General features: G+C 38.4%; 3 protein-coding genes across 3 annotated transcripts in view; 1 reads left to right on the forward strand and 2 right to left on the reverse strand.

Annotated features, from left to right (window-relative positions):
• Positions 1-528: 528 nt before the first annotated feature.
• Ada3 (transcriptional adaptor 3) lies at positions 529-54,889 on the reverse strand. Its single transcript, XM_067094303.1, has 11 exons — positions 54,737-54,889; positions 48,332-48,598; positions 40,631-40,785; positions 23,753-23,884; positions 22,136-22,294; positions 21,183-21,287; positions 18,036-18,148; positions 14,673-14,770; positions 12,596-12,729; positions 1,313-1,474; positions 529-1,020 (listed from the first exon to the last, which is right to left on the reverse strand). Exons 2-11 carry the CDS (start codon positions 48,591-48,593, stop codon positions 874-876), a joined length of 1,467 nt encoding a protein of 488 aa, XP_066950404.1. The 5' UTR covers positions 48,594-48,598; positions 54,737-54,889; the 3' UTR covers positions 529-873.
• A 12,362-nt stretch (positions 54,890-67,251) lies between these two features.
• LOC136832883 (crustacean hyperglycemic hormone-like) lies at positions 67,252-69,892 on the forward strand. Its single transcript, XM_067094541.1, has 4 exons — positions 67,252-67,409; positions 68,059-68,124; positions 68,419-68,582; positions 69,227-69,892. The coding sequence occupies exons 1-4, from the start codon at positions 67,395-67,397 to the stop codon at positions 69,345-69,347; spliced, it is 366 nt and encodes a 121-aa protein (XP_066950642.1). The 5' UTR covers positions 67,252-67,394; the 3' UTR covers positions 69,348-69,892.
• Positions 69,893-71,210: 1,318 nt separating this feature from the next.
• The window catches only part of LOC136832771 (heme transporter hrg1-A-like), a 122,851-nt gene continuing 121,972 nt past the window's right edge, over positions 71,211-72,089 (reverse strand). Inside the window, exon 5 of the transcript XR_010851311.1 lies at positions 71,211-71,358. The gene's annotated coding sequence lies outside the window, so the exon portion shown is untranslated. The remainder of the gene's footprint in view (positions 71,359-72,089) is intronic.

Consider the following 72,089-nt stretch of genomic DNA (forward strand, 5'->3'; position numbering starts at 1 on the left):
TTCCACCTCTTATTTTTCTTGTAATACGCAGTCCACGAGTCGACTTTTCATTCCCCTGGTAGGAGTGTCTTGTTTGCTTTGAAAGGGGTGCTGATGCTATTGTTGCCCTTTGTTCTGTTGTTGGAGGGAATTCATGACCCCATGAAAGTCTGCAATTTCTTACATGGAAAATCTTGAAATTCATGAAAGTGATGACTATCCACCTAATTTTCTTGAAATTCTTGCTTTTCGGCCCCAAGAAAACATTTCGGGATTCCACTCCTGGCAAGGGATAATCAGTCCTGTTCTGAAAGTCTTAAAATCTCTTTGCTATTGGAGTAATTGAATACAAATTCAAACCTCATATATGAATACCAGTCCTCTTAGACCAGTACCATAGAGTGACATCCTAGTCAAGGGACATTACATCCTTTTGATACTGAATAACTGACCAACCAATGTCAGAACTTAGGTTCTATCTCCTGAACCACTGCACTTTAACTTCAGAAAAGAATGAATTTAAGCTAGAGATAAATTATAATTATTAAGGGAACTCAATGTTTTTATTAGTATTACAGTACTTTACACAATGATACACAGGACAACAAGAATTGATACAGACAAAAACTGCTGCTAAAAACAATGAAATTTACTTTGTATAAAGTAAAGTTACTTGTTTTAAATTTACAAAGGTTGGAGGCACAATGCAACCAAACTCTATCCATAACTGAATGAAAGATATGAGGGTTAATGTATGCATAAAATATAATATATTAGACTCTTTTCATATTTTAAGAAATACTTGAATCAAGTATATGAATCTACTTGCAACATTAAATACTTAAAAAGTGTATTGTTTAATTTGACTTTCAACTAAAATCTTTTTAAACTGCATTAGCAATTGTTATTAGATGCCAGGTCAAGTTGACGTACAATTACTTCACGGTCCTTTATAGCTTTCCATGCAATGTCTTTATCCTTTTTGGAGGGTGTTTTCTTTTTTTGACGTGCAGCTGCAATAACACGGTAAGCCTCCAGTACCTGAAGATTAAAAAATTAAAGTTTTAGCAATAAAATTCTCATCAGTTTGAACTTGCTTTAATATACTGCTTTAATATATTTAGAATAAAAAAGTTTAATCCTTCCTATAATTACTTTAATGAGGAACTCATAAACACGTCAAATTAAGGGAACAAAACTGACAGAAACTATACTGTGCAATGTGATAAAGAGATAACAAATACTTTTAACATATATATTTCTGTACTGTCTTACATGTACAATAAAAATGAAACAAGCTCCATGCAAAAAAAAAAAAAAAAATACAAGTAACCTTCTGTTCTGCATCTCGGAGTTTCTTTTTAAGGTCATGTCGAACCAAGGACTCCCTGGCCAAAGTCAGCAGTCGACTCAGCTGTGTTACATTATGAGATGACACTGCACGGAGTTCTGCCTGGCAGCGTCTCAGTTCTGACAAAATCTCATCATCATCATCCTGTGGGGTAAACAGGTTACCAAAAGAAAGAACCTTTATTATGACTGACACTTTAGCCAACAAAAAAAGGCTTAATTTTTTATATAAGTAACTTACCAAGTAATTACATAGCTATAGTTTCCACTCGCTTGGCAGCGTAAATTTAAAAAATCGCGGTAGCTTTGATAGTTTAGTGTAGGTGACAAGCCCCACCAACCAATGGGAGTACTGGAAATGACTTGGCAGAAAACTTCATTCTGTTTCTGCTGGCTCTCAAGTAACATCGGGGGTTTGCTGCAGCTTTTGTTTACTGATTTTCAGTGAAGCAGTGTTTTTTTTTTTTTAGTAGCCTTCAAGGTTTAATAGCTTCCAGGATCATTTTTCTAGTACTTTGGTTATTATTATGTCTGATTCAAGTTCCCCGATTTTTGCTATTGTAGCAAGTTGCAAAACCAGATTAATCAATCTTCACAGGATTCTCATACAATTTGCAGTAAATGTAGGGGGGCAGAAATAAAGTAGGGAGAAAACATGTGCTAATATAACGATTAGCAAGAGTAGAAGGTACTTAATCTCAACTAGACAAGTTAGAGAGGGATAGAAAAAGGAAAGCGACCTCTAGAGCCTAGAAACAAGCTTCCCTTAGCCTAGTATTCTAACCTAGCCTAGGTTAGAAGGTAGCTCTGCTATTCCTTCTCCTCTTCCTAATTTCTCTCCTACTAGCCCTCCTACCGTGTCTGGCTCCCTCACTTCCGAACACGATGCCATTGCCAGTCTCAAGTCTAGGTTTAACAAGAACTTAACTAGTAGTGATACAGTGAGGTGAAGGAGGTGTCTACTCATCCCACCGATGCTCCTAGATGAAGGTCCCTGTCAGACTCCCCAAAACCTGGGAGGAGGCATACTGGAAGTCCAAGGGAGGTTGGTGGGGTTTGCCCACGGGTAGGCGCCCCCTCAGTCGAACGGGTTGCAATTCCCAGGTATCGGCAGACAGCCACAAGAAAGGCACCTTGACCGGAGAAAGTGTTGTGCAAGTGGAGGGGGTGGCTGCTCATCCCACCAATTCTCCTAGACGAAGGTCCCTGTCAGACTCCCCTAAACCTGGGAGGAGTCATACCAGGGGTCCAAGGGAGGTTGGTGGGGTTTGCCACGGGTAGTCACATCCTTAGTTGAGCCTGTTGATTGATCCCAGGCTTCAACAGACAGCCATTGGAAAGGCGTCTCTGTGGATGTGCGTCAGTTGTCGTCTGACTCTCATGACTCCAGCCCGGACTTAGTCTAGATTTGTCTCGTCCATTGAAGAGGCAAGCAGGCGATGCTGGCCACTCTTCTCCGCTGCCCAGTTAGCAGTTTAAGGAGCCAGGCACAGTCCTCAACCTTCCCCAGCTCGTGAGCATCAGCCATCAGTTTCGGAGCACCCAGTGCCAGCTCCCAAGTGCTTGGCGCCAGCTCCTTAGCACCCGGCACCAACACTTCAGTATCTATCTCCTGCTTGGAGCGCCAAGTACCCATTTCCACAAGTCTCATAGGCTATGTACCTCTCCTTCATATTTGTGGACAAGCTTTCCTACTCTATTTTGGCTTCTGCTAGCCCGGTCTCGCCTACCTCGACCTGCCTGATGAGGAGCCATCCAGATGGCAGACCTAGGCTCCCCAAATGGTGCTTTCCTTGTCTTCTAGGAAGACACTCAAGGAGATTGAAGTTTGGTTTACTGCTAAAAGGGAGCAAAATAAGGCCTCCCTCATTTTTCTTCCCGATGCTCGGCGTTATCAGCGAAAATTGTTTTTCGTCGGCAGAACTTGACCTCCTTGTCAAGACCTCTTGGTGTTGTTTGATGCTTTCAGTTCCTTGGACTGGATGGTGAAAGCACCAGCCACGAAAATTGAAGATTGCAATGATTTGTGGAGACTTTGACTAGGGCTGGCTAGGAGTCCTTTCACAAGCAGACAAAACCTTCACGGATGGCTCTCTTGAAGGTTTTGAGGGAAAGAGATTTTTGGTGCTCCCGTTCCACTAAAGGAGCAACTCAGACCTAGAAGTCGGACCTTCAGTCGAAGTTGACTTAGGATCTTCTGATACATTCTTCCAAACGCCCCAAGGATTCGTCCACGTTTGTTCTTAAGACAGTCTCTCCTCTCCAATCTCCGCTTCTAGACCGGGAAGTTTCCAGAAGACAGAACATTCACATCAACGTCAGACCGCTGACAGCTATTCACTTAGGGCTTCAGCGCTTCTCGACCCTAGTTCACAACAAGACTGTGGCAGTCCATTCAGCCAATACCACAACTCTGACGTACATACAAAAGTAAGGCAGCTCTCACTCTTTTCTCTCTGCTAGACAGCAAGAGACCTTCTACTGTAGACAGATCAAATCGAGTGAGTCTAGTCACTTGATTTTTTCAGGGCAAACTAAATATTCTGATGGATGATCTGAGCCACTGAACAGTAGGTCCTTCCCACTGAGTGGACTTTAGATCCCCTGGTCTATCAGAATCTGCGATACTACGGGGGCAGGCTGACCTGGACCTGTTTGCCACCTCTAGGCACCATCACCTTCCTCTTTTTTTGTTCTCAGGCCCTGGACCCTCAAGCATGGGCAACAGACGCCATGCTGCAGATTGGTCCCACTTGGAATGAACTATCAAGAGCTCAAGTCCTTGCCCGAGAAATGAAGTAGTTGTCTGTGCACAAGTGGGAGCCAGTCTTCTCAAGTCTTGGGAGAAGTGGAGTATTAGAGGGACAGAACGGTGGATTGTCAAGGTTCCGAGGGTGGGTTTCCCCATTCCATTCATGGAGAACCCTCCTTTGATCCCTTCACCCATCATTTTGACAGCCTACTCAAGAGGCTCGCAAGAACATCCCCCCCCTTATGGAGGAGGTCTCCTCTCTCCTTCGAAAGAGAGTTGTAGAAGTTGAGGACATCAACTAAGAGGGCTTCTTCTACTATTTGTTTGTGGTCCCCCAAATCATCGGGGTTTGGAGACTAGTCCTCAACATAAGCGACATAGATCTCTTCGTAAGCGACACAGATCCCTTCGTCCGACAGACAAAGTTCACATGGAGACAAACCAATCAGTCCTTTCATCCATTCTCTAGGGTGATTGGATGATAGCCTTGGATATGCAGGACACATGCTTCCATTTTCCCTTCCATCCAGACTCCATGAAGTATCTAAGGTTGGCCTTCAAGGACACTCAGACACCCCCATGTCAATGTCTAAACGCCTGTCTCCTCTCAGAGCGCCTGGTGCCAGTTAAATCTCCAGTTTTGGGCTCTTTGCTTCGGCCTCTCTACGACACGTCAAGTGTTCACTCAAGTCCTTGCTCCTCTAGCAAAGGACTTTGTTTAACAGGCATTAACGTCAGTCTATATCTGGATGACTTGCCTCTTCGATTCCCTTCGAGGAAAAGTGCACGAAGGTTTTGTACATCCCCTCTCTCAGGAACTGGGAATTTCATCTACCTTCAGAAGAGTCTCAGCTCTTGGACATTTTGGGTTTTTCAGCCTGCCAAGAGAATCGCAACTTTCAGAAGGTCCTCTTGAGCTACGCCATTCCGCCCTTCAACATGGTCAGGGAAATGCTGAACAAGTCTTAGGCTCATCGCAACGTTACAATGATTCTCATAGCCCCGTTCTGACCCATGAAAGAATGGTCCCAGGGCCTGCTATAGTGGTGGGTGAACTTTCTGAGACTCCTTCCCCTAAAGGCCGTGTGTACTCAGACAACCTCACTTCAAGAGATACCAAAGGGTTGTCTATTCTTGCCCTTACAGGCTTCAGACTGTCCGGAAGCTTGTCAGCGTAAGAGTTTTCAAGACGTGCTGCAGAGGCTACTGCAAGATGAAGATGTCGATTTCCTAGCCGCATCCTTCAGGCTAAGTGGGCGAATTTCCAAAGCTGGCTTCTCAGACTCGACTTTCCTTTTTCGGAGACGTCTGTGACCCAAATTACGGATTTCCTTCTTTAGCCAAGGAGATCTAGGCATCTCTTGTCCTCCATCATTAAGTGGTATTGAGCTGTGTTTAATTCAGTGTTTAAACATAGGGGTCCTGAACCGGTCCTGAACCTTGCGTCAATCCCAAATCTTAACGACCTCATCAAGTCTTTTGATACACCTAAGCAAGAAAGGAAGACCCAGTCTCCTGGAACCTGGACATAGTGTTTTAGTGGCTGACAGGTCCCTCTTTTCAACCCATTCGTTCCTCTTCTCGGAGAAACCTTACTCAAAAGACTCTCTTCCTCATGGCTTTTGCTACTGCCAATGTATTAGCAAGTTACAAGACATCCATAAAGGGTAAATTTTTTCACAAGGAGATGCAGTTTGCTTCTTTACCCTTGGATTTTTAGCCAAGAACAAGGACCCTTCAAAGCCCTGGCCCCATTCTTTCTTCTGAGGAAGAAGAGAAAGTTTTTTGTCCTGCTAAGGCTTTAAGGTATTATCTGAGCAGGACCAAGAAGATCAGAGAACCATCCAGTAACCTCTGGTGCTCTGTCAAGAACCCGTCTCGCCCTCCAACTAAGAACACATTGTCCTTCTTCGTCATAGACTTAATTTATTAGGTGCACTCTCAGTTTCAGGAGGACATTTTGCTTACTTTTACAGTGAAAGTTCATGACGTCAGGAAAGTCTCCTCCTTTTTAGCTTTCAGGCACATACGTCACTCATTTCCATTCTGCACTCACTATCTGAAAGTTGAAACTGTTTGAAAATTGCAGTACCTTGGGGCCATTATCAGTGGCTGACATGGTATTGGGGAGAGGAAGCATAGGAATCTCTCTTTTCTCCTATCTCCTCGCCTTGAAGTAGGGTGTCGAATTTTCGGTAGTCAAGGGGTGTACCTGGAGTACCCACCAGTCCCAGTGGATGGGTTGTGGTGTTTTCAATGTAGGTAAAAGCATTGTCTGGTTGTTTTTATTGTGGTACTGCGCCCACGGCAAGGGACTTATCGATGCTTTGCTAGCCATTGGACGTATGCTTCACAGCAATGCTTTGCTAGCCATTGGACGTATGCTTCACAGCAAAGCTCCCACCTAAGTAGAGGAGGCGCTCCACGGCTATACCACCATGCCACTACAGGTTAAGATGAGCACCAACCAGAGGTGGTAATTAGCTGCAGTAGCTCTCTTACCAAATATGGAAAGGACAAGCATAGTCTTCAATGCTAGCAATTTTTCTATTTCAAAGTCATTACCATAACTTAATGTTTTGGGGTAGAATATGTTCATACATCCCACCTCCTGTCAATGTGGGATTCAGCTATGTAAGTACTTGGTAAGTTACTTATATGAAAATGTTTTCATGATAAAATTATTTTAAGTTTCATATATACCAAGTATTTACAGATTGGAGCCTTCCCTCCCTCCCCGTCTCATGGAAATCAGGGCATATACAGAATGAGGTTTTCTGCTAAGTCATTTCCAGTACTCCTGTTGGTGGGCGGAGCTTGTCACCTATACTAAGCTATCGAAGTGGTACCACGATTTTTAAAATTTAAGATGCCGAGCGAGTGGTAACTATAGCTATGTAATTACTTGGTTAAGTATATATGAAACTTAATTTTATCATGAAAATATTATTAGAAAATGACTGATTAAAGGTGCATTAGTGAATTTTAATTTTTCTGTTATTCCATTTACCCACTTTAATAAAATCAAACATCATGACAGAAAAACTAATTATAAAATGGCATCTATATGTTCGTGCCTAATGGATAGCAGCAAGCTCCAAACTATAATTAAAGGTCACTGATAAAGATGAAGAACATACTTCATGCTCCTGTTTTTTTTTTTTTTTTTTTTTAAATAAATATATTCCCAACATATCCCTACTTCCTAATAATAACCTTCTGAAACAAAAATGAACGGTATTCTTTGGGACTTGGAGCCTTCCAATAATAAGTATAAAGAAGGAAGCAAGAGGAAGAAATTAATTTTAGTGCGCAGTGCAGATACAGCTGGACCGCCTCGACAGGGCAAAGGATGAGGTCATCCCACTGGAAGAGGACAGAGCAGATACAGCCGATGAAGGCAACTGGTAAGTCAAAAGGCCCCTGAAGATTGAGTCTTGGGCCACATCATCTGGGGCATACATGATGCCAACTGAGATGTCAATTGATAACCAACGCCTGGAATTGGACATATCCTGATAAGGCATGGAATTTACTGGATTACTTGGAAATGAGAGTCATCAGAAAAAGTCTTTTGTGTTAAATCCAATCAAGTAGATTCCAGAGGGACTCATTAAGAGGTCTGGTACAGCTCTGCAAGGCCCAAGCCAGATCCAGGCTAGGAGGTTTAACCAAGGACCCAGGAACAGAATGGCCAAAATGATGGAGGTTCAGGATATCACGATCACCACCCAAGTCCAGTCCCTGATGAATGTGGATGAGGAAGGGCTACCCTGTAGTCGTAAATTTACTACTGATTGGACCTTCCTTCTCATAATAATGAAGCACTAAACAGTCCAGAATTAAGGAAATAATGGCAATGAATGCAAAAATTTTACATTTATTTGACCAAGCTTGGAACTTTTGCTGACTTTCCTTGGAAAAGGTAAGTGGTCAAGGCCCTACAAGGGGTGTCAACTGCACCTGATGCAACTCCCTCAAAGCCTCTCCCTCCCAGAGTCAATGCCAGATAACCTCTAAGCATGAAGGTGCACAGACTCAAGGTAATTATGGAACCTGTACAAATGGGTTGCTTCATGAGTTTCCTAAAGTGGGGCAGACTCTGGGATTATCTACAAAGAGATTCAGGAAGTTTATAATCACTCCTTATGAGGCCTGAGAGGAGTTATGAATGTTAACTGAGAGGTTTATGATGCCAGAACTTCACCAGGCCCTGCAGAAGCATATCAAGGGGTTAGAAGGTGAATGTGTCCAAGCTGTCCAATGGTTACAACACTGCATCTGTGGCAGTACATCAAAAGCCAAATGAAAAACTTGTAAAGAGAAATTTCAAGTTACTTCAATGAACTGTTGTATTGTACCCAAGATCAGAATGATACTGTGTAATAATGTCTTTCAGACATCTAGTGAAAAGAAAACCATTATCAGGGGTCAACTGAGACAGTACATGTTTATCAAACTCTAGAAGCCTAAAGTAGTCTCTCTCACTATCTCTAGTTAGCTATCAATCCATAGCTTAAACAGGAGGGCATTACTACCATTCCAACATACACATGACGACACAAGATGAGGCTCACAGCATCCCTCATTTGGGTCTACTTCCTCCTACAAGAACAAGTCTAAACATCAGAATTCTAATACCAGCCAAACACAAGACCAGGGCTTATGAGGTAGAGTTAACATGAGGAGCCATACAAATGGGCACAGTTGGGATCTTCTACAATGGGACCAGGATGCATGATACTGGTTGACAGGGTTGGAGTCACAATAGCAACAAAGCCTTGCTAGCAGATCACTGCACAGTCACAAAGTAGAATCATGACAGGACCAGGACTGTAGTAGTGCTTCAACTAGTTGGTTGTCCAAAAGACAATGGGCTTCCAAGAACATTTGATCCTAGGTTATGGCAACCTCTTCATCCGGTGATTCTTCCACTACACATGAAACCAAAGACAGAGACCCCATGGAAGGCCACAAGAACCCACTAACCCTTGCCTGGGATCATGGACCCACATTTATCCAGAGAGCTTGGTGAAAGAGCACACAGAAGTTAGATTCAACAACCATGAGAGCAGCCATTTTAAACCACTGGAACTCTGCACCAACCTCTAGATAACATATGCTTGGAAGGAGAAATGGATGAGAATAAAAGTGCCCCACCCTGTTAGGTCTGTAAGTTGTAAGTTGAGAAGGCTAAAGAATGCCAAGGACTTCAATATCTTGTTTTTATGTATTTGCCATAAGATTCACTTGTGACTTGGTGATAATAATATGTAGTACAGTAAAAATGCAGGTATGTGATTCATTAAAAAAAAAATTTTGGTCAACGAGATGTTTATAAATAAAATAACTTGTCACTCTAACCAGTTATAGCCAACATACTGTTTGAGTCAACAAATATAAATACAGTATTTGTTTTCCTTAAATTAGTTTCCTTAAATTATAAAACTACCTCCTCCTTGGACTATGCATAAGGGCCAAACTTGTACATAAAAAAATATTTACCTAAAAACTATACATATAACCAAGAACATCATAAGTATATCCTAGTTTAACCAGACCACTGAGCTGATTAACAGCTCTCCTATGGCTGGCCCGAAGGATTAGATTTATTTAAAAGCAGGCAGTAGAACATAAGCAATGTGAACGTTTACACCGTACAAATTACACAAATGAGTCCGAATCTTCATCAGGTGTGGGATTTTAGTCGTATCACCCTATAAAATGTGCCAAATTTCCTTGCTGACAATGCTTAAGCAAAATTATGTGCAACAGAATCAGCCATTAAAATCATCAAAGCAATATTACCAAAGAAATTCATAATTTTCGGTGACTCCCAAAGTGCTATAGAAGCCCTTCAAATTATAATCTAAAAATACCATTGCACAAAAAATTAAATTTCTACTTCACAAATTATATGAAAATGGTAAAAATGTGGAAAGATGTTGGATTCCTGCCCTTATAGGCATTAAAGTAAATATGAAACCAATAAAGCACCCAAAGCTGCAACTACTAAGACAAGATCATATGTAAACATTCCTATTAGTGATAATATAACATCTCTAAGAGCCCTTACAATCACTAAATAGCAGAGTACATCGTCTAACAAACCTGATGGTAATAAAATAAAAGCCCAATACTGGAATATGGAATTCACTATACCAAAAAGAATGGCATAAAAAATAATTTTCTTATCTTAGAACTGATCACTCTCTCTGACCTGTAGATATGTGAGGAATAGCTCACATGATCCAATCCCTTCTTGTACAGTAACACTGAAGTTAAAAATTTTTTGAATGTCATGTTATGGAAACATCATTTTTTAAAAATTTTGACAATCTCCAGCATTATCAATTAACCCACTTATAAAATATGTAAAAAGCTGTGATTTGATTCTAAACTTTATTTTGAATGAAAGACAATTCCTTTGGGTGGGCCAGCCCTGTAAGAGGCAAGTAAATTAGCTCAATGGTCTTGTTAAACTACTTAATAAGTCAGCTAAAGTCACTACATTCTGCTGGGCAGAGGCAAACAGTTTGTTTCAAGTAGGCACAATATGGTAGAAGACAGTCTCATCCTGAGTAACATGGTCCTCACTTCAGATTGGTCTCTACATCCAGACATCTACAAGGCTCTTTGGCAACTGTCAGAAACTCCTCTAGATGGCCTGTTTACAACTATCATCAATGACTAGACCCCATTTCAGTGCTGAATGGCCTTAATTGCCCCAGTGATTGGTATGTATGCCTAAAATATATAAATCAATCAATCAACCAACATATTGCTCCAACCACTCAGTTCCCGCTGGCTGGAAGATAGATGCCATTGTGCTTGAATGGGATAGTTTGAAAATCTACATCATCTCTCCATTTGGTCTGATGAGGGGCGTTTTAGACAGTGTCTGAGGCTCCAAACATCTCCATGACACTACTGGCACCATTTTGGCCACAAGGTGTGGTTTATGGACCTTTAACAATAAGTATAAACATCCCTACACTGGAGCCTAGATATACTGGACCTTTGCAAGTAAAGCCTCATAAATAGAGGCTTTTCAGCTATCTTTAGGCTGTGCATAATTTCAACCCTCAATCTCTACCACCTGAAGTAAAGCCCATTGTGTGGTTGGTGCAGTAGGTACTGATCCAACCAATACTTCTGCTATGGTCTTAGCTGATTAACCTTTACTTTTGAGATGTTGAAGGAAAACGATGGTCTCTGCTTTTTGGGATACAGGTTGGCTTTGTCTCATGGACTCAACAAGGGTTCTTTAGAGTAACTGAAAAGGCTTTGTCAGGATTTTGAAATTTTGAAAGGGTAGTACTCCAAAACATGATTAAACAACCTAAATGAGATCTTTCTGAAGAACTGAAAAGCCTTGTGAAACCTTTTCGATTTTTAAATCAATTTCTTTCTTTTGGATCTTACCTTAAAGGTATATGTAATAAATATATGATAACATATTTAATATATATGTTTGTCATTTGCAGTTTATTTCCTAATACAGGCAATCTCCAGGTGGCCACAACCAATTCATGATATCCTTCACCGTTGTATCTTTCCACGCCAGAAGAGAAGTGACTCAACTTCTTTACCCCGTCAGGGTAATCATCTTTCATCTTCAAAGAACCAAGGATTTCAGGAAAGGCTTGTCCAGATTGTTCCTCTCAACAAGATGAGCCAGAAGTAACACTGATTATAATATTTTATCAGCTCAAACAAGTTATTGTAAGAGTACATGACAATGTAACTTATGGCTATGCAGGTTGAACTGCATGTCTGAGAGAGCTTTGCTCTCTCAATTTTGTTACTTCTCAAGAGAAATGGATGTTAACATCCTTTAAAAGGAAGGTATTTCAGGGTGCCATAACACACACATATTTAGATTCATAGTCTCTGGACCCACTAGTAGCAGAAAGTCAGGTTAGTATCAGCACTAACTGAGATTCTAGGTTCCTTTTTCATACTCATTATAGCATCCTACTAGGTATAGAATTCTTAGGGTTAATCACTACTATGCCATTAAGAATGGTAAGGGCTCATATTTACCAAGATTACTCTATGAACATAATATTACATTCCTCTTATTTTACTTTTCAAGGTCTACACCTTCCTCAAATAACTCCTTGTCCTTAAGTCTAGAACTATGTGTTCGACTGCATTTCTCAATCCCAGGTGCTCTTAACTGGGTCCAACAGATCCCCAGGAGCCTCTCAGGGTGGTTAATGCTAGTTTTCCATTCTCCTTCCTGAATTAAGTTGCTATTTACATTGTAAAACAAACATGATTTATTTTTTTTTTTTTTTAACAATGGTACTTCAGTACAGAGACGGCTGAATGCACACAGCACGCCAACCAAAACAAAGCCATCAACTTGTGAAAGTGGTGTGACCTACTCTTTATATTAACTTTTTCTTTGTAATTTTGCTAGTCAAAATTGGGGTGTGCCTTTAATTCCTATACAGTACATTGCAACACAGTTGAACAACAGCCTATAAAAAGAGACAATTATCTTACCTCATTTCCATAGTCCATTTCCATTACACCTTGTTCCTGCAGTTCTTTCTTTATTCTTTTCTCTAAACTTGAGGCACTCCCAAGGTTGAGGGACTTGATTAATCCTGGGCGTGTATGACCTAATCCATCAACACCTAGTTCAGAATTGCAGTGAAAACAAAAACAAAGTCATTAACTCATGGAGTGTTCAGTTAATCACTAAAAACCAGCAAATTTTCCTCCAAGCATATTCTAAAAATAAATACTAATCCTCCATGATAATTGCTGGTTTTCTATAAGTAATCACAATTTTCTTTCATAAAAACAGAAAAACAGATTTAATGAGTTACACCTCTAATAATATTGGTATTGATGATACTAGTTTAACTCTATACAGAATAACAATAACAAATGGCTGTATTTGATGGCATATAAGACCCCATTTTTATCCTAAAAAATTTCAAAATATAAACCAAGGTCTTATATGCAAAGCTGAGTATCTGGTAAGCTAACGTTTACTCAGGCTGATGCCATAGACTGCTTGTACTTATACCTTGCCAAGCTCCATAGTGTAATATTATCATTATTTACTCCAATATCATTATTATTTCTGTTATTATTACAGTAAAATCTCTCATACCCAGCACCTTAGGACCAATAGGTTGCTTGTTATTTGAATTTCTGGTTGCAAGAAAGATATCCTTCTAAAATGCCATATGTGTACCCTGAACTGTTATTTTGTCATTCAGTCAATAAATATCTACTTTTCAGTTTTATAAATAAATCATTCCTAACACCTTAAAGTTAACATTAGCCTGGGCTTGCCTAACTCCAATGATAGTATGAAATGCTTAAATCTATACATCGACATAGCAGACAAGACACGACATAGCAGACAAGAAATCTTTTCATAAAAAATCTCTCTCTCTCACGACATAGCAGACAAGAAATCTCTCTCTCTCTCTCTCTCTCTCTCTCTCTCTCTCTCTCTCTCTCTCTCTCTCTCTCTCTCTCTCTCTCTCTCTCTCTCTCTCTCTCTCTCTCTCTCTCTCTCTCTCTCTCTCTCTCTCTCTCTCAAAAATCTTTTCATAAAAAAATGGCTTGAGCAAATGCAAGTGCACAGTTTGCTTTAATCTAATGTAAGGGGACAATAAATACTTAATGTTACACATATGTTTACATATATGCATGTAGGGTAGACTTACACATTGACTTTACATACAAAAGCAAAATCACTTTACTGTATGTACAGTATTTGATTAAACTTATTGAAAAATTTTTTCTAATGTACAAATTTTAAATTATTTCTTATATTTACCCTAGTTTTTTTTTACATTTTATTCATAAATTTTAACCATTCATTAAAGGAGAAGATGGAGGGGAGTGTTATAAATGTTTTCTGCTATACTTAAACTGCTTTTGTTTTCTCATCTAAATTACAGTAAATTTATTATTAAAGAGATGTTCTTGCTGACCTACATGCATGCTTTGTCCACGTTTTTTTTGTCATAACGTAGTTATATAATTTGAGAAGACTATTTGCTACATGTAAACCCCCCAAATTTTTTATCTTACTATTCCAATCTGAAAACGGGGAAATGGGGTCTTACACAGAATTAAACATGATGTGTAATTTTGAAGTTATCAAAATTTAATTCAACTATAAATTTTTATACATTATTTCGTGATACCATCAAATGTTACATTCTCAAAAATAAAACACAGAATTAAAAGACTACATGAATTTACAGAAGCAAATGTGCCAAGTTCAAGGTATTTTGGCGAAAGTGATTTGGGAAATTATCATGGTAATGGCTATGATATGACAGCTAACAATCACTCATCCTCTCAGTAATACTTTTTCAAACCTATATAAGTATGTTTTCATTCTTAATGTGACAAAATACTATTACATTACTAAGTAACACGCAGTACTATCAAACAATTCAGAAGACAATTTTCATGTCTACGTAAGCAGTCAAACCAAATATTAAAGTTAACTACTGCTATATCAATATTGCATTCACATATAAATACATTATGAAAGTTACATAACATCTTAATAGAAAAATTAGTGATCTACCACAACTGATCTTACCTTTGTTTTCAATATCTGAGACTAGAACATTTTCTTCCACTAAACCAGCAATTAACCTTTGTGTTATTGGTCCTAGTGGTGCAACATCATCACTACACCTACAGTAAAGAAAAGCAACATTTCATGTAAATATGCAATGGTAAATATTTTAACCCAGCATTAGAGCTGGGGAAAAAAATAAAATAGCATAATGTCACTGCAATTAAAAGTGGACTGATTAATAGATTCATGCTGTACTAACATCAAAACAAAATCAGACATAAATGCCAAAAGAACACTTAAAAAGTTTACTAATTTCATAAATTATAAGTTTTCATAAGTTTGCTACAAATACTTGTAACAAATTGATATAAATTTACAAAAAATTGCTAAAGGGTACACAATTTCATTTGATAAAGCAGTCTTTTTAAACACTTGAAATTTTTGAGCGATTAAAAATAACTTTTTCTATGGAATGTTATAAAGAAAATATATAAATCTTTCTAATAAAATTTATTTTTTAAATACTCAGATCTTATTATAATAGCTATAAGTCTCCTGCCTGCCAGCTGGAGGACAACAGAGTATACTGTCTATTGACCACTCACTTTCTGGGTGAACTGTAGTTGACAAACCCACTGCAGAGGTTCAGTCCTTTGCTCCAACCAGCCACCTCAAGTGACCTGAAGTCCTGGATTACTGTAGTCTCAAAACAATCTGGAAACTTAGTTGCATAGATATGAAGTTTCTGAAAAGCATAAGTAATCTATTCTTCTTCCCCATGCGAATCCAATTCCTAAGCCTGGGGATCCACTGAAAAAGACACGAGGCACAGAGGCAGTGGCACCAAGACCCCCAATATCATGTGTACACAAGACCTTAAGTCTTCAAAAAGACTTACACTTCAAAGCAAAAACTTGCTCCAAGGAAGCAGAAGAGCTGGCTTCATTATGTGCCTGAATTCATGGTGCCATGCACCATGCCATTACTGTTGCTAGAAACCAAAGACTTTCCGTCAAAGGTGCACTCCTCAACAGAAGATTCAGCAGTAGGCAGCAACACCGAAAACACCAGAGTAGCCGACAACAAAATACCCGGTTGCTGACCAGAACTCTGGCCAAATTGGGTCAAAGTTTCTAACCTCTATAGCAAAGAAGCTGGGATGGGGACCAAGAATGCCTCAAAAAGGTCTGAGAGCATCCCAGGTTCTTACAAAGAGACCAACATGAAACCTGTCAAAATCTGGGAGATCTTGAATTTGAACAAGACCCCTGAAACCACCCTTGCAAGAAGACAAAGAAAAAGGAAATCGTGGGGAACACCTGTGATCCCTAATACCAGAAGAAACCTCCTGAACGTCTGGCAGCTGACGCAAATATGTTTTTGCAAAATAATCAGCATGCCTGGGGGATCGAGACAAAGAGCAAGGGTGATCAGTGCCAAAAGAAAACACGGTGCCACCAAAGCCTCTTAACCGAAGACAGAGAAGATTCCTATTTGGGATTGCTATGAGTTTGTGGCCTCCTGGAAGGCCTAGGAGAAAACGACTAAATCTAGGGCTAGTGCGCTGCTCTCTGCCTACAACACCTGCACCCTATGTACCTGCACTGTGCTTAATAATTCTATTGCATTCATCTTTTGGCAACCTAACATCACACTGCCAGGTTGGTCACAGGAAGAAGACAACAGGCACAAATCACTTATTTTCCTGACATAACCTGTTTCCCTGTACCTTCAGAAAGGAGAGAGTCACAGGGCATGGCCAAGGTATGGCTAACTGGGAGGGCATTGACTCAACCTCTGCTGCAAGGGAAAACCTGAAACAGGCCCATTAATTGGGAGAGCAATGACACAGATGTACCTGTTGTAAATTTCATAAATTTTTCTACTGTAACCCTAAGACTAGCTACATCTGATTCCAGTTTTCCAACCCTCATATCCTGATGATGTGGGGATATTTAACCAAAGAAGGAGAAGAATGTCTAAAGGAAGAAGGATTGCTTAGCAGAGGAGGAGGAGGAGGAGGAGAGCAACTATCTGACAGGACATGAGCAACAGAAAGGCTCTTACTCCTATTGCTTACTATTAGTTTTAAACAGGTTCCTTTGCTGACGTTTCCTATACCTAACAGCTTCTCACCTCTTCTTATATTTTAAGTAACTACTCATGACACTCACTGGCCAATTACCACACTCACTGCATTGGTCATCAAATGAACAATCCTTGATCCTGCACCTGAGGCAAAGTTTGCATCCATTGTAAGCCAGTGAGTAAATTCAGGTGGTACACCAACATAATTTGACAAACTCTAAATGGATTTGTCAATGTCTTCTTTAGCAGATATCCTAAATAGTCATCAAAGCCAATCAATATCAAACAAAAATCCACAACATTCCAGATCAGCAACACAAAATGAATTAAACAAAACTGTCCCCCAGTCCTCTTAACACAACAGCAGAAACAAAGCTGAGAACAACATATGCATGAATCACAGTTCACCTTGAAAGGGTCAATAGGCAGTATAACTAGGCAATCTAGATAAGGTCTTTTGTGTTTATACTCTGTCATCCTTCACCTGAAGGAGGACTTTATACCTATCATAGTAGGGAGGTAAGACTCACTTAAAAATATAACATTTTTAATCTGGAAATAAAAAAAACATGGCATTCCTAAACTTTAAAATTATGTAAATCATTTAACGTTTGCTTTAATATCGAAAGGAAAATACAAACGTCACACCATTTATATGTAATGACCAAACAAAAAATCCAAGCATCATGTGGTTGTACGCAACTCAACAAAGTGACTTGCCATCATCCTCTCAGCATGTTACTGTTCGTCCACAGGAAGGCAATCCTGGCAATTTCCTCTATTTCTGGTTATTACCTGCCAGACATTTCACTTTGTACTTTTTCCACATTGAATAAAATAAACTTTAATCCCAGTTGACATTCCTCTTCCAATCCCCCAAAAAATTTAATATAAATGAAAATATGTACCTTTGCTCATTAAAATATTTTTCAACTGATAGAACTGGAGACAAACTCAAGTTGTTAAGAGTTCCTCAGCATATAAAGATATCCTTACAAATACCACACCCATATAACCATTCGTAAATCTTACCTTTGCCTGTCATTACAACACATCATGAATGAAATTTATCTTCAAACACCCATATTTGTTCCAAACTCTTCAAGTACATGTTAATGCACTTCTTCAAGAATTTCAAGCCATATTAGCCAAAAATATAGTAAAATTCTTAGAATGCTTGCATTCCTTCAAAAGCTTATTTTTTATTACTTCAGAACTACTAATGTAAAAAACATAGAAATCCCATTACATTAAATATTTATTCTATATCTTGAACAACTTTCATAAACTCACCCATTCATATCAACTTCTTTTAGCAGCTTGTCTGAAACGTCTGAATTAAGAGGTTCACTTTTTATGCCCTTCTTCTTTCCTTCAGCTAGCTTGACACCTTCTTTTTGTTCATCCTGTTGGATATTTTAAATATTCTAAAATAATTCTCAAATAAATCATGCCATTATTAGAATAATGGTATCTTACATTCATAGTTAATTATCTCTTAAAATTTACTAAGTAAAGCAAATTTATGACAAGTATGCTATACTTTTACTAAATGTTTTAAACAGAAGATGGTACTAATAATTCAAATGAAGAATTTGCAATATTCTTGATACAGAAAGCTAAACTTCTACATAAACTATGATTATTATAGCTTGGAGATAATTAAAAATAAGTAAACCAACCACTATTTCATATAGGTGTAGAGTTGCCATTCCTAGCTCTAAACAATCCATTATCAATAGCTCATGAACATTATCTTCACTATCACTGGATTCTAATTAACCTTCAGCTTAAAAATAAAAAGATAAAAATCTATATCTTTTGTTAACCATAAAAATTTATTAAATCTAAAAACAGTTTAGTTTACTCAAGATTCAAAAGAAAATCTCTGAATTTATATCTAAAACTGGTAATTCACAGTCAGCTACAATAATTTATATCTAAAACTGGTAATTCACAGTCAGCTACAATAATGAGTTACATAAAGTACTTTACTACTTGAGAATGGATGATCAATTTGAAACTGGTGTAGCAACAATAAGTAAAACTGATTCCAAAAATCCCAATTTACAGCTAATAAGAAAAGCTTCAATTGAAAATTATTCACAATAACATATATACAAAATTTAAAATAACCTTTACAACCTGAAACCCACTTCTTATTTTACTTCTGCCTTATCACTTACTATTAAGTATTTAAACCAAACTTGAGTCAACACTCAACTCTCACAGGAATAGTACAAGCTGTTTGTTCTTATACATGATTATTATTTCATCCTTGCCTACTCAGCTTGGGAACAAAGGTATATTGTTTTTTATCGTGTACAGCCGTCAGGATTTATGCACGTAAGACCAATACTGTTTGAAAAGAGGAACTGATAGTTTTAATCTACCAGACTGAGCATGTCATATGTCTAAAGATACTACTTTGTCCTGGTTATGTCAAGTCATCTTGAAAGCTTATGATGACACTCCCAAATCCGTAGCATCCTGCTAAGAGATCAAGTGTCATGAAATTATATGTATACCTTAAAAATAAATATAGAAATTTCTTCTAACAATAATTTTACTTCATGGAGTTCCTTGAATAACTTTTATGTTTCTAACATTTGGGCCTAACTCATAATCCTTTGACTTTTGTCTCAGCTGGCCCCTTATACTTATAGGCAAGTTTGTGCTTCTGGGGTTCTTTCTCTTTTTTTGTCTCTACTAATTTCCTCTTAAGACTCACTGGCCTTCTGTCTTACAAAAAAAACCCTGTCCAATGACATTTACTTTTGTTTGCATTGTAAACTATTCTTAAGTTAGTCACAGCATTATCGTTCAGCAGGTTTATAACAATTTCTACAGCTTTATCAAGGTGATACTTTCCTAAATTAATTTTGCATTCCCCCATTTTGGATATAAGAGAACCAGGGACATACAGTACTTCCTTCCCTCCTCCTCTGAAAATTCCTTGGCTGATATTTGTCACTGCTCCCTCTGAAGGTCCTTAGTTAGTTATAAATGATTTGTTTAACCAGACCTCTGAACTCTGAAGGTCCTACAGTTCTTTTGTGGTGAGCTCTGCTTTGTACTCCTCCACAATATCCTCTACAACAGATTTAGCATCAAAGGCTTCAGAGTTCCTTTCTGCTACAGCATTTCGCCAATTTCCTTCAAGCAGACTTAATGGTTCTGTAAGAAATTCCCCCTCCCCAGGCTTTGTCTATGAAGTTTACGCAATGGAAGATGTAGAGCTGGTTCCCCAGAATTCTCCAAGGGTCAGATCTTTATCAGAGGCCACCTCAAAGCACCTCTGGAATAGTGCTTCATTGCAGTTTCTTGAACCTAAGATGACCCTCTGGTCTGTGGGTAGAATGAAGGTTGTGTTAGGGGGTAAGAATTTCACTGTTATGAAGTTAAACACCTCCAACAACTCAACCTCCAAGTATGAAGGATGAACAGAAGCACTGTCCAGCACAAGAAGGGTTCTAGGAGGCAACTGTATTTCCTCAAAGTTTTCCTTGACACTATGGCCAGCCACTTCACTCATAAAAACCTGCCTGGTTACCCAAGCTTTACTATTAGCCCCCCAAATTACATTTCATTTATTCTGCATGACATTATTTTTCTTAAAAACCCCCAAGTTCTCTGCATGGCACATATGCAAAGGCTTCAGTTGTAAATCTCCACTTCCAATACCACAGAGCAAAAGGGTAAGTCTGCCCATGATTGGCATTTTTTTTTTTTTTCTCAAAACATGCATGTCTCTTCACAACTGAGCTCTTGTTGTGAACAAAACCCTCAACTTCTTAAACTCTTCAACATAATTCTTGGCAGCATCTTTGCCAGAGCTGGCACCCTACTCATGCCTCATCACATTGTGTATGCCACTTCCCTTAAATTTCTCATACCATCCACGACTGGCCCTGAAAACGTGAGTTATATCTGTATCAGCATTCGTTACATGGATGTCATTTTTCAAGTTACCATCATGCAACTGTTTTGCTTTATCACAAATGATGAACTCAAAAATCCCATCACTGGCTCCAAGCCCAAAAAAAATAGATAATGTGCTCAATGTCAAGAGCATAATAAAAATAAGGGAAACATTGGTACCCAGACTGTCGTGTTGGATTGTGTATTGCACCTTACTGAAAAACTGGCAAACAAAACATCTAAGAAAAAGCCATACCTGTACTCATTCATCCTGTCTGGGATTTTTAATGAAGTGAGTGGGTTTTGTGCTTTTTCTTTTAATGTTCTTTTAAAATACAATAAAATAATAAAACTAAAAAATAGTATACGCTCTTAAACCGTATGGTTTATTATTTATAAAAAAAAAATCACCAGAAAAACTGACATTTTGGTGTTGCCCATGCTTCCGTGAGTGACACTTAACAGGTTAAAAGTACACAATACACAATAAAAAAACATCTATACCAAAATGGACCTTACCTGCAAGTCCTCTTGTGCCCAGCGTAATGTGTAGTGTCGACCTAGGGGAGGTATCTTGTAGTAATCGCTGTCATCATTTGGGTTGTTAATCAAGTCCTCTAGCATCTGTTATATGAGAAAAATTTTGTTTACGATAATACAATATGGAAAATGTTTTTAGGTATCTTGGAATACAGTGTAATATGTATAAATATTTAAGCACTAACAGCTTTGGCACAAGGAATTTCTCCACAAGTGACAATTTCCTTATTTGCTTTCCAGTTAAAATCCCATCATTTCATTACATACTGCCTGAATTCAATCATGTCCATTCCCTTCCACTTTTCAAAAAAAGAATCTAGCTGTGCAACTGTATATCAAGGCTCCTAAGTACTCTATCAGCAGGAAATAGTCATATCAAGTGTTTTTCACTCTGAACAGACCAGCTGATTTTACCAGTTCTCATTTTTTTTTTAACTGATTTTTGCTGTGTCAACCTATATTATCCTGTATTTCCTCATCTCAGTGATGGTTTTATTTTAATGACTGTAATTGTATCAACTGGGCTTGTATTAAGCACTTATCTAAATTTCCCACTGAGTGCTTTTCAGTTACTGCTACTGCTCACTGAAAGTTTTCCTTTTTATTTTATAGAACTGTACTGTCTACCTGTTACTTATTTAGAAATTAGTTTTTAGAACAATTTTTGCTTGGTATTTAAATTAAGATGATATTTACGTCCAGCTTTTTATGACTGGCAGATAAAATTATATATTTTCATGACTTTGGCAGATAAAATTATATATTTAATGAGTTTGCATTTGCATGGAACACTAGTTGCAGTAAGCAATTACATAAGCATCTGTATATATTTCACTCTTCACTATAATTTCATTCGTAACTAGGACAAAGTAAAGTGACATTCCTTATCAAGTTATTTCCTGCTTACAAACTGGGATAAAAGCTGTACTGACCTTTATATCATCAACAGTAATTTCTTGGCAATACTGTTCTACGTTTGCCCAAAAACGATTAGTAATGTCGTTCTTTGGGGGTGGTGGTTTGGGCTGCTCTGGTGGGCCCAGGTCAGGAACATCAAATACTGGCTCATATTTGAGGACAGAACATTTTACCTGTAAAATATAAGGCAAAAATACATTAAACAATTTCGGAAAAAAGAATGCAATCACTTTTTTGTTCAAAATACTTCAAACACATTCACCCAGGACAAAAGGTTACACAGATTATATATGTGACAACAAACGATTTACATTTTGCCTCAATGAAAAAATGCAATTTAATGGCCTTAAAACAGAGAGAATAATATTTACTATTTATTAACTACATTAATTTTTTCATTATGAACCCATTTCTTTGAAATAGCTATTTAAGCACTGCATACAAATTTTGGACACATCAGTCCACTTGCTGAAGAAAATTAAGAAGAAAATGTAACTCGGGCAGATTACAACATGCACATAATACCTAAGATTTCATGTACCTAACTACCATATTTGATGGCATATAAGACTCCTCTCATTTCAGACAGGAGTGTTAAAAGAAAAAAATTTCTTAACATGATAGTATTTAATGTAACCAAAATATATAACTAAAGTAAAGCATAAAAAACTTGAACAAAACATGCAACTAAGGCAGCAAGAAAAATCTCTTTAATTATAATCTGCTGTAATTTTCAAGAGAAAACTTTGGTATGAAGTGCAGCTAAATATTCAAGTGAGTGGGAGAAAGATACAGTGTAGAGTATGATGGGTCAGTTACACTCACGCCACCAAACCTTTTTCTATTTTCAACTGGATCCAGCTGCTCTAAAGAGATTTCCCCATACATAAAGACCATAAGGTTTGTTCCATAAATGAACAAATATGATTTTCTGTTCAGCAGACTCAGATGTACTAAACAAACAATGAAATCCCATAAACTGAAGTACTGTATGTTAAATTTATGTGCCAGTACAATTATTTCTGGAAAAGATAGGAAAAATGCAAAACCAGAGTCAAAATAAAGGTAGCAATGAATGAACTGCTAATGCAAAGTATACGCTGTTCACACACTTGACACTGAAATTCTTTAATGTAATTTATGTTACCACCTGCACAAGGAAAAAAATAAGATAAAAATGAGGAAGGAAAGTACATAAACAAAAACTGGACAAGAACGGAGTAGTCCTAAACAGTTCCAAAGGCCTTGGAATCATTGGAGTTGTTACCCAATTGACAAACAAAATATAATTCTACTTACTACTTGGGATCTTGGGGACTGTATACCCATGTGCTAGCCTAACAACCATTCACGTGCATTGCACTGACAAGCTATGTTCAAGTAATGGGTCTCAGATAAAATAATCCTAATCTAAACAAACATCACCACCCAGTAAAATTATTCAAAATACATCCCTCAATAACATTTCATGATCAACATAAGGTATGCAAAATGTACAGACATACATGAAATGCCAAATAACTAGAGCCTCATTCCTTGTGTGAAAAAGTGTTATTAAGAGGTATTTCTAAATTTGAAAACTTTCCATATACAAATAATACTCAGAAAGTAAAAATTTCTTCTTTATCAACCTTTGGTGGCTTTATTCCAGGTGGTGGACCGGGGGATGATAAAATGTCTCTTGCTTTTCCACCTGAGTCTTTCATTTTCTTTGGAGGCCTTTCACCATCTTCTCGTTTTATCTTTTTGCCAGGGGATATAGCCTGAAATTGTAACAAGAAAGAAAAACTTCAAAAACTATTACGCAAAACCTGATATACATACAGTCTCCTTATAAAGGTGTTCATATTATCTTCATGTCTTCCTGCTGCAATGCTACCCTTGAAATATACAAGGAAGGATAATATGGAACCTTGCAAGATAAATACTTATATTAAAAACTTCTATCACAATCCTGATACAGATTTACTTAATTCACAATGTAATATTTAAATCTGCAGACTAAAAAGTGCACAATTCTAATTACCAAAATCGATAAGGTTCTATAATTTTAGAGTATAATGTCAACAACATTGCTCAAAAGATGGTTGTACCAAATGTAATTCACTTTGAGGAATGTATCTTAATATCTAAATAATATTTAATTATATAAATCTGTTTGCCATGAATAATTTGAAATTTCACAAGCCACAGAGACATGATACAAATAATACTTACTAGCAGAATCATATACACTACTGTAAGTCCAATGTTATGTTATTAATGCCAGATTTAAACTGTTTACGGAACACTTATGTATAATTTAAAAATCAATTTTCATACAAGAAAATTACTTATAATTATCATTTTTATCTTGCCAAAATGGAGTCTCTGACAAAATGAGAAAAGGAAACATAAGTAAGCCAGGGGCCTATTGCACCTGCAGGGAAATTCATCAATCTTAACAAAGTCCTTTTCTCATTCTTCTTTTATCTGGTTGATAGGATGCAAGTAAACCTGGTACGTAAGACAGAACTCACACTATAAGTACCCTGATGGATGTGTATGAAAAATTCATTCTGATTTTAAAAATTAGATTTTTTCACTTTAAACTCATCACTTATATTATGACCAAATTTCAATTTAAGTGAGAGAAATTGAACTGCTACAGCCAGTGAGTTAGCTAAAAGTAATTTGTTAGTCTACTCAGTACATAGTCTTAGGACTGAAAACCTTTGTTTTTCTTAGGCATACAAGCTGTGCTTGAGAGCACAGAGCTCTACTGAGCAAAGTATATTGAAAAAGTTTGTAAAATTTCCACATTCCACTCCAGACTCAATGGGGAATGTTGGAAGTAGGAGCCCCAAGCTGCCATAGGGAACTCCCGGAAATTACCAAGTAGCGAAGGGCAGAATTTGCCCACCATGGAAGGTGTACAGACCAATAACATGGGGGAAGCTATGCCGTAAAGAATTTCTGAAAGACAGGTGAATAGATGGTCAGGAGGAAGAGGTATTCCAAGAGATGGGAACATCAACAAAAGCAGAGGCTATCTGACATGCTACTATAACAAAACCTTACAAGAATATCACTACAATAAAAGTTTGCAAATTTACCTTGGTATATCAAAGTGCCTACCATTAAGACTTCCATAATGCCAAGAATTTTTGGTTCTCCTAAGACAGAGGTGAATGGCTTTTACAAGGCAAAGAAAAAGGTCCTCCTCATTCCTGCTATGAGTTGAAAGAGAAGGGATGGAGAAAAGTGCAGTACAGTAGTACAAGCTCAGCTCACCTGTAGTCTGTCTTTGCAACATTATCTGGAAATGATGGACCTGCTGACTTCATTTCTTAATGAGTTACTTGACTTGTGAGTCAAGTACCACAGACTCATCTCAAAGATGCACTATCAGTAGAATGACTGTCTTTATTGTGAAGTCTACTATATAAGTCTGAGCCAAGGGCCATAAGTCATCTCAGCAATAATAAAAGGTCTCACCTACAGGTCTTATAGACTTCTTGGGAACCTTTCTCAAAATGCTGACATAATTATTTAAAATCCAAAATTCATTGTTAAGTCTATAAACCAAAATTCATTGTAAAGCCTATGGTAAGACCATAAAATTCAGTCACATAAAGTAGAAAATGCAACAGGGAAATGCTTTGGGTGCCACATTGTTCTTCCTTGTAATAAACATCATAGAAGTTGCCATGCGGAATTAAAAATGGTCTTTACAGTACTGTATATGGATTTCTTGTTCTTACGTTTAATCCTTAAACCATACTTGAATTGGAATGCATATGTAACATACATAAGAGCAAGAGGTAAGAAAATGTGTTAAACATGATTAAGAAAACTGACATACAACTTGGAGAAATAGTGAAACATCAACTGTAGTGCTACAACACACAGCAGCTGTTCTATTTAAGACTACTGACATCAAATACATGGATTAGCATCATGCTTAGCATTACAAAACTTATATTCAATTCATAATGCATAACTCTGCACTGGAATACAGTATTCAAGTTCTTCCCAAATAGATTTGTAAAGGTTGAAAGTGCTGAATCTCCTCTCTCCGCATCATGACTTAAAAACCATAAAAAGTGCAACTGAGATTCTGGGAAGTGATTCTCCAACTGCAGAGCTTTTCACTCAAAATGCAATTCTTAAAAGCAATCACCCACCATTATTCCCAATTAGCACTAACAGAACTTGAGTAGTAAAATGTAAACATAGCACATCCTTCCAGCACTAGAATTTACCCCATCCTTGGATTAAGTGTAAAGTACTTGTCCGTATACACTTACTATCTATCCAAAACTATGCAAATATCACTGAACATCATTAAGTAAAGGTCTACATTATGCACTCTATACAGAAAGATTAAAATCTTGCACAGATGTTGGACTGGCTGCAATATCATCAGACAAAACCAGTTAGTTTGCAACATGGTCAAATGTCAAGATTTGCATGTTTCTAGTAGAAACATATAACTAAAAATCTGTAATCTTCAGTAACTCCCGAAGTGGTTTAGAAGCCCTTCAGAATCAGTCCTAAAAATCCCTTTGATTAACAAATTAATTTTTCATTCCACAAATTATACGATCCTATACTTGCTGCATGCTAAGTTGGTGGTGATGGCCCGCCCACTTCATTAGTTAGAGTTCTTATCCATATTTCCATAGAAAATATTTTGATATGATATAATCCTCTTTCCATTTCCTATGTGAAATGTTAATTATTGGAGAACTAGAGTTAGAAATTCTTTCATTTGGAGTAAGAAAAAAGAATTTACATATATTACAGGAAATCGAAGCAGAAGAAACAAAATTATTATCGAATGTAAACAATTCATTATTTCAGGGCATTATGTTATACAGTATATGAACTGAATAAAAACAAATAATACAAGCCATGTTTCATAATAACTTATGTAATGTCAATTGCATACCTATAAATAGGCTATATGATTATATGAATCACAAGACACCATAAAATATGCATGATGGCAGTGGGGAGGTGAAATGTTCAGATAAACAGCCACTCAGTGATCAGCTGATTCTGACAGCTCACTCATCGTACACAACTTGACTGAGTCAGTCAGCGTTGCCATCTTTATGCTTTGCTACATATAACTATAAGTTTTGGTGTGTTATAACCCAGTCTAACAATCTTTTTAGGTTGGAAACTTGCTGCAATTATATGTAAGCATATTTAGTTAAAATAAATATATATCTTGATACTGTACATCAAATATTTAATTGACTCAAAAAAAGAAAACAAATTGATTCATCATTGGATACAACAAACAATACCTCAAAATAACAAATTCATTCGTCACTGGTACTTTAAACATTTCATTTAAGTACAGCAATTACTTCAATCATTGCTTTCTGACTCCTCACTGTCACTGGTGATGTTTATACTAAATATGATATTTTAATGATAAAATAAAGTTTGTTCATACTTACCTGGCAGATATATATATAGCTGTATTCTCTGTTAGTCCGACAGAATTTCAAAACTTACGACACACGCAGTGGGAGATCAGGTGGTTAGTACCCATTCCCGCCGCTGGCTGGGGCGGGTATCAGGAACCATTCCCATTTTCTATTCAGATTTTCTAGTGCCACTGTCTCCTGAGGGGAGGTGGGCGGGCACTATGAATATATATATCTGCCAGGTAAGTATGAACAAACTTTATTTTATCATTAAAATATCATTTTGTTCATGAGACTTACCTGTCAGATATATATATAGCTGAATACCACCATTGGAGGTGGGTACAGACAGAATAGGATTTTGGAAAAACACACTACAATGTAGGTGAAAGATACTTTGGTTCCTTACCTGTTAGCATAGCTGACTTCGTGATTACTGTCACCCAAGTCCGCTTCTGCTTAACTAGAGTCTCCAGCAAGGGTGTGACCTGTATAGCTGGTGAGTTCTAGATGATCTGTCAACGGGGCGTGACCACAATGTGACAAGACCATATTGACCATACAATGAGGGCAAACGAAGTAAAAAAACCAACCACCTGACCAAGCCTAACTAAGTTAGGATAACGCAACTAAAGCTAACGATTGGGAAGTCCGCCACAGGCAGTCGACCCAACAACCATAAAAAAACACTATCCAACCATTTTCTATAGGATAGGATGAGTGTCATCCCCTGCCCCCAGGAAAGTATCTGCGGAAACGTATGGTCCTAGCGAGAAGCAGTTCTCATATGTCGTCTTCACATCTCCAGGTAGTGTGAGGCGAACACAGAGTTGCTTCGCCAAAATGTGGCACCCAGAATGTTACTGAGTGACATATTCTTCTGAAAAGCCACTGAAGTCGCAACCGCCCTCACCTCGTGAGCATTGACTTTCAGAAGTTTAAAATCAGTGTCTTGACAGCATGAATGGGCTTCTTTAATCGTATCCCTCAGAAAGAAAGCCAGAGCATTCTTTGACATAGGTAAGTCCGGTCTCTTTACGGAACACCATAAACTATCTGAGGGACCTCGACTTTTCCTTCGTCTTGTCTAAGTAGACTTTGAGAGCCCTAACAGGGCAAAGGACTCTCTGGCTCTTGAATTAGGATTTCAGCCATACCCTTGATTTCGAAGCTCTTGGGCCAAGGGTTAGACGGGCTTTCATTTTTCGCTAAAAAGGAAGGGCTTAAAGAACAAACTGCGTTATGCCCTTTAAAGCCTATATGTCTACTGAAGGCTTGCAGTTCACTAACCCTCTTTGCAGTTGCTAGAGCAGTTAGAAAAATAGTCTTCCTAGTAATGTTCCTCAATGACGCAGAACTAAGAGGTTCAAACGAACTGGACATTAGGAACCGTAGCACAACATCCAAATTCCAAGAAGGAGTCCTTAGCCAGAGGCACCTTCGAGGTTTCAAGGATCTGAATAGATCGTGAAGGTCTCTGTTGTTAGACAGATCCAAGTCTCTATGCCTAAAAACAGATGATAGCATACTTCTATACCCCTTGATAGTCGAGACTGCAAGTTTCACATCACTCCTCAGAAATAAGAGGAAGTCTGCTATCTGGCTCACAGAGGTCGTGGTGGAGGAAATGCCCTTCTTTCTACACCATCTCCTAAAAAGACGGTCCACGCCGATTGGTACAAATTGCTGGAAGAGAGTCTTCTCGCTCTGGCAATAGCTTTCGCCACTGGTCTAGAAAACCTCTCGCTCTGGCCAGCTTCTCGATAGTCTGAATGCAGTCAGACACAGAGCGGGAGGTTTTGTGGTACCTCTCGAAGTGGGGTTGTCTGAGTAGATCGACTCTCATGGGCAGAGATCTCGGAAAGTCTACTAGGAAGGACATGACCTCTGTGAACCATTCCCTCGAAGGCCAAAATGGGGCGATCAACGTCATCCTCGTCCCTTCCGGCGACGCAAACTTTCTGATGACTTCTCCGATGATCTTGTATGGGGAAAGGCATACACGTCCATCCCCGACCAATCCCAAAGAAGAGCGTCCACTGAGAGAGCTCCTGGGTCGAGAACAGGGGAGCAGTAAAGAGGAAGTCTCTTCGTCTTGGAGGTTGCGAAGAGATCTACCAAGGGACGTCCCCAAAGCTTCCACAGTCCTTGACACACCTCTTGGTGTAGGATCCATTCGGTCGGGAGCAGTTGTCGCTGCCGACTTAGAAGATCCGCACGGACGTTCTCTACCCCTGCAACAAACCTCGTGAGGATCGTAATATTTCGGGCCTGAGCCCACAGAAGGATGTCCTTTGCTAAGGCGAACAGGGACCGAGAGTGAGTTCCTCCCTGTTTCTTGAGGTATGAAAGGGCCGTGGTGTTGTCCGAGTTGATCTGGACAACTCGGTTCGTGACTTCGCCCTCGAAGAAAAGAAGGGCCAACTGAATCGCCCCCAATTCTTTGAGGTTTATGTGCCAGGACACCTGTTCCCCTCTCCAGGTGCCCGACACTTCTTCCCTCCCCAGTGTTGCTCCCCACCCCGAAATGGACGCGTCGGAAAACAACACTAGGTCGGGGTTCTGAAGTTTGAGAGAAAGGCCTTCTGCCAACTTCGATGGATCGAGCCACCACCGAAGGTGATTCTTTACCTTTGGCGAGATACTCAGAGAAGCTTCCAGATTCTCCTTGTCGTGCCAGTTCTCTGCAAGGAAGAATTGAAGCGGTCTGAGGTGCAGTCTCCCCAGGGAAACAAACTTCTCCAGTGATGAAATGGTCCCCAGCAGACTCATCCATTCCCTCACCGAGCATGTTTCTTTCCTCAGGAAGGCTGAAACTTTTTCTAAACACTGAAGTTGTCTTTCTTGAGACGGAAATGCTCGAAAAGCCACTGAATCCATCTGAATCCCCAGATAAACGATGGACTGAGTCGGGTCAGATGGGACTTTTCGAAATTCACCAGAAGTCCCAGGGACTTCGTCAAGGTCAAAGTCGTGTGGAGATCCTCCAGACACCTTGTCATTGACGAGGCTCGAATGAGCCAATCGTCCAAATAAAGAGAGACTCTTATTCCTCCAAGGCGGAAGCCATCTCGCAACATTCCTCATTAAGATCGTGAAGACCATAGGAGCTGTGCTGAGCCCAAGCAAAGGGCCCTGAACTGGAATACCTGTCCCCCAGGACAAATCTCAGGTATTTCCTCGATAGAGGATATATAGGGACGTGAAAATAGGCGTCCTGGAGATCGAGAGAAACCATCCAGTCGCCTGGTCTTAGGGCTCCCATGACCGACTGGGACGTCTCCATTACGAACTTTTCCTTCAGAACGAAATGGTTCAACTTGCTGACGTCCAGAACTGGTCTCCATCCCCCTGACTGCTTCGGAACCAGAAACAGCCTGTTGTAAAAGCCCGGGGATTGTAAATCCGAGACTTGCTCCACAGCTCTCTTCTCGAGCATTTGCTCGAGCAGGTCGAAGAGAATCTGCTGTTTCTCCTGATGATAGGATGGCGACAGATCTATGGGAATCGTACTTAATGGAGGCAATACGAGGAATGGGATCTTGTATCCCTTTTCGATGACTTGGAGGGACCAGCTGTCCGTCCCTCTCTCTCTCCAGGCTCTTGCAAAAGAAAGGAGCCTGGCTCCTACCGGTGTCTGAAGGTCTACGGAGTCATTTCTTGCCCCTGGTCTTAGAAGGGGCTCTACCTCTTGAGGGACCTCTTCCTCGAAAGGACGATCTAGAGGAGGGTCCTCCACGAAAGGGCTTCTGAATCTTGGAAGCCTGCCCAAGGGAAGAAGTCGAAGGGGCTGCAGGACGTCTAGAAGACTGGGCCAGGAGGTCCTGAGTAGCCTTCTCTTGCAATGTGGAGGCCATATCCTTGACTAAGGGTTGGGGAAAAAGATGGCTAGAAAGCGGAGCGAACAACAATTCTGCCTTCTGAGTAGGAGAGACCGACTTCGCCGTGAAGTTGCAGTAAATGGCTCTCTTCTTTAAAAGCCCCGTACAGAAATGGGCAGCCAGTTCTTCGGAGCCATCCCTAACCGCCTTGTCCATACAGGATAGGACACTAAACAAATCTCCCAGGCTAATGGAGTCAGGGCTACGAGCCTGCAAGTCCAGGACTCCCAGGCACCAGTCCAAAAAGTTAAAAACTTCTAAAGACCTGAATAGGCCTTTCAGATGGTGATCAGTCTCAGATAAAGACCAGGACACCTTCGCTGAAGAAAGGAGAGACCTTCTGGGAGCGTCCACAAGGCTGGCAAAATCCCCTTGGGAAGAGGAAGGAACTCTCCAACCAACCTCCTCTCCTGTCTCGTACCAAATTCCTGCTTTTCCACTCAATCTTGATGGAGGCAGGGCGAAAGAAGTCTTGCACTGAGCCTTCCTGGAGTCCATCCACTCCTGAACCTTGTTAAAGGCCCTCTTCAGAGAGAGACGTCGCCATCTTCACAAAACCAGAAGACTTTTGTGACTTAGACGAGGTTAGCTGCAAGGGGGGAGGGCGAGGAGCAGAGGGTTGAAACTTGTCCCCAAACAAGTCTTTCAGCAGCCTAGTTAAGACTTGGTAGTCTGCAGAAGCTGAAGAAGAAGAGGACTGATCCTCAACTGCAGGATCCGAAGCGCAAGAAAGCTCTCCTTCTTCCACAGGAGCAACTGAAGGGGCAGGAGAAGAACCGGGAGGACGAAATCCTTGCAGACCAACATGCAAAGGGACTTCTGCTTGGAAGAAGTCCGAGAGGGTCGCGAAAGTCTCGAGCAGAAGAGTCAAAATGAGAGTCTCGGCGGCGCCCTGACGAGAATCGGCGAGCTTCTTGCGAGCGATCCGACGAGAGTCCTGGTGAGAGCGAAAGCAGCGAGGGGCGTCATGCCTCGCAGCAAGAGAGGCGTCGTGCCGAGCAGCAAGGGAGGCGTCTTGACGAACTGCAAGGGAGGCGTCCTGTCGAGCAGCCAGGGAGGCGTCATGACGAGCAGCAAGGGAGGCGTCATGTCGAGCAGCAAGGGAGGCGTCCTGCCGAGCAGCATGAGAAGCGTCACGCTTAGCAGCATGAGAAGCGTCATGACGAGAAACAAGAGGGTCGTCGTAACGAGGGGCGTCAAGCCTGGCAGCATGAAGCGCATCAGAAAGCGGGAAATTGCGATCCCTGCCAAGACCAGTAAAGCGCTGAGCAACAGGACTTCTAGCGGGCGGCGAAGCATGAGACGACGACGAACGTGGAGAAGGAGAAGGGGAAGGTTTAGACCTCTTGATCGGCAGTCGGGAATCCTTCCGACGACGACACGCATCAGTCTCCTTCTGGGCCATTAACGAAGCCAATTGCTCCTGCATGCCTAGGAGCACCTTACGAGTAGGAGAAGATTCCTCCTCAGGAGAAGGACTGATCCTATGAGAAGAAGAGGGGCGAGGGGACGCCTTCTTCCTTCTCACAGGGGAAGCAACAGCCTTCTTTCTGGAGCGAGCGGAGCGCTCAAAAGCGTCATCGTCCAATGACGTCCTGGTCCTCTTCTGCGGTGGGATGGCGTCAAAATCCTCCGGAGAAGAGCGAAGAGCGTCACGAGAAAAGGGACGTGAAGTGTCCCCTTCTTTGAAGCTTCTCTTCAAAGGGCGAGAATCCCGAGATTTCCATTCCCGGCGGGGAGGAGGAATCGGGGAAGAGAAGCAATCCAAGGATTCGTGCCCGAGCACGATCCTTGGCAGCCTGGGAAGCGTCATCAGGACATGCCGAAGGGACGCCAGATCGGTGGGGGGTCCGCGTAACCCTCTTGCGGCTTTCGACTTGCCCACTCCCTGAGTCCTGGGAGTCCGACAGAGGTCTAGACCTAGAGGCGTTATACGGCCGATCTGACGCCCCCTCCACAACACTAGGGGGACGGACACTATCACTGCACTTCACAGCACTTTGAAGAGCGAGCATATTAGCTTCCAAGGTACGAATGGAAGACATAATAATCGCCAGGGCATCACCATCCGCAGACACAACCCCAGGGTTAGGGGGCAACACCACAGGGTTAGGAAGAGCTACGTCTACAGGAGGGTTAACAGGTGAAAACACACTACCCTGACTCCTACCACTTCTGGAGGAAGACCTCCTGATCCTATCTCGCTCTAGCTTTCTCACATAAGAATCATAAGTCCTCCAACTAGCATCAGACAAAGATTCACACTCCTTGCATCGGTCATTCAACAAACAAACATGTCCTCTACAACCCGAGCATACAGTGTGAGGATCTACCGAAATTTTCGGTAGCCTCACCTTACAGTCTTGCACACGGCAAACTCGATAACTAGAAGAACTAGATTCAGACATCTTAATCCCAGGAAAAAACAAAGCCAAATCCAAAACAAACCACAATAGCGTATGCCTAGCCACAAGTCCAAGTCAAAAAACCAAAAATCAAACAAATACTCAAGTGACAACCAAGTTTAAGCGAAATCCAAGACGGAGGTACTGAAAACAAGTGTTGACAGTACCGGCGACAGAGAAAATCTGAATAGAAAATGGGAATGGTTCCTGATACCCGCCTCCCCAGCGGCGGGAATGGGTACTAACCACCTGATCTCCCACTGCGTGTGTCGTAAGTTTTGAAATTCTGTCGGACTAACAGAGAATACAGCTATATATATATCTGACAGGTAAGTCTCATGAACAAATTTTCAGTTAGATGGTCACGTGCTATATCTCTTCTTTTATAAATATCCCCCACTTCTCTTGTGTGACGCACACATGACCACCATCCCTCTGCTGTTACCCTGTCTATTGCACGTTCAGTTATATGTTCAACATTTGTCAAAGTCTGATTTTGATTTGAATTGCATTTCTTAACCTCATTTTTTATTTGTGCCCAAATCAATTCTATGGGATTGAATTTGCAATGATAAGGAGGAAGTCTAAGTACCTTATGGCCAGCATCTCGAGCGATTTTGTCAATTTCATACTCCTGTAGGTACTTGTGCTGCTTTACCACATCAAGAAGTTCGCATTTGGTAAAAGAAGGGTCATGAGCTATATTGTGTTTGGTTAACCAGGAGACAATTTCCACTTTCTTTGAAATGCTGACAGGTGCTTTGTTTGATATTTTCGAATGAAATGAAGCATTATCTAAGACACTGAGAGACTGAGCTGGAATGTTTGCCAGTAGCTGTGTTTGAAACCAAGATAGGAAGCATGTATGATTCATAGTCATGGTAATCGCCCTTATTACCATTTTTCAATCGAAAAATTAGCGATCATTAAGGTATGAATCCATTTTCTCCCCCAGCATGCACTATGATAAATCTAGCTCCTTTTCCCATTTTCACTCTTGGAACAACAATTCCATCGGGTAATGTCCAACATTTGTTCACACATCGTTTTGACTGACCCATGTTTCATCCACGTATATTTCTGTCTTTGGAGTGTCGGATTTTCTGTTTTCATCAGTAAGTCTTAGATATTTATTTCTTGCAAGAACAGTATCATTCCTTTCCATTAACAACTTCCTGCCACCTTCAACCTTTTTATAGTGAAACCCAATTTCCTTAACAAGCTTGAGAAGGATATAAGCACCAGGGAAATTCACAGGCTGCTCTTTCACCTTTTCCAGTAATTTCTCAATTGTTGGAATTTCACCTCTTTCATAGAAAGCCATTATCTCCTGGCATACACAATCCTTATCAAAATTATCCAAAGCTCCCATTACTGGGGATGTTCTGGTCGTAGGGGGTGGGGAGTACATTTTTCCATGCTTGTGTTGTTGCTTTATTTGCTGAATGGAGTGGACAGATATTCCAGTTGCAGCAGCAGTCCTTTTTAAAATATCATCTTCGCATTCCTGATCATGTTGCTCACAGAGATAGTTGAAGACCTTAATTACGACAATTCTCGTCTGGCTCATTATCCGTCCAATACGCTTAGTGTCTTTCAAGAAATCGTCCAATATTGAAGTCAAGACACTCCTCCTTTATACTTCAGTGTATGTATATCTCGGAATGGTTACTGTGCTGACAGCTGTTTCTTTTTATTCTAGGTTAGCTCGGTTAACTACTGTGTTTGAAATTCCCTCCAATTTCAATTACTGGCTGTTCAAGTGATCATTTTGCCCTCCTACATAAGATGCCTGTTTTTTAAGCATTAAACATGTTACCTGGACACTGATACTACTATATTCATTTTATACAGCATTTCCGTATTTAAATGACTTTCATGATTGACGTGATTTTGACCTATCTTTTATATATTTACCAGATTTTGAAGATAAATGAATCAGACTGCATTCGAAAACATGTAAAATCCTCGACTTTGACTATTTGAATTATAATGTAACCATAATATTCTCAAAATAAATCAGAGGTGTTAATAATTTGACGTACTTTTTTCTTTTACTTAAAGACTATAATTGACTGCCACAGGAAAAAACTTGAATTAGTACTTGCAAGCGCATTCAATACACTCAAATGAATAGCCACACGAACAGTTGCTGTATTCCAATCACCACCTTCGCTTACAAAGGGGCGGGGCATCACCGCCAACTTAGAGCGGCAAGTATAGTATAAATAATGTGGTATTGCATGTTGGGTCCTTGCAATTACTACGACTTAATCAATATACAAGACCTTGTCAGTGATTTATTATCTCTAAAAACCATCGTTATTAGTAAATAGTAGGTCTTGTGAAATAATGAGTTTAACAATAACTAATTACAACATATCACACCAACTGTTGGATTATGATACTCTTCATTACAAAAAGAATGCCACAGTGATGTCATATTATCCCATCTTCAAACTGGCCACATTCATCCAACTCACTGGTAATTGATGGATACACCATGTAAACCTATTCTTGGATGCAGAGAATTTGCAACAAGACCTACAATCCAACATACCTTTAGTGACTATCCAACTTTCAACCAACAATCAATTGAAACAAATCCTTGAAAGACATTTCAGCAGAATCCCCATCTTTTTCAGTTTATCAAATTAATAAATTTTTAAGAAGTTGCAATACATCAAATGAGATCTAATACTGTACTATGAACTAATGCTTCACAGCAATGTAATTAAAGTTGATGATGTTAACTCAGTGACTAATGAAAGTATCTAATAATAATAATAATAAATAATGGAGAGTGGAATATTGAGGGATTACTGTATTCCTCAGCACCTCTGAAGAACACTGGCCAAGTTCCCGTAAATACAGATCTCACAGCAAGAAGAAAGTCAAACCTTAAGGTCCAAAGTGGGGCAGTAACCCCCAGCAGTTACCTCAAAGAGATGTAAAACCTCTGCTATATAAGAAATGGGAAGAAAAATAGAATGACTTCTCATTTCCTCCACAAACATAGTTTAATTCTAAAAGACTCAAAGATTAATTGTATATTATGGTACAACACCTACTATCATATTACCATAACAACTGAGTGTAACCTCTAAACTAATTCTTCCTACTTAACATTAGGCAGCATGTCAAAGGAGACCTAAGCAACACTACAGAAGATGCCAGGTCTTGTGAATCATGCAAAAGTACTACACTTCCAATGACCAAACCCTACATAAGAACAAAATACCAGGAATTCAGAAAAGGTTACCAGTATTCCAAAAAATATTAATGCCAACAAAAAGTATCCAAGTTAGTAGTCACAATAAAATAACTATACTAGGTAACTGATTAAGAAAAACTGGTAACAATGTAAATCATATGTAAATACTGGGAACTGATATAAATTTACATAATCCGCAAAAAAGGAAAAAAAGGGACATCTGAAACTGACATTAAATAATAATACTATCAATAATAATAATGATAATAATGCAAAGTGAAAAGGTAACTAATGTAATTTAAGCAGAGGAAACAAGTGTACTACTTTATAATAATACTTAGATTATTATGGATATATGCTAAAAATGATACATATAAGCTTAAAATAATGATGAACCACACACGTTCAAAGAAATACATGTGTACAAACAGAACACTACAGCAACAAGCCAGTTACATCTGGCCAGTAAAAAAAAAATATTAAGGAATTCCAATCTATGGAAAAACTTTATACCACCATCTGATACTACAGCATACAAAAGGAGGTACAAAAGAAAATTATGGATGAAAAAAAGATAAGAAAACTACAAGAGATATACCAAAAGGATGGCAAGGTGCTGATTCACTGCCAGACACAAGGGTTGAGGTAAACTACAACTGGAATTGCTGATCTACATGAATGCATGCCAAGCCAAGAGTGTTCTTTTGGGTGTGTCTAAGGAAACTGCTGATCACTGAGTTTGTACTAACAACAAAGAAGGTAATTATGCGAATGGGAACTCCTACCAAGTGCTAATATCTAATTACATATGAGCTAGTTAACCCTTAAACGCCGAGCCTCTATTTACAAAAACGTCTCCCGTATGCCGGTGGCGTTCGGTGAGTTAGCGCCAAAGCGGAAAAAAAGTTTTTTTCAAAAAATCACTGCACGCTTAGTTTTTAAGATTAAGAGTTCATTTTTGGCTCCTTTTTTTGTCATTGCCTGAAGTTTAGTATGCAACCATCAGAAATGAAAAAAATATCATTATCATATATAAATATTGAAATATATGACAGCAAAAAAAAAACTCTTATATAATTGTATACAAATCGCACTGTAAGCACAATGGTTAAAGCTAATGAGTTAATTTTTTTTAGTTGTATTGTACACTAAATTGCGATGATTTTGGTATATAACAAATTGTAAAACGATCAAAGCAACACAGAGAAAATATTATCACAAAATGATGCATGAATTTGTAACGCCATGGACGTAAAAAATGTTTTTTTAAAAATTCACCATAAATCGAAATATTGTGCTAGAGACTTCCTGTTTGTTGAAAAATGAAGCTAATTGATTGAATATTACTAGACTGTAAGTGTTTTAGCTTACAATTGCAGTTTTCGACCATTTCGGTCGAGTTAAAGTTGACTGAAAGTCGAATTTTTTCTATTTATCGTGATTTATATGAAAATATTTCAAAACTGATAAAAGCTACAACCATGAGTTATTTTCTGTTGTATTGTACATGAAATTGCGCACATTTTCATATATAAAACTTTATGTAACGACTAATATAAAACGGTGCAAATATTACGACGAGACGAAAGAATTTCTGAGATGTTCGGCCGAGTTACCGTGCAGACGTAAGGAAAATGTTTTTTTCAAAAATTCACCATAAATCGAAATATTGTGCTAGAGACTTCCAATTTATTGCAAAATGAAGGTAAACGATTGAATATTACTAGAATGTAAGAGTTTTAGCTTACAATTGCGTTTTTGTACCATTTCGGTCGAGTTAAAGTTGACCGAAGGTTGAAATTTTGGCAGTTATCGTGATTTATGTGAAAATATTTCAAAACTGATAAAGCTACAACCATGAGCTATCTTCTGTTGTATTCTACATGAAATTGCGCACATTTTCATATATAAAAGTTTATGTAACGACTAATGTAAAACGATGCAAACATTACGACAACGTGACGAAAGAATTTCAGAGATGTTCGGCCTAGTTGCCGCACGCAGACGTAAGGAAAGTTTTTTTTTTCAGAAATTCACCATAAATCGAAATATTGTGCTAGAGACTTCCAGTTTGTTGTAAAATGAAGGTACATGATTGAATATTACTAGAATGTAAGAGTTTTAGCTTATAATTGCGTTTTTTACCATTTCGGTCGAGTTAAAGTTGACCGAAGCTTGAAATTTTGGCAGTTATCGTGATTTATATGAAAATATTTCAAAACTGATAAAAGCTACAACCATGAGTTATTTTCTGTTGTATTCTACATGAAATTGCGCACATTTCCATGTATAAAACTTTATGTAACGACTAATATAAAACAGTGCAAACATTACGACAATGTGACGAAAGAATTTCTGGCGCGGACGTAAGGAAAAAGTTTTTTTCAAAAATTCACCATAAATCGAAATATTGTGCTAGAGACTTCCAATTGGTTGCAAAATGAAGGTAAATGATTGAATATTACTAGAATGTAAGAGTTTTAGCTTACAATTGCGTTTTTTTAACATTTCGGTCGAGTTAAAGTTGACCGAAGGTTGAAATTTTGGCAGTTATCGTGATTTATATGAAAATATTTCAAAACTGATAAAAGCTACAACCATGAGTTATTTTCTGTTGTATTGTAAATGAAATTGCACACATTTTCATATATAAAACTTTATGTAATGGCTAATATAGAACAGTGCAAAAATTATGACAAAATGACGAAAGAATTTCTGAAATTTTCGGGCGAGTTACGGAGCGGGCGTAAGAAAAAAGTTTTTTTCAAAAATTCACCATAAATCAAAATATTGTGCTAGAGACTTCCAATTTGTTGCAAAATGAAGGTACATGATTGAATATTACTAGAATGTATGAGTTTTAGCTTACAATTGCGTTTTTCAACCATTTCGGTCGAGTCAAAGTTGACCGAAGGTTGAAATTTTTTGTAGTCGACGTACCGTACGTCCACTTGGCACCCAACAGACAATTTTAGTCGACGTATGATACGTCCAGTAGGCGTTTAAGGGTTAATGTGAAACAACAAAAAACTATTTCTTCCTTATAGCAAGAGAATTAAGTCAGTAAAAAAGTGTGAACTATGCACCAAGACTTATGTAATAAGCTGGAAGGAACCAAGACTACTAAAAGTTACATTCTCAGAAAATCAAAAAGGTCATTAGTCACTATTACTCTACCATTACAGTGACAGGTAAAAGTAGATGGCATTGGCAGCTGAAATGCCTTAATAAAAATAAAATTTGCCTTTTTATAATTTCTAAAAGCACTGAGGGCTGAAAGAAATTAGGCGGTAAATAGATTATTAACAAACACCTGGATAATGAAGGAGTTGCTGACAGCAGCATGGGAGGACCATGAAAAGTAATTCCTAGTTCATACCTACCTAAGATTCCCGAGTGCACACATATGACACTACCTATTTCTTCTGTCTGAAAGACAAGACTGATTATCCTGGGAACATCGTGACTATGATACTAGGCATATATGTACAGTAGTTAATGGGGTTGCGATGAAACAGACACATTTTCAGTTTTAAAGTGAATAGAAGACAAACAGCCATATCACAAAGGATGGCACAAAACTTACAGTTTTGGGAACATATTTTCCTTTTTCTAACTGGTGAATAATATTAAGCTGATTATTAAGAGACATCTGACGCACAAGAACTGATGACAACAGGAGTTCTAGCTCTAACTGCAGGCCATCTAATTCTTCCATTGATACTCCCTCTGCATTTACCACTGTAAAAACAATGATAGTTACACAATACATGTTAGAAGACTTGACAAGACTACAAAAAAATGTTCAGTATCTATACAAAACTAGTTTTTCATACTAACCAATCAATCATATATTTGCCCATATTTTGTCTTTTACTTAACAGGCTTAAGAAATATGGCCTCAATGTGTGTCAACTCCTTATCCATATGCATTCTAGAGGAAGAAACCATCATGGCTCATTCAATGTGTCATTTGACATAGCAAAAGATGGTCAGGAGCTGGCAAATTTACTTGTACAGTGATGGATTTGTATCAGAAGAACTAACTTTATTTTTAAAAAAATATGTATTTGTTTTGCCACAATATCCAATCACTTTATAATAGCCAAGCAGGTGATTAGGTAGGACCCTTGTGAATTTAGAGCCAGCAAACCACTAGAGTGGTGTCTAGGAGTCCATAAGTTCTGAAGATTAACATGGGATCATGAAACAGATTGGTGGGTTATTCTCGGTTAGTCTGGTCCTACAACGTAGCTAATGTAACTTACTCTCTCCACATAGCATAAAAACAAATAACTCAGCAGACTATTCCAGCATAAAAACAAATAACTCAGCAGACTAAGCCATGTTAAGATAACCAAAGCTAGAAGGAAGGGGATAAAGATTCAATCATGAAAGTCTCTCCCCTCAGAGGTTTCAATAACTTGAGTTGCTAAAGTAACTTCAGCTCTAGAAGCCGCTTTCCTTTTACGATCCATTTCTAACTTAGGTGAGAAGCTAAATTTTTCCATTTTTCTCATCCCATTCACATCATTCCTCACATTAAGTCAATCGAACAAATTTGTCCTCTACGTCATATATAAAGTGTGCGAGTCATAACACACTTTAGTCAATCTAGTATTGTAGCCTCTGCTGCAATACCTAATACAGTACTCGATGCGCTGGAGTCTGACATAGCTACTAGCTAACAAAGTCAAAATAAGTAAATCTCCTAGGAGAAAAATAGTCATAAAACAGGAAAAAACACTATCAACTAATTCAAATACGAAAGCTGAAGGCTACCGCAGTCGAAAATACATCACCAAAAGGTAAGAATCTCAAGCCGAAAACCAAAATCGAGCTGCTTTCTTAACACCGTGCTGCTGTTAAGCCAGCAGAAACAGAAGTGAAGCTCTTGGATGAGTTGTTCCTCTCTTTTTTACCCCGAAAGTGGGAGGGGTTTAGTCACTTACATGAACAAAAGACTATCGCTGCCGCAGTTTTCAAAATTGAAGCTGTAGTCGAGGTAGAAACTCTTAACTAAGTAATTACGGTACTAGGTAAGTTACTTATATAAAACCTGTATTTACCACGGGTTCCAACAAGGAAATTCTGTTAATACCTAAAATAAACATGTATGTGCATTCTTGAACATGTTCAATTATATCAGGTGGAATTTAATCTGCTCCTTTACATCTAAAAGGCATCACCAGGTGGCAAAATATGGAGCAAATTGTCAACTTTTTTCAAGACAGATCTAAACTGTGACTTCTTGTAGATGCAATTGTAAAAAAGAATGGATTTGTAACACCCCACTATGATTTTCTATATCTGGGTTGCAGTGAGATGAAGAAAGTATTCCCTTCAGCAACAAATATCCAGACTGCCTAGTATGACTTGCTGCACTGCAATACAGGTGAGAGAAAGATCAAGAATCTTAATTTTCTAATCCTCCCATTTAGAACTCAGCCCTTGACAATTTCAATGGGTGACAGACATGAGTTTTTACCAATATCTGGAAGCCGTACTATTATATTTCCTTACAACTAAATTTGTAATTTAATTTTCTAAACAGAAGTGTTGGTCTCTTGCAGTTTTTGAAACACTTGTAAGGGTTTTAGATGTAATGTGCCTTCTTACATGAAGACTTTTAATCTGCAAAATCTGCCTCTACAGAAAAAGAGGGATGAGATAAAGTAGAGAATATTTTTAATGTTTGCCTTATTTTCTCAACAGAGACATGAGGATATATTGTGATCCCCCCAATGAGACTTGGAGAACATCCTTGGTGTCAAAGATGAGATAACTAGTGACAGTTATTCTAAAGGTCCATTTGAATTGGTGGAGCCGAAGGACTACTTGTCGGTTCTGCACACTGAATTCTTAGCTGATCAAGAACACTTTTTTTGGGATGTACCTTGGATGCTAAATTTTTCTCATTACCTCCACTTAATTTACATTTCATACTCGAATGTAACACAATTTTGAACTGGGAATCTCCCATTATTTGGCTAGGCTTTTCTTTACTTTATGGTATTTTTATTTGAAATTGAAGCAAAAGTAACTGCTGGATGGATGTAAAATGAGCAGCCTCTCTCCTTGGCCTCCCTGGACTTAAATGTCTACATATACTTTTCAAGAACATACAGAGCATAATTTTCAAAAGCAAGAAGCTTTCTCTATAGTTTATGCAGTACAGTTTGTTTTTGCAACTGCTATGTTCTTCTTGTCCACAACTGTCAAACACTTAATTTTTTAGCTTTCTTAGGTATGTGCCGCTTACATGCCCATATCTCTCGCATGAAAGCATTATCAACAGGAAGGCGCAAGTGGCTGTATAGTATTGCTAATCTTGAATAAACAGCTTTCATCACACTTCTAAATTGGCAAGGTGTCGCTACCTCATTTTAGATTTCCTTTAATGACTTGATTTCTATTACTCCTTTACTCTATAGTTCTTTTTAATCTTTTCTTCAGAATATATCAGCAGTTTTGCTGATCTCATCACTCCTTTAAAAATATTCATCATTTTGTGTGGAGTCAACATTACACCACTTACAACCAAAGATTTAACTAACTGGACTTGAACACTTTCTTCATGCGATGACACTTTAAAGCTGTCCCTTTGTAATAACATCGCATGTTCTCTTGGACAAACTTACAATCCCTCTCTAGACATCAAAAATATCTAAATTCTGTACCTGATGACCATATGGAATTCTAAATATCAAAAACTTTTTGTAGCTGTTGTATTTGTGGATGACAGGAATAATTTCTGTTCTCTTAATAAATTTTGTAGTTTAAAGTTTCTTAAATCCTGGCCTTCTTTGATTAACAGAGCAAGAGAAGAATTGGGCTCAAAAGTTTTTGTACAAGAGCTCTTAGCATAGGAAGATCAAGAGACACCCCATTGTCAACAATTTTGGGGATGTTACTGTTCATGAAATGGCAAAAATAGGTTTCGTTAAGGCCTGTCCCAACACCCATCATACATGCCACTGTTAGAGGAAAAGGCCTTCCCTTTATGGGCCACAGTAGAGTACTGCCTAGATATACAACCAAAGTCCAGTGTAGACTGGGGATCTGCAATGTGGATGAAGAAGTTCAACAACAGCTTGCACAATTAGTAATCAGTGATTCATTTATCATTCATCTGGGGGACAAGGGCTTTGGAAGCTGAGTCTCAGAGTAAACCATACAAGTACCATTAAGATGGACAGGAGAGGATTAGGTCACAGAACTGGCAACACCAACCTTATCAACTATTCACTACACCTGTTTTGCTTTCTTGTTTGATCAGAACCATACTTAAAGGTATCCACTGTCTTTATAAATGCAAACCATCCTCTACATCATCATACATTAGACTTCTTTGTACATCTAGCAAATAAAGGATGGAGTGAATATGGGTGGAGAGATCTCAACTTACTTTCGAAAATGACAAAATCAAGTTGGTACCTAACAACAAGTGAATGGATGGTGTCTAGGATGTGTGAAGTGTGAAAACAATCAAGAGACAGATAAACAGATAGATATTATATATGAGACAAACAAATGGAGAATATGAAATAAACAATACATAACAGAAAAAGAGCGAAAATTCATGGTGGCTTGCAAAACAAATCCTTGGATCAATTTGTTCATTAGATTATGGATTCACTGTATCGATATTTATTCTAAGTAATTACTAACATTAAATATAGCCTTAAAGATCAAAAGAACTAGTTTCCTATGAAAGCTTTGGGTACATCCAACTAGTTCTAGAACAAGCACAAAAACTGAAACAGGATGTCAGGTGAAAACTTTTACTAGCCTAGTTTACCACTGACAAGTAAGCTGTAATGAAAAATGTCAAATATAAACAGGTCCACAATTCCTTACCTAAAACCCTTGGGGCCCGCAGTGTTTCAATTTTCAAATTTTTTCAGATTTCAGAACTGCAGTTTGGTAGGGTGGGCTTACTATGCCTGTTTTGGTTTTGGTAGACTTGACTGACAATGGATATTACAGGTAAGTTAGATTTTGACTAATCAATAGGCCCAGAGCAAACATTATAGGCTAAATGCAAATCATCATACATTCAATCATGTTTACCAAACTTACACCTTCTCTATTTACTGTTTCTTATAATTAAATACATCACTTACTATTTCATGCAAAAACTGGCTTAAGCAACAGCAAGTGCTGATATGAACAACCGAATCGGGAAACAGCTGTTGCCTCATGTTAGGTACTATGACTATAACACATTTATCATAGCCTGGCAAAATTACACCTTTACCTAACTTTAAATTTACTGCATCCATAAATAAAGGTAAGCTGCATTTTTTTATTAAACTCTGATAATTTACATAAAACATATGTTTCCAAATAATGTTTCATTTAGTAACTAATAGCGACGATGATGGTGATGATGATGCTAAAAAACTCATTCAGTAGATGATTCTGAAAATGTAAACAATACCAGAAGGAAATGGCACATATTTTGTAATGCGATAATGATATATGCAATACAAAATAATTTTCATTAATTTGAATACAACTGTACTATCTAACTTTTGCAAATGAATAGTGGCAGCGTAAAAGAACTACTGTACCACAGTCAACAGTTTACACACGCATTTTGTATCTCTTATATGGTACAACCCCTTAAAATTAGGTTAAAAGTTATACTTCGATAAGCCACAAAATACACATGTAATGTATATACATTACAGTAAACACATAAAATTCCAAACTCAGTGGCACTATAAATGGCATTACATTGCACTGATCTTATAACCTTGGCTGATGCTCTACCCTCCACAAGAAAATTTTAGTTTATAGAGCTTTTGGTTATTAGAATTTTGGATAAGGAACTGCAAACCTGTAGCTTACTTACTTAATAATACAGTACTGTACTGTAATGGGATAAAGTTTCATATGAAATCCAATTCCCTACAGTACTGTAATGGGCTAGTTTCACATAAAATCCAATTCCCAAGATTTGTCTTTCCAAGTAGTTACCTGAATTATGCTACAATAATTACAACTATGACAATACTGCAACAGAATTCCCCTCACCACCAATGGAAATAAAAAAATTACATTTTTATAATAAAATAGTTTTATATATACCTACCAAGTAATTACATAGCCTATGTTTCTAACTTGCGCAGCAGCTAAAAATTTGAAATTCGCAGTAGCATTCGATTGTTTTAGTGTAGGTGACTAGGTACCACCCTCTACCGGAGGAGGAAGGGTACAACACCGCTGAATAGCGTCAGTCTGTTTATGCCCTCAATGTCTGTGAGAGGGGAGGAGGGAGGGCTCTGATTCAGTAATTACTTGATAAGTATATATAAAACTTTATTTTATTATAAAAATGCCATTTTTATATATGTACCTTACCAAGTAATTACTGTACATAACTGAACCCCACACTGACAGGAGGTGGGATGCATGGACATATGTAATCTTAAAAACATTCAGTAGAGGAATGAATACGAGACAAAAATTCTATTAGCATTGATTAAAAAGTTGTACCCTTACCTGTTAAGAGAGCTGCTGCAGACTGACACTGCCTCTGGTTGGCGCTCATCTTAGCTATAGTGGCGCAGCAGTGAAGCTGTGGAGCACCCCTATATTAGAGGGAAGCATTGCAGCAAAGGAGTATTCCGAATGCCACAAAGCATCAATGGAGGTTATGCAGCTCATGGAGTAGTCCGATGGCTAACATAACCATACAGAGTGCCCTTGCCCTGGGCGCAGTACCATAAAGATATACCGTACAACCAGAAAACTTTGTCACCTACACATTGTATTCATTAAAACCATTACCCAAACATAAAAAAGGACTGGTGGGTACTCCAGGCACATAGTAACCCCCAGCTCTCCAAGAGCTCAACAGCCTAAGCAAGGCAAAAGAGGTAGGATAGGAGCAGACTCCTAGCTTCCTCCCCTAACACCATGCCAGCTATAGACAACAGACCTAGGGTACTGCAGTTTTCAAAAATAGTTTCTATTTCACATAAATAGTGTGTTGCAAACACAGATTTGCATTTCCAGAAAGTTGATTGGAGAATCGCCGACAGAGACGTGTTATGTTTAAAAGCCAATGAGGTGACAACGGCTCTAATCTTGTGGGCTTTAACTTTCAAGACTGGTAGAAGGTCCTCATGAATTCTTGAATGCGATTCCATGATGTCTCTCAAAAAGAACAATATTGTGTTCTTGGAAAGGGGTCTAGAAGGGTCCTTCATGGAGCACCAGAACTTACTTGAGGGCCCTCTGATCTTTGCTGTTCTGTTAAGGTAGTACCTTAGTGCCCTGGTGGGATAAAGAGTCCTCTCTTCCTCTTCTGGTCCAAGAATTTCCATCAAATTCTTGATGGTGAAGGAACGAGGCAACGGCTTAGAGGGCTCTTGTTCTTGTTCCACAGCCGTGTTGATATGAAGCCCAACCTTCATATCAACATGGGCTTCTAGGCTAGCAATGGTGTTAGGCTTTGAAGCATGGGGGCTGGGTGAACGAGTAGGTTCAATAGGTAGAGGACTGGTTAAAGAGGAAATAGGAGTCAGAGAGGGAGACAGAACAGATAAATTGGTATTTGCTGATTTAGTGCTGATTTAGGAAAACATTCTACATTAGCTACATTCCTAGCCTCGGCTCTAGGAGACACTTCCTCTTCCTGTCTCGTTCTAACTTATCTAAGTGAGATTTTAAAGTTTTCCACATACCTTGATTCCAGTCCCTACACTCAATACATGTCAAATCAATACAGCAAGTTTGTCTCCTACAATTAGTACAGATTGTTTGGGAGTCATAAGGTGCTTTTGTAAGTAGTTTTGCAGCCTTTGCTGCAAAACCGGATACTAGAATAGCTAATGTCGGACATCATTGTGAAAAGCCAAAATAAGGCAATAGAGCATCGCTAATACTAAGTCTAATGATTCTAGGCTATTTGAAAATAGCTTAAATGCTACCAATACATCACCAAACGGAGAACAAAAGCAACCATCCAGCAACCAATCTCGAGACAACAGCTGCTGTGACAACTGAACTACAGTCGTTAAGCGGCAGAAATGGACTGACGCTATTCAGTGGTGTTGTACCCTTTCTCCCCCGGCAGAGGACAGGACCTAGTCACCTACACTAAAACAATTGAATGCTACTGCGAACTTCAAACTTTTAGCTGCCGCACGAGTTAGAAACATAGGCTATGTAATTACTTGGTAAGTTACATATATAAAACTTGTTATTTAGCTGTAAAATGGCATAACATGCGGGTCTTAAAAAGTATTAGTCCCAAGCAAGGAAGACTACTTACAAGCAGTGTACCGTGGAAGTGAACGTTGATGATCAAGAGCGCCAACAACGGGTAGAGTGAGAGGACACTCCTTCAAGTCCATGGGATCATCCCGCTTACTGGTGCTATTGCTACTACTACTACTGCTACTTGGTGTGGAACTGCCTCCACTATTATTTCCGTTATTGCTCCCACTACTTCCTGACCGTTCCTTATCTTTATGTCGGAACAATTTCCCTGAAGATTTGTGGATACTTTTTGATTTACTAGGAGATGATGGCATTATTCCTGAAAAACAAATGAAACAAATATAACTTGTAGTTATACATCAAATATTTTCAGAAGCCATTATAAGAGTTTGCACACATATCATCCAACCTCCATACATATTATAAATGACTGAACTCCATAGTCCCACTTCACTCATAAAAGAGCACCATTTCAGAATACTGGATAAGAGAAACTGGAAGAATAAACTCCATTCTCATAAATCATAGACAAAGACTATTGCTGAAAAAGTTCAAAACACTATACTGTACTGCAATGAATCATTAATACATGACTGGAAATAATTCAACATCAATCAAACTAAATTCTATTCCCAAGAGGAACAAAGTTTTAAATAAGTGATATTTTCCAGAGAAACAAACCTGTTATTTTTTATTACACAAAGTCCTAACAATACAAACTGGCAAAATGATGGTTGGCAAAGAATAAAAGCTCCCCAAATGAGGGATAATACCTTGTATCATCTTCCAAATGCTCTTATTCCTTTATTCTAGCTGCAGACAAAATATCATAAATTGAGGACAACTTGCATTTTTCTTAGATTTCCTGACCTGAGATCTTTAAATGGTTTGACCATTGAAGCTTGATAACTGTCAGCATTCAATTTTCCTTAAGCAATAGAGATATGTGCAGGGTGATTAGAAATGGAATTATGATAAAAGATTTTGGGTTTGCATATGTAGATGGAAGGTAACTGATCTTCAATTTTGCAATTTATTCAAATTACAATATAGACTGTCTTTTCGTGGAGAAACTCCTCATGTAACAACTACTGCCCAAAGAATATGACTGGTGATGTTCTTCCCACCTGACCATGTCTGTGAGCAGGAGATGACAACTCATTTACCCTCATGCACAGCCTCTCATACACAACGTCAAGGCTGAAAAGGCCCTATGCCAAAGTTTGGCTTTCTGTTAGCTTTGCTCTATGCTCTAGGAATGAAGAGAGTTTTACATTAAGATCCAAAGATTAGTGCTTTAACATGGAAGGATGACATCAAGGCAAGTAGAAGTGTCTCCACAGCACTTCAGGTGCGAGACAACATGATGGCATTTCCAACAATTAGTATAATGACAACAGGGGGCTAAACAGGGTTGAAATCCCCCACAGGAACAGCAGCATTATATGAAACCCTGAGCCAAGGGCAAGAACAATGAGGAGGGGTTTCCAGGAATAACTACAGAAAGGCACATCTTAGCACTCTAATGAATGCATCATGCATGGAGTGGCAACAAAGCTGGGGTATATGGTGCATGAGTACTCAGAGGTCTTATCTAAGGAGAGCCCTGCATAGAGATTGGTTCTGTGATGGAGCATCGTGAAAACGAAATCTACCACAAGAGCCGGTACTGCAGAGGTCATAGGCTTTAGTGTTGGCTTTTGTTACCTTTTTGAATGATTAAGAAATAATGTGAATTTAATATCACTTCAACCATAAAAAAATCTCTCTCTTTTGTTAAATATTTAATACTGCAAGAATAAAAATAATAGTGCTGTAACTTTATAACATTGTATGACTAAAAAACAAATCAACTATGTAATCTTTATCATTTTCCCTATTTTTCTATAACTCCCAATTTAATTTTGGAATGTAAAATTATGTCACATTTGAATTTTTATAAATTCCTAAGAACTGATGATTTTTCAACAAAAACTATTCACTGCACATCTTACATAGAGGATCTAAAAAAATAAATGAAAAACCTACTTGTTTTTTTCCACATTTGCAAAAGTAATGTGAAAGGCAAGGCAGTTAAAGCACAGGATATGCAGTCAGAAAATATTATTTTCATGATAAAATTAAGTTTCATATATGCTTCCTAAGTAATTACATAGCTATACTGTACGTAGTTTCAACTCGCAAGGCAGCTTAAATTTTGAAAATCGCAGTAGCACTTCTTTTGTTTTGTGTAGGTGACTAGCCCCACCCACTTTCGGGGAACAAGTGGAACAACGTAGCAAAGAGCTTCAGTTTGTATATGCCTTTATGTTCATGTGAGGAGAGGGAGGGTGGGCTCTGATTCTGTAATTACTTGGTAAGTATATATGAAACTTAATTTTATCATAAAAATAACATTTGCATATAAGTAACTTACGAAGTTATTACATAGCTGAATCCCACATTGACAGGAGGTGGGATACATGGACATATTCTACTCCAAAACATTAGTAATAGTAATGAATTTGAGAATAGAAAAGTTGCTAACATTGATACAATGCTTGTTGTTTCCTTACCTGGTAAGAGAGCTACTGTAAGTAGATACTACCTCTGGTTGGTGCTCATCTTATCGTGTAGTGGCGTGGCGGTATAGCCATGGAGTAACTCTACCTAAGTGGGAGCTTTGCAGCGAAGGACATTTCTGATGGCTAGTAAAGCATCAATAGTTGCCCCTGCCCTGGGAGCAGTACCACAATAAAAACAACCAGACAATGCTGTCACCTACACCACATAATAAAAACCACTACCCATCCACTAAAAACTGATGGGTACTCCCGGTACATGGTACCCCCAGGCTCCCCTACGACTCAACACCCTATGTCAAGGCGAAGAGAAGGAATGCTTACTATGCTTCGTACCCCAAAACCATGCCAGCCACTGACAACGAACCCAGGGCACTGCAGTTTTCAAATACCATTTCCACTTAACATAAGTAATGAGTTGCAAAAACAAATGGCAAGACATCCTCTCCAATTCAGGAATGCACTTCAGTAATAAGGTCCCTTAGAAAGAATGACAAGGCATTCTTAGAAAGGGGTTGGGAAGGATTTTTAACAGAGCACCATAGGTTACTAGCAGGTCCTCTGATTCTCTCAGTCCTATGCAAGTAGTATCTTAATGCGCTCACAGGGCAAAGAGCTCTCTCTTCCTCTTCTGGGACCAGGATCTCCATAAGCTGTTAATGGTAAATGAACTTGGCCAGGGCTTGGACGGAGCCTCATTCTCAGCCGAAAACGGAGAGTATAAGAACAGACTGCATCTCCTTCCAAGAACTCACTCCTTTTATCAATAGCATGAAGCTCACTGACCTGCTTAGCAGTTGCTAAAGCCACAAGGAAGAAGGTCTTCCATGTAAGATCCATAACGACATCGAACGAAGGGGCTCCAAATGGGGACCAGAAAGCCATTTCAGGACTTCATCTAGGTTCCATGCGACCGACTCCAACTTCTCCTGTTTGGAAGTGTCGAAGAATTTAATAAGGACTGAAAGATCCTGGTTCAAAGATAGATCCAAACCTCTGTGACAAAAAACAGAGCCCAGCATGGCTTGGTAACCTCTAATGGTAGAGGGAGACAGGCCTCTACAGGATCTCAAAAAGAGCAGACAGGCCTCTACAGGATCTCAAAAAGAGAAAGTCTGCAAGACGAAATGTTATGTCTTCTACACCACCTGCGGAAGACTGACCACTTAGCTTGGTAGACCATGCCAGAGAATTGATGTCTACACTTAGCAATAGCCTCTGCAGCTGATCTTGAAAAGCTTTTCGCTCTAATGAGCTTCCTGACAGTCTGAATCCTATCAGGGCAAGAGTGGATAATCCTTGATGGAAGCACCTGAAATGAGGCTGTCTGAGAAGACTTGGTTTTTGTGGAAGTAGTCTCGGAAAATCTACTAGTTGTCTGAGAAGATCCAGGAATCACTCCTTCAGAGGCCAAAACGGTCATCATCACATTTTGAAGGGCCTGAAACTTGTTTAAAACTTCCCTTACCATGATGAATGGTGGGAATGAATAAAGGTCCATGTTCAACCAGTCCTGTAGCATGCCGTCTGTCGCCCATGCCACAGGGTCCTGGTCAGCGATCAGAATTCAAAAACAAGCTGCTTCCTACAACTGATGCTCAGCCATAAGCCTGCAGAAACAAACTGAAGCTCTGCTACGTTGCTCCTCTTTCCCCAAAAGTGGGTGGGGCTAGTCACCTGCACAAAACAAAAGAAGCACTACCGCAATTTTCAAAATTTAAGCTGTCGTGTGAGTTGAAACTATAGCTATGTAATTACTTGGTGAGTTGCTTATATATGAAAATGAAGTTTGTGTATTTGGTGCAAAAGTAAAATACCATGTACGGGCTAATAATACCTGCACAATATCTAAACTAGTCTCTCGCTTTTCTCCCCAATCATTGGAAAAATGCCCTTTGCTTTTCACACAACTCAAAGGCTAATTACTGTTGTTAGTGCTTTTCAGTCATAAAGATACTTACCTCACCCATAACATGAGATTTTCTGCTATGAACCCCAATGGGTGTTATGCTATATACAGGGAGTTGACTGCAGACCAGGAGGTATAACTCTCTTGGAAATAGCCAAAAGTACCTAAAATCTTTATAGAACACTCTTATAAATGACCAAAAATATCAAAATCTTCAAAGAACACTCTTATAAATGGTACTCTTCTAGGCTAAAACTAAAAATACCTAAATCTTCATAGAACACTTATTAATGGCACTTATAGGCAAAATTGCCAAAAATACACAAATCTTCATAACACTCATATTAATGGCCGTATATATCCAAATCTTCATAGGACACTCTTATAGGCTAAATGGCCAAAAATACCCAAATCTTCAAAGAAAACTCTTATGAATGGCCAAAAATACCCAAATCTTCATAGAACACTTATAAATGACTGAATATCTAAAACTTCATAGAACAGGGTTGGTGAAACCCACCCCAACCACGTCAAGGTACAATGCACTTGGGAAGGTTAGGTTAGGATGTCTAATTTGATTTTTTTTGGGGGGGATGGGCAAATTACAGCAAAATTATTATTATTATTCAGAAGATGAACTCTTTTCATATGGATCCCACAGGGGCCAAAGACTTGAAATTCAAGCTTCCACAGAATATGGCACTCATTAGGAAGTAAGACAAGGTAAAGGGAAATACAGAAAGAGGAGCTCTCACTTATTAAAAGGAAAAAATAAATCAATAAATAGATAAAAATATATTAAAATGCAAGAAGAATAGCACCGGGTAGCACTGATTGCATCTTCACTTGAACTTTTGAAGTTCCAATTGCACAACATCCTCAGGGAGACTGTTCCGCAGTCCAACGGTGTGAGGAATAAAAGACCTCCGGAACTGAGAAGTTTGACAGTGAGGCACATTTACTGTTTACTGGTGCTGCTGTTCAGCAAGTCTAGTTGCCCTTGGCAGGAAAAGGGGGTCAAGGATCAACTGTGAATGCAAAAGATCTCTATAAAAATACAACTTATGAAAAAATGACAAATAAGCGACCATCTGTAAATGGTCTAAGTTATAACTGCTAATATTAGGGAACAGAAACCTACCACCAAGAACCACTTTATCTAAAAGAGATAAACCTCTTCCAGAAGCAGACATCCACACTGGAGAACAGTATTCTAGTAAAAAAAGGACAAATGACCTAAACCAGGTTGCATTAATTTTATCACTTATAACTATAGGCCCAGCCTAGCCTATGAGGCCTTACGAACAATACCTAACTTTCGTGCACCATTTGCTGAAACTTTCATTAGATGTTCCTAAAAAGTGAGATGCGAGTCAAAAGTTACACTTAGAGTAGTTAAAGCTTAAGACTCATTCAGCAGAGTCCCATCCACCTGAAGGGGAGGATGAGGTGGAAAATCTGTACGAGATCTGCTAACCAACAGTTTTTTGTTTTCCTAGAGTTCAGCCTCATACCCCACCAACTAAATCAATCACAGATCTGGTCCATTACCCGATTGAGGCTGAGGGTAGCTTCATTTCTCGTAAGTGGAGACTTTACTACGCCCACAAGCGATGCATCATCGGCATAGCCTACTAAATAATCTTGTTTTCAGGTCCAACTACCATATCGCTGGCAGGCTAGCACATACACCAAAAATAATAGTGGGCCGAGAATACTGATAACACCCAGTCGCTCGGATTCAGAATTAAGGAAATCACTACTACCGAGCGATCAGCCCCAACACAAGGTAGCCTATGCCTTAGCAGCCTGAAAAGCGGGATGGGTCCTAGCCTATATGGATCGTGAAGTTGGCGAGAAATTCATACGAGGCGATATACCATGCGCCCATTTACAATGCAGTTACATAATGTCCGTTCTAACTTTTATTCTGCATACCTAAACTATAGCTTAAAGTTTTAAGTAGATTTGGGCAGGGGTAACTTACCCTAATGTATCGAAAGCCATTGACAAAAACAACTAGCAGTTTGTTTACTATGCCTACTGATTGATATTTGTTTAGGTTCAAATAAAGTACGACACCAAGCGCTTGTGAACGTTGCCCGATGAATTACAATCAAACCCCACCTTCATCGTCCTTCGGTTGTTTCCTATACGTATTACAAGTAAAAAATAAAGACAAAATTCACGAAGGAAAGAGAAACAACAGAGTGCTGCAAGGCCTTTCGACGTTAGGCCTTTAATTAGCAGACTGAAGAAATATAAAAATAAAAGTTTTACAAGAGGGTTCGTATATATGACAGATGGGGATTACAAAGGAAAAGATATGTACCTGGAATCCAACACAATTAAAAAAATAGCAAACATACCAAAACAAGGTTAATATTTAAAAGGCTTTACAAAGGATTAGGCTCAACAGCTCAAAAACAGGGACAAGACAATCAAAAGATTATATAAAGAAGGTGACCGACCACCAACAAATACTTAAAAAAAAAACTCAATAATTCACAATTTTGGTAAACAAAATTTTTTTTACAAGGTGAACATTTTTCATTTTTAGCAAAGACATATATATTAAACCTATGAATACATAGAAAATATGTATAAGATTGCAAAGTCCCCGCTCAACGCGTTCTCTGTGGAGAACATCCCGTTTTCTGCGGTGCCTTTCTACGACCTAAGGTCGAGCGGAATATATATTTATCATCATAATTGTAAACCGTGTATATGTTGTCTTTCTAAGCAATCACGTATTATGTACAAGTAACAAGTTATTTATTTCATATGTCAGACATTGTTTATCACTATGTTCTCTATATGAACCTGTCCTGTTTTTTTAAGGGACTAGTTTGACCTCAGGTCACCTGTAAATCTTTGTATCAACGGTCTCTGCAAACTACGCAGACGTCCGCATCTCGCTTTATAAGCAGCTAGTTTTCATCAGTAAATCAACCCCCACCAAAATCACTTTCATGCATCATAATAAAGTGTTCATGTAACCTAACCATCTCACAGACTCATCAACGCAGGGTTACGGGCTGCTCTAGGAGCAAGAGCCCGTGCTGGCACAAGGCCAGCTAAATCTGAAACAACAACAACATCAATAAATCAGCTCATTATTTCGCACCTCTCGCACATATTCATCACGTTCCATATTTTCGTGATTCAGTTATACTGTACATTACAAGTTGAGTTTCTTCATGTACAGTACCTTTATACGTATTGATGAATCCATTCCGTCAAATATGACGGTAATAAAGATAGAGAACTATGTTGTTACGGACCTTCGGTAATTTTAAGCATGAAGTTTATATCCCGAAGATTACTCTTGTCAAACACTTCTACTTCATACAGGTGTCTTTTCTACTAAGTCTAACTTGTCGTATTGTGGCATTTTATGATGTGTTCCCTTTCGTTCCATTTTTATAGCCTCTATGAGCAATCTAATAATGCTGGTAAACAACAGCCAAGTATTTTTCATACTTGTTACAGTATTCACGTGAAGGTAATAAGGGCAGAACTTACTTGCATCTTAACCGAATAGATTATCAAATACCAGGCTAAGACCAAAATAACTAAGTTTAAAGTAATATATTTACCTCTTACCACCGATTTTTCCATTTTTGTATAGATGCCATACCGTTACACAGGCTCCTTAACAATTATCAGAGGCACGTCAAATCTTTGACTTCACCATTAGTTTTAAAAAAGCTGTTGTTACGTAACTAAAAGCAGATTAGAGAATTAATTTTCAATGGGATGGTGATTATTTTTTCTGACCTGCTTCTATTATCTCTTTAAACATTAGTTTAGATGAAAAAATGTCCACGTTAACTGGCAAGGCAGCTGGGGTTTTAAGCTCCATGTCAGAGTTAGATTCATCGAAATACTCAAAATAAAAATGATTGTCATTCTTTACAATACTCCATGTCATCCAGCTTTGTTTATGATGTTGAATGAGGGGCCTCCCTGTGCACACCAACTGTTTTCCTTGTTACTTGATAAAAAGTTCACGGAAAACACGGTATTGGGAATTAGCAAATCTCAGGATTAATCCGGGGCAAATCTGAAGGGCCTGAACAGCGCTAATTCTAACTCCATCCATACCCGTGTGGGTAGGGAGAGACTCCATTGGATAGGCCATCTTAAAAAAAACGGTTAAAAATCGAATTCCTCCCCCCCCCCACGTAAAATAAAATGAAGAATACAAAGAAGGAAGAAGAGAGATGCAGGACCTTTTTTCTTCTACAACTTTTCAAGACCCCACGAACCGAAGTTGGCTGCCGAGTCAGCGAGGGCTATGGAGTTGGTGGAAAGAGGTAGAGGATGTGTTAGGATGCGAGGCATGTTGGACAGCATACCTTTGGGACACATCATTAGCAGTATGCCAGATGGAGCCATTCATTCATTCATGCATATATCACCTTTGACCCTGCCTTAGCCTAAAAAGACGCTGAGTTTGACCCTCGCCACAGAGATCTAACTATCCCTCTGAGGTTGGATGAAACTTGGAACTACACTTTAAAGAAAGTCACAGTTGTGACGTATTAGGCAGGTAGAAGATTCCAAGTCTGTCCGAACAAAAGCTACAGTGGTACCACTCTTGCGCTACCCTGATTTATCCTCCTGTCGAAGGAGGTAGTTCTACCCCATATAAAATGAAAATAACTCAGGACTCTCATTGCCAATTTTGTGATATTGAGAAATTAAATATTCATATGGTATATTTCTGCGAGAAAATTACGAACACCATAATTTGGTTGAAGGGAGTTTTTGAGACATTTTTGTAATTTTCAGAATTGTAATTTCCTTAGAATTATGTATTTTGATTTCCCAGAGGCTTCAAAGAAACAAAGAAACACATCTTTAATTCTGTCAAATTATATTGTAAATATATGGTTATTCAAAGACAAGAATGCACGTACAACGTACAAGAACGTTTGATTTTAAATAAAAAAAATGAAGGCTTCCATTTTGCGAAACCAGAGTGGTACCAAACCCATTTTAAAAGACAAAATGTTTAGGCATTTCACAAAGAATGTTTGTAAGATTGAAAGCACTGTATTCTAGATAAATGTATGTAGTTGAGATTTGCTGTAATGTAAGGTAAGTTATTTAGTGAATAAAAACTGATAGAGAAAAAAGTAGGACTGAATCCATGGCAAGTACCACCCTTTACAGATCTTGCCTAAACATGCACACAAAAGGTCTCAGGATGATGCATGTTGGTTTGCCAAATGGACATTAATAACCACTCTATCATGTTGCAAAGTTGCACACACATCATGAGCAGTACTACTCGATTTAGCTATACATTAATTCGAATATAATGTTTCTGTAAAAGTAAAACAAGTTATGATGAAATATATATATATATATATATATATATATATATATATATATATATATATATATATATATATATATACATATACAAATAAATATATATATATATATATATATATATATATATATATATATATATATATATATATATATATATATATATATATGTGTGTGTGTGTGTGTGTGTGTGCCACAGGAAAATGAAGCTGCATATAAATCTTGACTAGTTTCATCTTTACATTTTAGACAAAATCTGTCAGGATTTACATGTTTCATTTTCCATGTGGAATATTTGCATATATAAATAAAATGTCAGTGTTATTATAATATAGATATATATATACACATATATGCATACTGCATGACTGAAATATTTTCTTTTAAAACAGAATTCCGTCTAGTAAACGGAGCCCATAAAAACGCCAAAATATAGAAAGTTAATGCTATATATTTCGGAGAACAACTGTCTCCCTCTACAGGCAGTTAATGAATGAAATAAGAGTTACAGAAAAGCAGTATTTATACCAAGAGATTCAGAGGTCAGCCATTATGTCACTCCAGTTGACAATTTCTCCTTAATCTTCTTAATTGCTGATTGGAGGAAGATTTTATCTATAATATCTCAGTCCCAAGCTCCTTTTGAGAGGTTCACCGTATTTCTTTGTTTAATCAATGCTGATTCCACCATTTGGCTTTTGAACCGACAATGGCAGCTACAATTTATGTTTGACAAATTCCAGTTTATTCTGTGATTACGGGTATTTATGTGGTTAAAAATAGCTGAGCTCTGTTGGCCATACCTTACTGAACGTTTACGTTGTATTAATATCTGGGGGAGTGATTTAGCTGTAAAACCGATGTAGGATTGGTCACAGTTGACGCGAAGGATTTCATATAGTCTTGTGTCTTTGGCTACTGATTTTGTTAGATGTTAATCAAGGATTTGGCTAAGGTATTTGGGTAGGTAAAAGCAAAAGGGTTAGAGTGTCCAAGTGTCGTTGTCAACGTCTTAATCCTGTCTAGGTGTGGGATTTTATTTTATTGTTGGCCATCTCTCTAGTCTTGTTTTGAGGGGGGCAGTAGAAAATTATGTTAGTTTTATGGATCGCATTCTCAGTTAAATGGGCAGGGTACTTTAAAGATGACAGCTGTTCACGGATTAGTTCAATTTCCTTTTCCAGGAAATCCGGGGAGCAAAACCGTAAGGCTCTTAAGAATAGATTGCTGGCTACGCCAATCTTGATAGAAATGTCATAACTAAAACAGTGACTGTATGAAAGTGAAATGTTGGTTTTCTGTGTAATGTAAATTTGTATTCTGTAGTGTCCCTAATTGTTAAAACATCAAGAAAAGGAATTTTGTTATCTTTAAATTTGATGCTGGGCACTAATGCATTTAATTTTGAAAGAAATTCGTTAAAACTGCACCACCTATTATCCCAGAATGTTAGGATATCATCTACATATCTCATCCACAGTATGTCTTTCGGTTTTGTTGCATTTTTGTTACAGTTTCAAAATATTCTATGTATAGATTGGCAAGAAAGGAACTTAAAGAGCTGCCCATGCTGCACCCGAATTTTTGTTTATAGAATGACTTCCCGAATGAAAAGACGTTTTTTGATACACATAGTTCAACTAACTTTATTATTTTATATAGGGCTAGTGGAAAATGATCTGAATAGGGGGCTAATTTTTCTCTCAAAAACTGTAGAACGTCCTTACTGGTACTTTTATGAATAGGGAATCTACATCTAAGCTTAGAGGTTTTATGTTATGAAGTGGCATATGTGCTTCTTTGAATTTGTAACAGAAATCCTCAGAATGTTTAATGTGACTGGGAGAAAATGTGCCTAAGAATGGGGACAGGAGGCCGGCTAACCACTTAGAAATTTTATAACTGAAAGCTCCGGCACATGAGATAAGTCTGAATGGAAGATTGTCTTTACGAGTTTTGGGAAGACTATAAAAGTAAGGTATTTTTCGGTTAATGACTTTAAATTTCTCTTGTAGTTTAATTTTTTTTCTTTTTTGTCTTTGCCAGTTAATCTTACTTTTCCAAATAATTCTGTGGTGACGTTTTGGAGGGGATTTTTCGTTAATTTGTCATAAACATTTGTGTCACTAAGGAGTTGGTTGATTTTGTCGAGGTACATGTCTTTGTCCATGATCGTGATTTTGTCGTCTTTGTCGGATCTGTTTATTACAACATCCAACTTTTGTAGCGAGCGGATGGCTCTCATAAATCTACGGGGGAAGGGTATTTCTTGATAAGGTCAGCCAATGCACTTAATAAAATGCCTTTTAAACATATCTCTTCTCGGCTGTAGTTTCTATCAGATATGAATTTGTCGAAAGCAACTGTAAAATCTAGATTATTTTTCCGGTCTGGCATGAGGACAAAGGATAAACCAAGGCTTAAGACTAGGTGTTGGTTTACGGTAAGGGGGTTTTTAGATAAATTTAAAGCTGTCATCTTAAAAGTACCCTGCCCATGTAACTGAGAAAGCGATCCATAAAGCTAACATAATCTTCTACTGTCCCCCTCAAAACGAGACTAGAGAGACGTTCCAAAAATAAAATGAAAATCCCACGCCTGGACAGGATTAAGATGGTGACACAGACACTTGGAAATTCTAACACTTTTGCTTTTACCTACCAAATGACCTTAGCCAAATCCTTGATTAACGTCTAACAAAAGCAGTCTCCAAAGACACAGGACTATACGAAATCCCTTGCCTCGACTGTGCCCAATCCTACATCAGTTTTACAGCTAAATCACTCCCCCAGAAATTAATACAACATAAACGTTCAGTAAGGTAAGGCCAACAGAGCTCAGCTATTTTTAACCACATAAATAACCATAAACACAGAATAAACTGGGATTTGTCACTTATAATTTAAAGTAGCAATTGCCAGTTCAAAAGCCAGATGGTAGAATCAGCATTATACGATGAACCTCTCAAAAGGAGCTTGAGACTCAGATGTTATAGATAAAATCTTCTCCAACCAGCAATTAAGAAGATTAAGGAGAAATTGTTAACTGGAGTGATGTAATAGCTGACCTCTGGATCTCTTGGTATAAATACTGCTTTCCTGTAACTCTATTTCATTCATTAACTGCCTGTAGAGGGAGACAGTTGCTCTTCAAAATATATAGCATAACTTTCTACATTTTGGCGATTTTATGGGCTCCTTGTATTATATATATATATATATATATATATATATATATATATATATATATGTGTGTGTATATATATATATATGTATATATATTATATACATATATATATATATATATATATATATATATATATATATATATATATATATATACACGTGCATAAATGTGTCAATACTAAGTCATTAAGAAAAAATAAGGAAAACTATCTCAATCATCACCACCACATTCATATTTTCATTACCAAATCGAGAATTAACCCAAATCAAGACAATTCCTACAGAGTTTGTTGCTTGAAATACCACATAGACGTGTCATCAGCAGCATCGAACTCTTTAAACAGTGAGCCATTTACCTCAGTCATGAACACATTCCTCACTTCATTCCATCTATCACATACTTTCTAAGCCCTCCTCTCCTCCTTCCTCTAAACCCTGACATGTTATACACTCTCCATCAATTGTGTCTTCCATTCTCTCGACACGACCAGACCTAAAACTAATCTGATCCATCTTTATATTCAGGATGCATTTTCTACAACTTCTACCTATCTTAACATTTTTCAATCTTCCAGCCCTTCTGCCTTCACAAAAAAAAAAAAAAAAATAAAAACAGCTAACACATTATCTTTTTTCTTTCATTCTAATTCAACATTCACACTTCACTTCCATAAAGGAGAGTTAACTAAACAATCCCAACTTTAGTTTCCATAGATACTCCAAGTCTCATCCAAACTTTTTCCACATCCTTTGCTGCCTTCCTTGCTTCGCCTATTCTGAGTTTCGTCTCTCCTTTCATCCTACAGTTGTCCAGTACATTCGTTCCCAGTCACCCATACAAATAAACTCTACCTGAATTCGACTTACCTTCATAACATTAATGACATTCACATTCCATTTCAGATTTCTCTTACAAAGATAATTTTGGTTATCACTGGATAATATAATACCAGAATTTATAGAACGACTGCCAAGAAGCTACAGGAACTGTACATTAGTCGAAAAATTGTATATTATAATTTGATTTTTGTGGTCAAAATTGCAGCTTTTTTTTTTTTTTTTTTTTTTTTGAAAGGGCGAGAATTTCCTTGTCCCTTCGGCACAATGAAAACTGCCTGGGAAAACAGACAAAGTTAAAACAGAGATTGTTATATTCAAAAGGATTTGTATCACAAGCCTTACGTGCGCTACCGTTATCCTGCTGCCACGCAATGTTGTATTGCAAGTGACAGAATTTGTATCACAAAAAAGATATTCGGACACAAAGGCTGATAAACGATAGTTTTGCCCTCGTCCGCCCGGAGCAGAAGACTTGACTCCCAGAGTATCGTGGCAAACATCTAAGAAAATTAATACAATTTGTTTCATGTTAGTTTAGAAATGGAAAATTTCGTTGCAATTTTCTTTTGCACATCAATTATGGAAAATATCATGCAATCATTTGTAATTTTATTTACTTCATTACTGCTCATTGAAATATGTTGTTCTGCGAAGCCTAATTTCATACATTGCTCATAATTTCTTTAAATTCAAATTTATAATTTTGTTCGCATTACGGCAATTCGTTTCAAGTAAGATCAAAAGAAGAATTTTTTTTTACAGCAAGAGCGACAGTAGGGGGCTTGGGAGTGCAAATCAAAAATAAAACGCCGAGTTATACACGCGCCAAGGGCCCCCGTTTTCCATCCCGTGGTGGAAGGAACGTGGAAGTTATCATCTCCGCAGGACACCCGGAGCTATCTTTGGAACTACGATTGCCCCGTAATGACCAGTAATGACCTCTCCTTCCCCGCCGGCAGCCACGTCGACCACGCACCACAATGCACAGGTATCTTTCAGGTGTTATTGTTGTTGTTAGATTTGGCTGGCCCAAGGCCCACTGTCCTGGGCTAGCCCTACGTCAACACGGGCTCTTGTTCTATCTTTCGGGAGGAACGAGGTGTCGAAGAAGGTGAATATTTGCTCATGTATGAAACAAACAAACAAAACAGTTTAATGTAGACAGAATCCAGCCCTTTGCTTTGCTGAAGGTTTTCGTGGCTGGTTCTCGAGAGTTCTCGATTAGCTTGGTCTACCAAATAACAATCGATTATAGAAAAACGTTCAGGTAGGTATTTCTTGTTCAGTACCGGTTAATTATTCTTCTTATCAGGTGCTGTGTCCGGGGTCAAAAGGATCATTGCTGTGCTCTTCGGTCTCACGCCATTCAAAAACTGGATATCTATCATTCCAATCACCTAATCCTTTAATGATCACGAATTATATATACAATTATTTTACGCGCTGTTATTGGTATGTATTGTTCCTAATTCAATGAATTGTGTTCAATAAAATTTCACAGATCTTAACTCCAGTCAGCATATGAAGCCTAATAAGATATATTCACGTGGGTACTGTGGTTTCTTGAAAACTCGCCACACAACTTTACTTAATAGTTACGGAATTCAAGAACACGCAACTGTCAAACGGCTGAAATTTGCCTCAACTGAGGCCTTTTTCCCCCAAGCCATATTTTTCGGCATTCTCCTCTTTATTTTACAAGTACATTGACAAATCTGTAGGTATTAATCAGAGGTCCTTCAATATTTCCGACTGGCCACCTTTCGCCAAACGTTTTTTTTTTTTTCGGAAAAGTCGTACAAACATCTTAGTCTTGACAAGGGGAAAAAAAGGCGACAAAAAAAAATAAATAAACATGAACAACACCATACACGATACACAAATTGGTTAGCATGTCTTTTTCGACAAAAATTCTACGTGTGAATAATTCGAAAATTGCACTAAGTATCACATATTTTGTGTATCATAATAAACGGTAATTTACAAAATGGGTTGTCTCAAGTTTTCAATCAATAATGTTGCATGCGAGGTTTCGAGTCATATAACATAATTATTTTTAATATAATTTATTGGATAAATTCATCGGTATTCTTTGTAAAATAATACACTGGCCTTGATTAGATACTTTTCAGCACCAAAGGAATGAAAAATTGGACAGAGGGACTTTGTGCTTCTTTGAAGGATTTAACGATGTTTTGACTGAGAAGGGTGTTCTTATATCGGGTCCCATCAGTGTGGGAGGGGGAGACTGCCGATTCTCACCAGTATATCCCCTAATTTCGTAGCCCTTATTGGCGCACAGGTTGGCGGAAGATACTGACATGTCTCAGAAAATTTGGCTGCCAGACGATTTTAGATAAAAGACAAAGAAGACATACAAAAAAGCAGTTTATGATGGCTATAGGACCTCCAGGCATAGAAGCCATCTTATTACAGCAGCCAAGCTGCTCCTTGTTAGGAATGGAGTGGAATACAAAATTTAGCCCAGATGCCAAGCGCTGGGACCTACGAGGTCATTCAGCCCTCACAGGGGAATTCAGAGTAAAAAGGTTTTAAAGGTGTAACAGGAGGAAAACCTCGCAGCTACACTATTTAAAAACTGTTAGGAGAGGGTGGAAAGTAATTTGGAAGAAAAAGAATATGAAATGAGGTAGAGTAAAAGGAACGAAAAGGGTTGACAATATGCGTACACACAGTTATATACAGCGATGGCATTACATTGCTTCTGTTCCCACAAATCATGGGTGAGCGTCGCTCAAACATTTCAACCATGATATATTTATCATCAATCATAAATTTGAAAGGACGGGATTGAGTGACATACTGGCTGGGTGTCGACTGGTTTATTGGTAGTTCCTTAATCTCTTCGTTGGGTGAGTCGGTAGAGCTGTGGACTGGAACCCGCTGGGCTGGAGTTCGATTCCCCGGCCGGCTGATGAAGAGTTAGAGGAATTTATTTCTGGTGATAGAAATTCATTTCTCGCTATAATGTGGTTCGGATTCCACAATAAGCTGTAGGTCCCGTTGCTAAGTAACCAATTGGTTCTTAGCCACGTAAAATAAGTCTAATCCTTCGGGCCAGCCCTAGGAGAGCTGTTAATCAGCTCAGTGGTCTGGTAAAACTAAGGTATACTTTTTTTTTTTGGTAGTTCCTTACTGAATGAATGCACAGTTTGTTTCAGATTTAGCTGGCCTTATGCCAGCACGGGCTCTTGCTCCTAGAGCAGCCCGTAAGTGAATGCACAGAATCTTCGAAGATGTTATTGGCGTGTGTGGGCGGTAAAGCAGCATCTACACACAGACAGGGAAAAACAGGTAATGATTCGGGCATCTGTGTTTGTCGTCACACAAACGGATGGCGATATTGAGAGACATAATAAACGTACGGTGATGAAACATACATCAGTGGAAAGGCCAGGAAATTCTACATATGGCCAATTGCATGAGATTCGAGACACATTAATGAATACAATGCAGTAGCATAATATATGTGAAATGGCGAGACGTTTGGCGTCTTCACAAACAGAAACATACAAACAGTTTGATACAGAAGATTCGGTGGAACATTATGAGTACATGATTAGAATGCTTGCATGGCAATGCAAGTAGTGGTGATTGTACATATATCAAGACAACAATGGTTAGGGAGAAACAGACAGAAATATTGTATGGTAGAAGTTTCGTTCCTTCAGAGAAAGAAAACGAGATGCTCTTGTTTTGTCTTGTCCCCTCCGATGGATGACGAACACACGAACACACACGTGTGTTTGGAAGAGAAGGCGTCGGGGCGACGGGCTCTTACAAATTCACCTGCTGTCATCAAGGGAACGCTTTCGGCCATTCAGCGCTTCAGCAGTGAACAGAGGGAGTTGGAGTGGTTGGACAGCAAGAAAAAGCACTCCACAAAGCAAAGGAAATGAAGTACAAGCCTCTAAAGGTGGAAATGGGAAAAAACGAGCAGTTGCGCTAAGAAGTAACAGATGGAGAAGCTGGGCAGCAAGACTGAAGAGAGGAAGCGTAAATGGAGGCAAAGAAGATTAAAAAGTGATATAGTGAGGAGCCGAAGGGAAGATGCAAACACCCTTTAGTAATGCCTACCGTGTACCACGTGCGGTAAACTGACGGTACTTCCCTCCTGCAGGAAACATTATTTAGGTGATGTCTTAACACTGTTTGCTCTCTCGGAATCACGGGCCGTATAATTACAATTTCTCAAATTCACTCCAGAATCGCTTTCAAGGTGATGAAGGACTGGTATGTCAAAAAATGCTGGTCAAAGGTAAAATGTGTTCCTGAAATTCACTTCAAGTTTTATCATAAACTTGGCAGAAATAAATTGCCATAAATTACGAAATCTGATAAAAACAGATATGAAGAAAAATTTATATTACAGTTAGAATATTTTTCACTAAGCAGTGAAATATTTGATTAACGTTTCTGTACAAGAAGAATGCCACTGTAGTGCTGTTATCTTAATGCATAAGCTGTTTCATTAACATAAACAACTGAACATGAGAGCTCTTCTTTTTTTGTTTAATTGATTGATTGTGAAATTTAGGTCTTGAAGACCAAGCGCCGGAACCCATCAGGATTATTCAGCGCCATAATGAAGGTGAAATACATAAGTCACTGATATGATTGATAATGAATAGGTGAATGATGACATACTAGTAAAATTCAGTATTAAAATATGAACGTAAAAAGAAACAATGTCTTTTTCTCCAATGTGGATTGTTTTCAAAGCAACTCGAAGAATTGTTAGGATCATAGCCGTTGATTTCTGTCGGGTTAACCAACACTGGCTTACATTAGTATTAAATGTACTTTTATTTATTACTATTTCTTGTAGTTATCCTCTACGACCTAAGTGATATTCAGTTTCTTTCTCTTCTCAGGCGATTGTCTACGTTACCATAATTATGCTGACAGCTGAAATAGTTTGTTTTGAACTATCGCCCGAGAAGAAATACGGAATGCATTTAGAAAATTGCCGTGTCTTTTCATTTGCATTGATATTACTAGAAACATGAAGCAAAGTCGCTACCTACGTCAAAGACGCCATGAAATCTTCGCGAGAATAATGAGGGGCTCTTGTCCCTCAAGACGTCAAGCTGTCATAATGTCCTTCAAAGACATCCAGCGAGGATATATAAGTCGGAGAGATTTCTTGGAGCATCACAACTGCCACCAACAGCACCAAGGAACAAGGTTGAGGAGACCAGTGGGTTCCTTCGAAAGAGAATTTTTAATTTTGAATCTCCATCAACTATCAACTCCATGTTCATTTCCCAGGTAAGGAATTCGTTTTATTCAGAATCAAAGCCGAGTTGCCACCACTGTCGTAGGCTTGATCACAGTCATCCATAACTGGTCATTTCTGCGGTTGGTTTATAACAAACGCTTTTGATTTAGTCCACTAGCCGTCACCTCAGTAACAGAACAATTATAATTGCATTTTTTTCTTTTTTGGCGTACGTAATGATATTTGTTCATTGTGAATTGTATGGACTGGTTCCAGAGGTTCTCTCTCCAATCTTGGTGACAGATGAAAATTGAATTTACAGTAAGAACTCTACGCATTACCGGAAAGGTAACTGTCGTTGATCAACAACAAAATGATCAGAGAAATTTGAAGTCGATGTACGTGTTGCTCTTGACTTCAACTTATATAAAAAATACAAAACCATGAAATCCGTTCCCGTTCCGTTGCTGCGGTTTTGAAATTTCATTTTTTCTAAGCATCTATTCACTGTTCATAACACTTTCACAGTGCTCGACAGAAAATTAGGTCTAGATTTGGCTTTACTGAATACACATTTCTTTCGGTGATAATAAAAGACTAACGTTGCTGCAATTTTGATGTTCCCAAGTGCACTGCCGATAATTTTCTCTTTTATTCCAAAATGAAAAGACCGAATTAAGCCCACTCTCATATTTTCAGAGACTCCGCCATCTGTCACCTTATGGCCGACTGGTGCTAATGTTGGGCGTGCTGCTTCTCTGTCAGGTGAGGTCTAGTCGTCTAGAGTTTTGGTGCATTCATTTTCAAGTACATTTTTTCAATGTCAAGTATTACGTTATACACCATTCCGTTATGTTTATGGGGGTAACCTCAAAATACAGCTTATAATGCATAGTTAAGAATTATGTAGTTCTCATTGGTGGACTCCCAGTGTAATTTCATAAAGGCGGCTTTGCTCACAAAATCTGTTTAAATTTTTTAATTAAAATTTTCTTGAATCTTCATAGTTTGAAATGACTGCTAAAAACTGCTAATGTCGAATATATGTATTTTTTCCAGGAGACATCAGCTTCGTTCATCCGTATTCGCCCCAACACTTTAAAAGAATTTCAGTCTTTAAAATGTCACGGGAAATTCGACAAGGAGCAATATGCCGCTCTTAATCGCCTCTGTGATGACTGTTACAACCTGTCCCGTGGCAGCAACGATCGGATGGCTTGCAAGTAAGTGTTTCGTAAGCAAGTGTTGATCGCTGGCTGTTTCCATCGTCATTATCAAAGTTATTACCTGTTCAGAAATAAAATGGTTACCTTGCTTTCTAATATGCATTAGATTTAAGCTTCAGAATATTAACTGTTAAAGGTGAACTGCGGGATCTTCCACGTCACTCTTTTTGAATTATTCTTCCTCTGCTTTCGTTATGCTCCTAATGACTTTCTATTTCTCCGCGGTGTCATTCCTTGATAACCACTGATGAAGTCGTTTTCTCTGTGTTTCATCTCGCTACCTTTAAACAAGTGAGCACAATGACAGGTTTTACTAATGTCAAATAACTGATATGATGCGATAATGTTCATCCATAAGGCATGGAGCTACCCGTTCCCACATCTGTACTTTAGTGTTCTTGGAAGAAACATGGAACGAAGGCGATCTGAGAGGATATCGATTTAGTGGGGAGCAGTTTTGTAAAACACTTCTGTCCAAGGAGGCTTTCCCAGATTAAGCGCCAGTATACCGTCTGACTGTTTCTGTCTCTTACTGTATTAACAGAATTCTCAACAAAATCACTCACTGATCATGTCTTCCTCCACCCATTGATGTCCTCTGCTCCTTTTACTCTCCATAATGTAATTGTATCTTTCTTCAGGGCAGACTGCTTCCGCAACTCACAGTTCCCAACGTGCGTTAGCGCGTTACTTTTGGACCACATGGAACCCGACCTGTTCAAGATGATCGACATCATAAGTGGGGACAGTTCTGCCATGTAGGCTACGACACGTTCGACTTCCAGCCAAGGGGCGCTCCCCCGACTCAGTGGCCAAGACATTTACAATGGATCTCTTCACTTCAGACAACGGGACCGAGTCCACGACCAACCTATCATCCTTACAGTTTAGTTTTGTTACTCTTTTTGAAAATGGAGGGGCGTTATCTCTCGTGCTCACCTGAAGTCTTTTCTCTAGTTATCCGATGTATTTTATAACGAAGCCTCTGTATTGTGATTGAAATTCCTCTGGCCAGAAAAATAATACAAGCAACAAGATAGATTTTCACAAGTCAAAAGTAAGCACGGTAACATTAAGGTAAATAGGCAACGTACACTAAGGATTCGGCAGGATTTAACTCCCGATATAGATTTGAACTACATGTGTAACTAAGAATTAGCCTTGATTTTGGATGTCTTTTTCTTTGTAAGACAACAATAAGGCCAAAGTAAACTTCTGTGTTGAGTTATAGATAAACGTGTTTATTATAATATGCTTGTTGATCACTTTGATTTGATTATAACACCAATAAAACAGCATATATAGCATTTAACCTTTTTTCCTCATCCCTTTCTGACACCGAACGATCTAAAGTACTGCACATCATCAAACAGTAAAGACTGTTCCTTATGAGGCTTATAAATGTGTCATTAACAATCACTGCTCATCCTAAACGCATCACAGATGTTGAAGAATGAAGACTAGTAAGATGGTTTTATACCAAATCTCGTGTTTCCTACACACACACAATGGCGCTATCACTCGATGACTAAGCCTAAAAATTTATGATAAAGCAAGAGTAATCGATGCTATGATATGGAATATTAAACAGTGAATGTGGCATATGCAGTGTGATCAATAGGCTACTGCTATCTAATAAAGGAAGTCCTGCGAGCGCTTGGGAATTGGTGCGGGACCTGGATAAGCCATCAACAAGTAAAAAAAAAAATACAGTATGTAGAGAATTTGTCTCCTGTCATAACAACAGGCCGAACGTCATCAAAACTAGATTTTGATATTTTTTTTTCCGTAAGCTCTGCCGAGGCCATTACCTTCAAGTCTTTCCTCAAGATGCTCTGTCTTGTCAAGCAGTTCCATATTGAAATCCAAAGGTCAAAGATTCATTTTCCCTACATTGATAACCTTTGAAACTCTGTCTTCTTTTGTTAACCCAAATTCTGATAATATTTTACCTATTAATGGGGAATTTACTCCCTACTTTTTGAGTATTCATCCTTCGACATGGCTGAAAGTTCATCTCATCATATGTGTCAATAAACTCTCCACTCACTGGGCTTTTAAGTCATACTAAGTATGATGTAGTAGTGTATTTAGGGCCGCTTATTCTGATTATAAATACGAAACTGCAGTATATCGCAATATGCTTATAACTCGTCAAAGAACATCCAACTCGTCATTGTTTTACTCGGCATGCACTTATCACAGAAGTGACTCCACAAATGTATTTCTCTTATGGTCTTATCTTTTATAAGAAAAAATCAGTACGCTGGATTTTGACCAGTTCTTTGAGCTTTGTATTTCATAAGATTCCAGATTTCAAGATAAAAGGATCAACTTATTTTCCTAGTGAAGATAACCTGTCATAGTTGTGCAGATGCAGGTGTTTCCTTGCTTGTACATGGTGGTGGTGTAAGTCTCAAACATGCAACGTTATGCAGTATGATGAAGCTAAGCCAGCATAACTCATTTTGCCCACTTACATAGAGTCCTGTGTTGAGAAAGTCTGGCAACATACTGGGCATGTCCTGCAGGAGTTTATCTCTCATAGACCAATGTTGTTACATACAAAAATAGATGGATGCAATTATAATTTATCATAATTAAAAGATTCATACTCACATACAGTAATATTCCTGTGGCTAGGTTTGTACGTGACGAATCTGATATTACATTCTGGTCTTCCCTCCGTCATGAAGAAAAATATTCAAGACTTACGGGTTTGCTGCTCCTGCTTGGGTGCAGGAAGTGGTGTCTCCCGATGCCGCCATAAGTCCTGTTTAAACAGAATGAAAAAGTGGATGTAAGGGTAATTAAGACTAGTGAGTTTGATAACAGGGAGGTAACGAAAGCACATACAGAACTGAATGACAATGGACTACGATTAAAGACACAGTAGGCTATAGGTGCAAAGTATATGTGTAAAACTTCAAGATGGGGTTCAGGGCCAGCAGGGAGCACACATGGCTTTAACATGGCGGAAAGGAATAAAAAATCTTTCATGTTGGGAAAATGAAGTTTAGTGTAGGAAAAACAAGTTTTTTTTTCTGTGAGGCAATAGCAAGACAAGTGTGGTTGTGTAAAGGTATGGGGGCTGGAGGCATTATTCATGCAGAAGGGAACTAGAAATGTTATGTGTGGAATGACCCTTTAGTTGATAATGGATTTTCCAAAAAATAAGTCTACAGAGAAGTAAATGTAGAATGTATTATATATATATATATATATATATATATATATATATATATATATATATATATATATATATATATATATATATATATATATATATATATATATATATATATATATATATATATAATCATGAAGCTACAAATGTAAGTTAATATCAAATTCACGCTACCTCAGGAAAATCTCCGATGGAGAATTATCACCGAAAGGGAATTTATAAGTGATAAATGGATTGGTACTGTCGGGTCGAATCCATTTATCACTTATAAATTCCCCTTCGGTGATAATTCTCCATCAGAGATATTCCCGAGGTAG

The sequence above is a fragment of the Macrobrachium rosenbergii genome, chromosome 50, assembly GCF_040412425.1.
Source record: "Macrobrachium rosenbergii isolate ZJJX-2024 chromosome 50, ASM4041242v1, whole genome shotgun sequence".
In the NCBI taxonomy this organism is placed as follows: Eukaryota; Metazoa; Arthropoda; class Malacostraca; order Decapoda; family Palaemonidae; genus Macrobrachium; species Macrobrachium rosenbergii.

Excerpts from the sequence above, each read along its gene's own strand:
- Ada3 (XM_067094303.1), bottom strand. The coding sequence starts at position 48,593 with ATGCCATCATCTCCTAGTAAATCAAAAAGTATCCACAAATCTTCAGGG. Across the intron at positions 40,786-48,331 it reads ACTTCCACGGTACACTGCTT|TGGTAAATGCAGAGGGAGTA; the intron begins GTAAGTAGTCTT and ends TTGTTTTTACAG. Across the intron at positions 21,288-22,135 it reads TTACTGTTGATGATATAAAG|ATGCTAGAGGACTTGATTAA; the intron begins GTCAGTACAGCT and ends CTCATATAACAG.
- LOC136832883 (XM_067094541.1), top strand. Across the intron at positions 68,125-68,418 it reads GCGTGCTGCTTCTCTGTCAG|GAGACATCAGCTTCGTTCAT; the intron begins GTGAGGTCTAGT and ends TATTTTTTCCAG. Across the intron at positions 68,583-69,226 it reads AACGATCGGATGGCTTGCAA|GGCAGACTGCTTCCGCAACT; the intron begins GTAAGTGTTTCG and ends ATCTTTCTTCAG.